General features: G+C 44.5%; 1 protein-coding gene and 1 pseudogene across 1 annotated transcript; one reads left to right on the forward strand and one right to left on the reverse strand.

Annotated features, from left to right (window-relative positions):
• Nucleotides 1–22,476: 22,476 nt before the first annotated feature.
• Nucleotides 22,477–39,195, reverse strand: LOC123494506 (uncharacterized). Its single transcript, XM_073501999.1, has 4 exons — nt 39,124–39,195; nt 23,797–23,943; nt 22,903–23,019; nt 22,477–22,794 (listed from the first exon to the last, which is right to left on the reverse strand). The coding sequence occupies exons 1-4, from the start codon at nt 39,193–39,195 to the stop codon at nt 22,477–22,479; spliced, it is 654 nt and encodes a 217-aa protein (XP_073358100.1).
• Nucleotides 39,196–39,517: 322 nt separating this feature from the next.
• LOC109779958 (protein SOSEKI 5-like) lies at nt 39,518–40,484 on the forward strand (annotated as a pseudogene).
• The last annotated feature ends 31,605 nt before the right edge of the window (nt 40,485–72,089 follow it).

Genomic DNA, 72,089 nt, shown 5'->3' on the forward strand with positions numbered 1-72,089 from the left:
TACATACCCTTGTAGATCGCGAGCGGAAGCGTTCCAATGAACGTGGATGACGGAGTCGTACTCGCCGTGATCCAAATCACCGATGACCGAGTGCCGAACGGACGGCACCTCCGCGTTCAACACACGTACGGTGCAGCGACGTCTCCTCCTTCTTGATCCAGCAAGGGGGAAGGAGAGGTTGATGGAGATCCAACAGCACGACGGCGTGGTGGTGGATGTAGCGGGTCTCCGGCAGGGCTTCGCCGAGCTTCTGCGAGAGAGAGAGAGGTGTTGCAGGGGAGGAGGGAGACGCCCAAGGCTGTAGGTTGCTGCCCTCCCTCCCCCCCTTTATATAGGCCCCCTGGGGGGGCGCCGGCCCAGGGAGATGGGATCTCCAAGGGGGGGCGGCGGCCAAAGGGGGGAAGGGGTGCCTTGCCCCCCAAGGCAAGGGGGAAGCTCCCCCCTAGGGTTCCCAACCCTAGGCGCATGGGGGGAGGCCCAAGGGGGGCACTCCAGCCCACTAAGGGCTGGTTCCCTTCCACTTTCAGCCCACGGGGCCCTCCGGGATAGGTGGCCCCACCCGGTGGACCCCCGGGACCCTTCCGGTGGTCCCGGTACAATACCGGTAACCCCCGAAACTTTCCCGGTGGCCGAAACTGGACTTCCTATATATAATTCTTCACCTCCGGACCATTCCGGAACCTCTCGTGACGTCCGGGATCTCATCCGGGACTCCGAACAACTTTCGGGTTTCCGCATACATATATCTCTACAACCCTAGCGTCACCGAACCTTAAGTGTGTAGACCCTACGGGTTCGGGAGACATGCAGACATGACCGAGACGCCTCTCCGGTCAATAACCAACAGCGGGATCTGGATACCCATGTTGGCTCCCACATGTTCCACGATAATCTCATCGGATGAACCACGGTGTCGAGGATTCAATCAATCCGGTATACAATTCCCTTTGTCAATCGGTATGTTACTTGCCCGAGATTCGATCGTCGGTATCCCAATACCTTGTTCAATCTCGTTACCGGCAAGTCTCTTTACTCGTACCGCAATGCATGATCCCGTGACTAACGTCTTAGTCACATTGAGCTCATTATGATGATGCATTACCGAGTGGGCCCAGAGATACCTCTCCGTCACACGGAGTGACAAATCCCAGTCTCGATCCGTGCCAACCCAACAGACACTTTCGGAGATACCCATAGTGCACCTTTATAGTCAGTTACGTTGTGACGTTTGGCACACCCAAAGCACTCCTACGGTATCCGGGAGTTGCACGATCTCATGGTCTAAGGAAAAGATACTTGACATTGGAAAAGCTCTAGCAAACGAAACTACACGATCTTTTATGCTATGCTTAGGATTGGGTCTTGTCCATCACATCATTCTCCTAATGATGTGATCCCGTTATCAATGACATCCAATGTCCATAGTCAGGAAACCATGACTATCTGTTGATCAACGAGCTAGTCAACTAGAGGCTTACTAGGGACACATTGTAGTCTATGTATTCACACATGTATTACGATTTCCGGACAATACAATTATAGCATGAACAATAGACGATTATCATGAACAAAGAAATATAATAATAACCATTTATTATTGCCTCTAGGGCATATTTCCAACAGTTTGTGCAGGTATTCGGTGGCTTGCGCGTTGTCTCCTACTGGATTGATACCTTGGTTCTCAAAATCTGAGGGAAATACTTACTCTACTTTGCTACATCACCCTTTCCTCTTCAAGGGAAAAACCAACGCAAGCTCAAGAGGTAGCAGGAAGAATTTCTGGCGCCGTTGCTGGGGAGATCTATGCCTAACCGATAAATACCAAGTACCCATCATAAATTCTCATCCCTCGCATTACATTATTCGCCATTCGCCTCTCGTTTTCCTCTCCCCCACTTCTAAAACGATTTTCAAAAAGATTTGCCTTTTCTTCGCCCCTCTTCCGTTCGTCTTTTCGTTTGCACTTATGTCTTACTTGCTCGTTTGCTTGTTTGGTTGGAATATTTGTGTATTTATTGCAAATCAGAGAACCTAAGGTTTATGTACCTTTATCCACTTGCTAATCTTTTTAAGAGATCCAATTATGATGAACCAATTGCTAGTGAGTTGAGTGCACTAGATTACCTTTATGAGGTTTTGCTTGAAATTCGTGAATCTAAAAATTGTGATGAAGTGTTGAAAGAAGAAAATTATAAAGTGATTCACGATAGTGCCTCGAATGAAAAGCATGATTGCAATGATGTTATTATAAATTCTATTAATGTCAATTGTGCTAATAATATGCAAAACCCTAAGCTTCGGGATGCTAATTTTGCTATGTCTACTACTTGTTGCAATGATCATGATTGGGGTGATTCTTCTTATGAACTTGAAAATTTATTTAAGCCCCATGATGAATATGAGATTGATAATAATTTTTGCAATAATATTGAAAGTGGGTTTGGAAGAGTGTCAACTTTGGATCCCACATATTTGGAGAATGTTCGATCTTATGAATTTTTTGATAAAAGTGGGTTTGGAGAGGTCATGACCTTAGTTAATGTTGATCCCACTATTTTGGAAGAGTGTCAACTTTGCATGCATGTGGATCACGTTGAGAATATTTTATGTGATAGCTATTTTGTTGAATTTGCTTATGATCCTACATGTAATTATTATGAGAGAGGATAATACGGTTGTAGAAATTTTCATGTTACTAAATTACCTCTCTTCAAGTTGAGGTGGCTATCGTTTCTTTCTTCTTCCTTGCATATGGTAGTTTTTGCTTGTCTTGATAATTTGTTTGCTTATAAAATGCCTATGCATAGGAAGTATGTTAGACTTAGATGTGTTTGTCACGTGTTTATTGATGCTCTCTTTGTGCTTCAATTCTTCTCTTTTATGTGAGCATAATTGAAATTATCAATGCCTAGCTTAATGGCTTTAAAGAAAAGCGCTTGTTGGGAGACAACCTAATATTTTTATTTCTTGGTTTTGAATAAATATTTCATATAGCCTCTGGTTAGATGTGGTTCTGTGTTTGAATTAGTGTTTCTGCCAAGTAATACCTTTGGGATAGCTTACGGTAATAGTTGATTTGATCTTCCTGGAAAAACAGAAACTTTTGCACCCAGGAAAACAATTTTCATAATTCACAGAAGAGTGCTTTTGAGTTCATTGTTTTTGCAGAAGATTAATAACAAATTGCCTAGGACGTCTGATACGTCTCCAACGTATCTATAATTTTTGATTGTTCCATGCTATATTATATTCTGTTTTGGATGTTTAATGGGCTTTATTATACACTTTTATATTATTTTTGGGACTAACCTATTAACCGGAGGCAGCCCAAATTGCTATTTTTTGCCTATTTCAGTGTTTCGAAGGAAAAGGATATCAAACAGAGTCCAAATGCAATGAAACCTCCGGGAACGTGATTTTCGGAACAAACGTGATCCAGAGGACTTGGAGTCTACGCAAAGTAATCAACGAGGAAGACAAGGGGGCGCGCTCTCCACCCTTGTGGGCCACTCGTTGCTCCACCGACGTACTTCTTCCTCCTATATATACCTACGTACCCCCAAACTATTAGAGACGGAGCCAAAACCCTATTTCCACCGCCTCAACCTTCTGTACCCATGAGATCCCATCTTGGGGCCTTTTCCGGCGCTCCGCCGGAGGGGGCATTGATCACGGAGGGCTTCTACATCAACACCATAGCCTCTCCGATGATGTGTGAGTAGTTTACCTCAGACCTTCGGGTCCATAGTTATTAGCTAGATGACTTCTTCTCACTCTTTGGATCTCAATACAAAGTTCTCCTCGATCTTCTTGGAGATCTATTCGATGTAATCTTCATTTGCGGTGTGTTTGTCGAGATCCGATGAATTGTGGGTTTATGATCAAGATTATCTATGAACAATATTTGAATCTCCTCTGAATTCTTTTATGTATGATTGGTTATCTTTGCAAGTCTCTTCGAATTATCAGTTTGGTTTGGCCTACTAGATTGATCTTTCTTGCAATGGGAGAAGTGCTTAGCTTTGGGTTCAATCTTGCGGTGCTCGATCCCAGTGACAGAAAGGGAAACCACACGTATTGTATTGTTGCCATCGAGGAAAAAAAGATGGGGTTTATATCATATTGCATGAGTTTCTCCCTCTACATCATGTCATCTTACTTAAAGCATTACTCTGTTCTTATGAACTTAATACTCTAGATGCATGCTGGATAGCGGTCGATGTGTGGAGTAATAGTAGTAGATGCAGAATCGTTTCGGTCTACTTGTCGCGGACGTGATGCCTATATACATGATCATACCTAGATATTCTCATAACTATGCTCAATTCTATCAATTGCTCGACAGTAACTCGTCTACCCACCGTAATAATTATGCTCTTGAGAGAAGCCACTAGTGAAACCTATGGCCCCCGGGTCTACTTTCCATCATATTAATCTTCCAACACTTAGTTATTTTTATTGCCTTTTATTTTACTTTGCATCTTTATTTCTCCTTATCATAAAAATACCAAAAATATTATCTTATCATATCTATCAGATCTCACTCTCGTAAGTGACCGTTGAGGGATTGACAACCCCTTTATCGCGTTGGTTGCGAGGTTCTTATTTGTTTGTGTAGGTGTGAGGGACTCGTGCGTGATCTCCTACTGGATTGATACCTTGGTTCTAAAAAACTAAGGGAAATACTTATGCTACTTTACTGCATCACCCTTTCCTCTTCAAGGGAAAACCAACGCAGTGCTCAAGAGGTAGCAAGAAGGATTTCTGACACCATTGCCGGGGAGATTCGCGCCAAGTCAAGTCAAGTCAAGACATACCAAGTACCCATCACAAATTCTTATCCCTCGCATTACATTATTTGCCATTTGCCTCTCGTTTTCCTCTCCCCCACTTCACCCTTGCCGTTTTATTCGCCCTCTCTTTTCCGCTCGCCTTCCTTTCTCCATGTCGGAATCAAAAAGGGTTGGGGTTTCTCTCCCGAGTTTTAGTACTTTGGACAATCCTGCTATTCTATCTAAACTCATAAATAATGATGCTATGGAAAAATCTGCCGGAGTTATCAATGAGAGTCTTAATAATTTTGATGAAGATGATTCCGGAATTTTTTGTTATTTACTCGATGAATCTTTAAAAGATGCTTGGGATAGACTATTAAGGATCCGGGCTAGCTATGTGCCCCAATACCAAATTGAAATTTACTTAAAGAGCTTTTATGTTGCCCTACCTTCTTCATTTAAGCATGTCTTAGATTCTATATTTGAAGAAGGTTTTCTTGAAGGGGATGCCGTAGATACTTATGAAAAGATGAAGACCATATTTGGGCACCCATGAATGAGAAAGTTGAATCTACATCTCTTTTGGTCTCCTACCAAAACGAATCTATCAAAGAGATGAAGGCTAGCTTAGATGCAAATTTCAGTAAGTTTGCTCTTTTCAAAGAGATTAATAGCCACGTGCTTTATCAAAATAGAAAGATTAATTCCATAGATAATAAGTTTGCTCTTTTATTCCCTAAAACCAAAGATAGCAATACCTAGATCTATCCTTGTTTTTATGCCTAGCTAGGGGCGTTAAACGATAGCGCTTGTTGGGAGGCAACCCAATTTTATTTTATTTTTTTGCTTTTTACTTCTGTTTAGGAATAAATATTTGATCTAGCCTCTGGTTAGATTTGTTTTTATGTTTTAATTAGTGTTTGTGCCAAGTTAAACCTATAGGATCTTCTTGGATGATAGTTATTTGATCTTGCTGAAAATTCCAGAAACTTTCTGTTCACTAAAACAATTGTTAAAAATCACCAGAATGTGATAAAATACTGATTCAAATTGAATTAGATCAATAAACAAATTTTCTAGGTCTTCATATTTTGGTAGATTTTTCTGAGTTCCAGAAGTTTGCGTTAGTTACAGATTACTACAGACTGTTCTGTTTTTGACAGATTCTGTTTTTCGTGTGTTGTTTGCTTCTTTTGATGAATCTATGGCTAATAAAATAGTGTATAAACCATATAGAAGTTGTAATACAGTAGGTTTAACACCAATATAAATAAAGAATGAGTTCATTACAGTACCTTGAAGTGGTGTTTTGCTTTCTTTCGCTAACGGAGCTCACGAGATTTTCTGTTAAGTTTTGTGTTGTGAAGTTTTCAAGTTTTGGGTAAAAGATTTGATGGATTATGGAACAAGGAGTGGAAAGAGCCTAAGCGATGACCATGGCACCCCAAGATAATCTAAGGACACCAAAAATCCAAAGCTTGGGGATGCCCCGGAAGGCATCCCCTCTTTTGTCTTCGTCCATCGGTAACTTTACTTGGAGCTTTATTTTTATTCACCACATGATATGTGTTTTGCTTGGAGCGTCTTGTATGATTTGAGTCTTTGCTTTTTAGTTTACCACAATCATCCTTGCTGTACACACCTTTTGAGAGAGACACACATGATTCGGAATTTATTAGAATACTCTATGTGCTTCACTTATATCTTTTGAGCTATATAATTTTTGCTCTAGTGCTTCACTTATATCTTTTAGAGCACGGTGGTGGATTTGTTTTATAGAAACTATTGTTCTCTCATGCTTCGCTTATATTATTTTGAGAGTCCTACAAAACAGCATGGTAATTTGCTTTAATTAGGATAGGCATCCAAGATTAGTAATTTTTTTCTTATAAGTGTGTTGAATACTATGACAAGTTTGATGCTTGATAATTGTTTTGAGATATGAAGATGGTGATATTAGAGTCATGCTAGTTGAGTAGTTGTGAATTTGAGAAATACTTGTGTTAAAGTTTGTGATTCCCGTAGCATGCTCGTATGGTGAACCATTATGTGATGAAGTCGGAGCATGACTTATTTATTGATTGTCTTCCTTATGAGTGGCGGTCGGGGACGAGCGATGGTCTTTTCCTTCCAATCTATCCCCCTAGGAGCATGCGCGTAATACTTTGCTTTGATAACTTGTAGATTTTTGCAACAAGTATATGAGTTCTTTATGACTAATGTTGAGTCCATGGATTATACGCACTTTTCATCCTTCCACCATTGCTAGCCTCTCTAGTACCATGCACTTTTCGCCGGTATCAAACACCCACCATATACCTTCCTCAAAACAGCCAGCATACCTACCTATCATGGCATTTCCATAGCCATTCCGAGATATATTGCCATGCAACTTACCACCTTTCCGTTTACTATGACACGCTCCATCATCGTCATATTGCTTTGCATGATCATGTAGTTGACATCGTATTTGTGGCAAAGCCACCGTTCATAATTCTTTCATACATGTCACTCTTGATTCATAGCATATCTCAGTACACCGCCGGAGGCATTGACATAGAGTCATATTTTTTTCTAAGTATTGAGTTGTAATTGTTGAGTTGTAAGTAACAAAAGTGTGATGATCATCATTATTAGAGCATTGTCCCAAGTGAGGAAAGGATGATGGAGACTATGATTCCCCCACAAGTCGGATGAGCCTCCGGACGAAAAATAAAAGAAGAGAAAAAAAGAGGCCATAAAAAGAAAGAGAAAAGGCCCAAATAAAAAAGTGAGAGAAAAAGAGAGAAGGGACAATGCTACTATCCTTTTTCCACACTTGTGCTTCAAAGTAGCACCATGATCTTCATGATAGAGAGTCTCCTATGATATCACTTTCATATACTAGTGGGAATTTTTCATTATAGAACTTGGCTTGTATATTCCATGCCCTAGGTCTTCGTGAGCAAGCGAGTTGGATGCACACCCACTTAGTTTCTTTTGTTGAGCTTTCATATACTTATAGCTCTAGTGCATCCGTTGCATGGCAATCCCTACTCACTCACATTGATATCTATTGATGGGCATCTCCATAGCCCGTTGATACGCCTAGTTGATGTGAGACTATCTTCTCCTTTTTGTCTTCTCCACAACCACCATTCTATTCCACATATAGTGCTATGTCCATGGCTCACGCTCATGTATTGCGTGAAGATTGAAAAAGTTTGAGAACACCAAAAGTATGAAACAATTGTTTGGCTTGTCATCGGGGTTGTGCATGATTTAAATACTTTGTGTGATGAAGATACATCATAGCCAGACTATATGATTTTGTAGGGATAACTTTCTTTGGCCATGTTATTTTGAGAAGACATAATTGCTTAGTTAGTATGCTTGAAGTATTATTATTTTTATGTCAATATTAAACTTTTATCTTGAATCTTTCGGATCTGAATATTCATACCACAAATAAGAGAATTACATTGTAAATTATGCTACGTAGCATTCCACATCAAAAATTCTGTTTTTATCATTTACCTACTCGAGGACGAGCAGGAATTAAGCTTGGGGATGCTTGATACGTCTCCAACGTATCTATAATTTTTTATTGTTCCATGCTATATTATATTTTGTTTTGGATGTTTAATGGGCTTTATTATACACTTTTATATTATTTTTGGGACTAACCTATTAACCGGAGGCCCAGCCCAAATTGCTGTTTTTTTGCCTATTTCGGTGTTTCGAAGGAAAAGGATATCAAACAGAGTCCAAACGGAATGAAACCTTCGGGAACGTGATTTTCGGAACAAACGTGATCCAGAGTACTTGTAGTTTACGCAAAGTAATCAACGAGGAAGGTCATGGGCCGCTCGTTGCTCCACCGACGTACTTCTTCCTCCTATATATACCTACGTACCCCCAAACTATCAGAGACAGAGCCAAAACCCTATTTCCACCGCCGCAACCTTCTGTACCCATGAGATCCCATCTTGGGGCCTTTTTCGGCGCTCCGCCGGAGGGGGCATTGATCACGGAGGGCTTCTACATCAACACCATAGCCTCTCCGATGATGTGTGAGTAGTTTACCTCAAACCTTCGGGCCCATAGTTATTAGCTAGATGGCTTCTTCTCTCTCTTTGGATCTCAATACAAAGTTCTCCTCGATCTTCTTGGAGATCTATTCGATGTAATCTTCTTTTGCGGTGTGTTTGTCGAGATTCGATGAATTGTGGGTTTATCATCAAGATTATCTAATGTGAATGACTCCGGCGGTGTACCGGGATATGCAATGAATCAAGAGTGACATGTATGAAAGAATTATGAACGGTGGCTTTGCCACAAATACAATGTCAACTACATGATCATGCAAAGCAATATGACAATGGGGCGTGTCATAGTAGACGGAACGGTGGTAAGTTGCATCTCAATATATCTCGGAATGAAGGAAATATGCCCTAGAGGCAATAATAAAGTTATTATTTATTTCCTTATATCATGATAAATGTTTATTATTCATGCTAGAATTGTATTAACTGGAAACATAATACATGTGTGAATACATAGACAAACAGAGTGTCACTAGTATGCCTCTACTTGACTAGCTCGTTGATCAAAGATGGTTAAGTTTCCTAGCCATTGACATGGGTTGTCATTTGATTAACGGGATCACATCATTAGGAGAATGATGTGATTGACTTGACCCATTCCGTTAGCTTAGCACTCAATCGTTTGGTATGTTGCTATTTCTTTCTTCATGACTTATACATGTTCCTATGACTATGAGATTATGCAACTCCCGTTTACCGGAGGAACACTTTGTGTGCTACCAAACGTCACAACGTAACTGGGTGATTATAAAGGTGCTCTACAGGTGTCTCCGAAGGTACTTGTTGGGTTGGCGTATTTCGAGATTAGGATTTGTCACTCCGATTGTCGGAGAGGTATCTCTGGGCCCTCTCGGTAATGCACATCACTTAAGCCTTGCAAGCATTGCAACTAATGAGTTTGTTGAGGGATGATGTATTACGGAATGAGTAAAGAGACTTGCCGGTAATGATATTGAACTAGGTATTGAGATACCGACGATCGAATCTCGGGCAAGTAACATACCGATGACAAAGGGAACAATGTATGTTGTTATGCGGTCTGACCGATAAAGATCTTCGTAGAATATGTGGGAGCCAATATGAGCATCCAGGTTCCGCTATTGGTTATTGACCGAAGACGTGTCTCGGTCATGTCTACATAGTTCTCGAACCCGTAGCTAGGGTCCGCACGCTTAAAGTTTCGATGACAGTTATATTATGAGTTTATATGTTTTGATGTACCGAAGGTTGTTCGGAGTCCCGGATGTGACCACGGACATGACGAGGAGGCTCGAAATGGTCGAGACATGAAGATTGATATATTGGAAGCCTATGTTTGGATATCGGAAGTGTTCCGGGTGAAATCGGGATTTTACCGGAGTACCGGGAGGTTATCGGAACCTCCCGGGGGCTTAATGGGCCATAGTGGGCCTTAGTGGAAGAGAGGAGAGGCGGCCAGGGCAGGGCCGCGCGCCCCTCCCCCCTAATCCGAATAGGGCAAGGAGAGGGGGGCGGCGCCCCCCTTTCCTTCCTCTCTCCCTCCTCTTTCCCCCTCCACTCCTAGTCCAACAAGGAAAAGGGAGGGAGTCCTACTCCCGGTGGGAGTAGGACTCCTCCTGGCGCGCCCCTCCTGGCCGGCCGCACCTCTCCCCCTTGCTCCTTTATATACGGGGGCAGGGGGCACCCTTGAGACACAACAATTGATCGTTTGATCTTTTAGCCGTGTGTGGTGCCCCCCTCCACCATAGTCCACCTCGATAATACTGTAGCGGTGCTTAGGCGAAGCCCTGCGTCGGTAGAACATCATCATCGTCACCATGCCGTCGTGCTGACGAAACTCTCCCTCAACACTCGGCTGGATCGAAGTTCGAGGGACGTCATCGGGCTGAACATGTGCTGAACTCGGAGGTGCCGTGTGTTCGGTACTTGATCGGTCGGATCATGAAGACGTACGACTACATCAACCGCGTTGTGCTAACGCTTCCGCTTTCGGTCTACGAGGGTACGTGGACAACACTCTCCCATCTCGTTGCTATGCATCACCATGATCCTGTGTGTGCGTAGGAATTTTTTTGAAATTACTACGTTCCCCAACAGTGGCATCCGAGCCTGGTTTTATGCGTAGATGTTATATGCACGAGTAGAACACAAGTGAGTTGTGGGCGATACAAGTCATACTGCTTACCAGCATGTCATACTTTGGTTCGGCGGTATTGTTGGATGAAGCGGCCCGGACTGACATTACGCGTACGCTTACGCAAGACTGGTTTTACCGCTGTGCTATGCACACAGGTGACTAGCGGGTGTCAGTTTCTCCAACTTTAGTTGAACCGAGTGTGGCTATGCCCAGTCCTTGCGAAGGTTAAAACAGCACCAACTTGACAAACTATCGCTGTGGTTTTGATGCGTAGGTAAGAACGGTTCTTGCTCAGCCCGTAGCAGCCACGTAAAACTTGCAACAACAAAGTAGAGGACGTCTAACTTGTTTTTGCAGGGCATGTTGTGATGTGATATGGTCAAGGCATGATGCTATATTTTAATCTATGAGATGATCATGTTTTGTAACCGAGTTATCGGCAACTGGCAGGAGCCATATGGTTGTCGCTTTATTGTATGCAATGCAAACGCCCTGTAATGCTTTACTTTATCACTAAGCGGTAGCGATAGTCGTAGAAGCATAAGTTGGCGAGACGACAACGATGCTACGATGGAGATCAAGGTGTCGCGCCAGTGACGATGGTGATCATGACGGTGCTTCGGAGATGGAGATCACAAGCACAAGATGATGATGGCCATATCATATCACTTATATTGATTGCATGTGATGTTTATCTTTTATGCATCTTATCTTGCTTTGATTGACGGTAGCATTATAAGACGATCCCTCACTAAATTATCAAAGTATAAGTGTTCTCCCTGAGTATGCACCGTTGCGAAAGTTCTTCGTGCTGAGACACCACGTGATGATCGGGTGTGATAGGCTCTACGTTCAAATACAACGGGTGCAAAACAGTTGCACACGCGGAATAGTCGGGTTAAGCTTGACGAGCCTAGCATATAACAGATATGGCCTCGGAACACGAAGACCGAAAGGTCGAGCGTGAATCATATAGTAGATATGATCAACATAGTGATGTTCACCGTTGAAACTACTCCATCTCACGTGATGATCGGACATGGTTTAGTTGATATGGATCACGTGATCACTTAGAGGATTAGAGGGATGTCTATCTAAGTGGGAGTTCTTAAGTAATATGATTAATTGAACTTAAATTTATCATGAACTTAGTACCTGATAGTATCTTGCTTGTCTATGTTGATTGTAGATAGATGGCCCGTGTTGTTGTCCCGTTGAATTTTAATGCGTTCCTTGAGAAAGCAAAGTTGAAAGATGATGGTAGCAATTACACGGACTGGGTCCGTAACTTGAGGATTATCCTCATTGCTGCACAGAAGAATTACGTCCTGGAAGCACCGCTAGGTGTACCACCTATGCCAGGAACTGCAGACATTGTGAATGCCTGGCAGTCACGTGTTGATGACTACTCGATAGTTCAGTGTGCCATGCTTTACGGCTTAGAACCGGGACTTCAACGACGTTTTGAACGTCATGGAGCATATGAGATGTTGCAGGAGTTGAAGTTAATATTTCAAGCAAATGCCCGGATTGAGAGATATGAAGTCTCCAATAAGTTCTACAGCTGCAAGATGGAGGAGAATAGTTCTGTCAGTGAGCATATACTCAAGATGTCTGGGTACTGCAATCACTTGATTCAACTGGGAGTTAATCTTTCGGATGATAGCGTCATTGACAGAATTCTCCAATCACTGCCACCAAGCTACAAGAGCTTTGTGATGAACTATAACATGCAAGGGATGGATAAGACGATTCCCGAGCTCTTCGCAATGCTAAAGGCTGCGAAGGTAGAAATCAAAAAGGAGCATCAAGTGTTGATGGTCAATAAGACCACCAATTTCAAGAAAAAGGGCAAAGGGAAGAAGAAGGGGAACTTCAAGAAGAACAGCAAGCAAGTTGCTATTCAGGAGAAGAAACCCAAGTCTGGACCTAAGCCTGAGACTGAGTGCTTCTACTGCAAGCAGACTGGTCACTGGAAGCGGAACTGCCCCAAGTATTTGGCGGATAAGAAGAATGGCAAGGTGAACAAAGGTATATGTGATATACATGTTATTGATGTGTACCTTACTAATGCTCGCAGTAGCACCTGGGTATTTGATACTGGTTCTGTTGCTAATATTTGCAACTCGAAGTAGGGGCTACGGATTAAGCGAAGATTGGCTAAGGACGAGGTGACGATGTGCGTGGGAAATGGTTCCAAAGTCGATGTGATCGCGGTCGGCACGTTACCTCTACATCTACCTTCGGGATTAGTTTTAGACCTAAGTAATTGTTATTTGGTGCCAGCGTTAAGCATGAACATTATATCTGGATCTTGTTTGATCCGAGATGGTTATTCATTTAAATCAGAGAATAATGGTTGTTCTATTTATATGAGTAATATCTTTTATGGTCATGCACCCTTGAAGAGTGGTCTATTTTTGTTGAATCTTGATAGTGGTGATACACATATTCATAGTATTGAAGCCAAAAGATGCATAGTTGATAATGATAGTGCAACTTATTTGTGGCACTGCCGTTTAGGTCATACCGGTATAAAGCGCATGAAGAAACTCCATACTGATGGACTTTTGGAACCACTTGATTATGAATCACTTGGTACTTGCGAACCGTGCCTCATGGGCAAGATGACTAAAATGCCGTTCTCCGGAACTATGGAGAGAGCAACAGATTTGTTGGAAATCATACATACAGATGTATGTGGTCCGATGAATGTTGAGGCTCGTGGAGGATAACGTTATTTTCTCACCTTCACAGATGATTTAAGCAGATATGGGTATATCTACTTAATGAAACATAAGTCTGAAACATTTGAAAAGTTCAAAGAATTTCAGAGTGAAGTTGAAAATCATCGTAACAAGAAAATAAAGTTTCTACGACCTGATCGTGGAGGAGAATATTTGAGTTATGAGTTTGGTCTTCATTTGAAACAATGCGGAATAGTTTTGCAACTCACGCCACCCGGAACACCACAGCGTAATGGTGTGTCCGAATGTCGTAATCGTACTTTACTAGATATGGTGCAATCTATGATGTCTCTTACTGATTTACCGCTATCGTTTTGGGGTTATGCTTTAGAGACGGCCGCATTCACGTTAAATAGGGCACCATCAAAATCCGTTGAGACGACGCCTTATGAACTGTGGTTTGGCAAGAAACCAAAGTTGTCATTTCTTAAAGTTTGGGGCTGCGATGCTTATGTGAAAAAGCTTCAACCTGATAAGCTCGAACCCAAATCGGAGAAATGTGTCTTCATAGGATACCCAAAGGAGACTATTGGGTACACCTTCTATCACAGATCCGAAGGCAAGACTTTTGTTGCTAAATTCGGAATTTTTCTGGAGAAGGAGTTTCTCTCGAAAGAAGTGAGTGGGAGGAAAGTAGAACTTGATGAGGTAATTGTACCTGCTCCCTTATTGGAAAGTAGTTCATCGCACAAACCAGTTTCTGCGACGCCTATACCAATTAGTGAGGAAGTTAATAATGATGATCATGGAACTTCAGATCAAGTTATTACTGAACCTCGTAGGTCAACCAGATTAAGATCCGCACCAGAGTGGTACGGTAATCCTGTTCTGGAGGTTATGTTACTAGACCATGACGAACCTACGAACTATGAAGAAGTGATGGTGAGCCCAGATTCCGCAAAATGGCTTGAAGCCATGAAATCTAAGATGGGATCCATGTATGAGAACAAAGTGTGGACTTTGGTTGACTTGCCCGATGATCGGCAAGCAATTGAGAATAAATGGATCTTCAAGAAGAAGACTGACGCTGACGGTAATATTACTGTCTATAAAGCTCGACTTGTTGCAAAAGGTTTTCGACAAGTTCAAGGGATTGAATACGATGAGACCTTCTCACCCGTAGCGATGCTTAAGTCTGTCCGAATCATGTTAGCAATTGCCGCATTTTATGATTATGAAATTTGGCAAATGGATGTCAAAACTGCATTCCTGAATGGATTTCTGGAAGAAGAGTTGTATATGATGCAACCGGAAGGTTTTGTCGATCCAAAGGGAGCTAACAAAGTGTGCAATCTCCAACGATCCATTTATGGACTGGTGCAAGCCTCTCAGAGTTGGAATAAACGCTTTGATAGTGTGATCAAAGCATTTGGTTTTGTACAAACTTTTGGAGAAGCCTGTATTTACAAGAAAGTGTGTGGGAGCTCTGTAGCATTTCTGATATTATGTGTGGATGACATATTGCTGATTGGAAATGATATAGAATTTCTGGATAGCATAAAGGGATACTTGAATAAGAGTTTTTCAATGAAAGACCTCGGTGAAGTTGTGTATATATTGGGCATCAAGATCTATAGAGATAGATCAAGACGCTTAATTGGACTTTCACAAAGCACATACCTTGACAAAGTTTTGAAGAAGTTCAAAATGGATCAAGCAAAGAAAGGGTTCTTGCCTGTGTTACAAGGTGTGAAGTTGAGTAAGACTCAATGCCCGACCACTGCAGAAGATAGAGAGAAGATGAAAGATGTTCCCTATGCTTCAGCCATAGGCTCTATCATGTATGCAATGCTGTGTACCAGACCTGATGTGTGCCTTGCTATAAGTCTAGCAGCGAGGTACCAAAGTAATCCAGGATTGGATCACTGGACAGCAGTCAAGAACATCCTGAAATACCTGAAAAGGACTAAGGATATGTTTCTCGTTTATGGAGGTGACAAAGAGCTCATCGTAAATGGTTACGTTGATGCAAGCTTTGACACTGATCCGGACGATTCTAAATCGCAAACTGGATACGTGTTTACATTGAACGGTGGAGTTGTCAGTTGGTGCAGTTCTAAACAAAGCATCGTGTTGGGATCTACGTGTGAAGCGGAATACATAGCTGCTTCGGAAGCAGCAAATGAAGGAGTTCATATCCGATCTAGGTGTCATACCTAGTGCAACGGGTCCAATGAAAATCTTTTGTGACAATACTGGTGCAATTGCCTTGGCGAAGGAATCCAGATTTCACAAGAGAACCAAGCACATCAAGAGACGCTTCAATTCCATCCAGGATTTAGTCCAGGTGGGAGACATAGAAATTTGCAAGATACATACGGATCTGAATGTTGCAGACCCGTTGACTAAGCCTCTTCCACGAGCAAAACATGATCAACACCAAGGCTCCATGGGTGTTAGAATCATTACCGTGTAATCCAGATTATTGACTCTAGTGCAAGTGGGAGACTGAAGGAAATATGCCCTAGAGGCAATAATAAAGTTATTATTTATTTCCTTATATCATGATAAATGTTTATTATTCATGCTAGAATTGTATTAACCGGAAACATCATACATGTGTGAATACATAGACAAACAGAGTGTCACTAGTATGCCTCTACTTGACTAGCTCGTTGACCAAAGATGGTTAAGTTTCCTAGCCATTGACATGGGTTGTCATTTGATTAACGGGATCACATCATTAGGAGAATGATGTGATTGACTTGACCCATTCCGTTAGCTTAGCACTCGATCGTTTAGTATGTTGCTATTGCTTTCTTCATGACTTATACATGTTCCTATGACTATGAGATTATGCAACTCCCGTTTACCGGAGGAACACTTCGTGTGCTACCAAACGTCACAACGTAACTGGGTGATTATAAAGGTGCTCTACAGGTGTCTCCGAAGGTACTTGTTGGGTTGGCGTATTTCGAGATTAGGATTTGTCACTCCGATTGTCGGAGAGGTATCTCTGGGCCCTCTCGGTAATGCACATCACTTAAGCCTTGCAAGCATTGCAACTAATGAGTTTGTTGAGGGATGATGTATTACGGAACGAGTAAAGAGACTTGCCGGTAACGAGATTGAACTAGGTATTGAGATACCGACGATCGAATCTCGGGCAAGTAACATACCGATGACAAAGGGAACAACGTATGTTGTTATGCGGTCTGACCGATAAAGATCTTCGTAGAATATGTGGGATCCAATATGAGCATCCAGGTTCCGCTATTGGTTATTGACCAGAGACATGTCTCGGTCATGTCTACATAGTTCTCGAACCCGTAGCTAGGGTCCGCACGCTTAAAGTTTCGATGACAGTTATATTATGAGTTTATATGTTTTGTTGTACCGAAGGTTGTTCGGAGTGTCGGATGTGATCACGGACATGACGAGGAGTCTCGAAATGGTCGATACATGAAGATTGATATATTGGAAGCCTATGTTTGGATATCGGAAGTGTTCCGGGTGAAATCGGGATTTTACCGGAGTACTGGGAGGTTACCGGAACCTCCCGGGGGCTTAATGGGCCATAGTGGGCCTTAGTGGAAGAGAGGAGAGGCGGCCAGGGTAGGGCCGCGCGCCCCTCCCCCCTAGTCCGAATAGGACAAAGAGAGGGGGGCGGAGCCCCCCCTTTCCTTCCTCTCTCCCTCCTCTTTCCCCCTCCACTCCTAGTCCAACAAGGAAAAGAGAGGGAGTCCTACTCCCGGTGGGAGTAGGACTCCTCCTGGCGCGCCCCTCCTGGCCGGCCGCACCTCTCCCCCTTACTCCTTTATATACGGGGGCAGGGGGGCACCCTTGAGACACAACAATTGATCGTTTGATCTTTTAGCCGTGTGTGGTGCCCCCCTCCACCATAGTCCACCTTGATAATACTGTAGCACCGTGCTCGTGATCTCCATCTCCGAAGCACCGTGCTCGTGATCTCCATCTCCGAAGCACCGTGCTCGTGATCTCCATCTCCGAAGCACCGTCATGATCACCATCGTCACCGGCGCGACACCTTGATCTCCATCGTAGTATCGTTGTCGTCTCGCCAACTTATTGCTTTTACGACTATCGCTACCGCTTAGTGATAAAGTAAAACAATTACATGGCGATTGCATTGCATACAATAAAGCGACAACCATATGGCTCCTGCCAGTTGCCGATAACTCGGTTACAAAACATGATCATCTCATACAATAAAATATAGCATCATGTCTTGACCATATCACATCACAACATGCCCTGCAACAACAGGTTAGACGTCCTCTACTTTGTTGTTGCAAGTTTTACGTGGCTGCTACAGGCTTAGCAAGAACCGTTCTTACCTACGCATCAAAACCACAACGATAGTTTGTCAAGTTGGTGCTCTTTTAACCTTCGCAAGGACCGGGCATAGCCACACTCGGTTCAACTAAAGTGAGAGAGACAGACACCCGCCAGTCACCTTTAAGCAACGAGTGCTCTCAACGGTGAAACCAGTCTCGCGTAAGCGTATGCGTAATGTCGGTCCGGGCCGCTTCATCTCACAATACCGCTGAACCAAAGTATGACATGCTGGTAAGCAGTATGACTTATATCGCCCACAACTCACTTGTGTTCTACTTGTGCATAGCATCAACGCATAAAACCAGGCTCGGATGCCACTGTTGGGGAACATAGTAATTTTAAAAAAATTCCTACGCACACGCAAGAACATGGTGATGCATAGCAACGAGAGGGGAGAGTGTTGTCCACGTACCCTCGTAGACCGACAGCGGAAGCGTTATCACAACGCGGTTGATGTAGTCGTACGTCTTCACGATCCGACCGATCAAGTACCGAACGCACGGCACCTCCGAGTTCAGCACACGTTCAGCTCGATGACGTCCCTCGAACTCCGATCCAGCCGAGTGTTGAGGGAGAGTTTCGTCAGCACGACGGCGTGGTGACGATGATGATGTTCCACCGACGCAGGGCTTCGCCTAAGCTCCGCGACGGTATTATTGAGGTGTAATATGGTGGAGGGGGGCACCGCACACGGCTAAAATATCGTATATCCAATTGTGTGTCTCCGGGGTGCCCCCCTGCCCCCGTATATAAAGGAGCAAGGGGGAGGGAGCCGGCCAAGGGGAGAGGCGCGCCAAAGGGGGGAGTCCTACTCCCGGGAGAAGGAGAAAGAAGGAAGGGGGCGCCCCCCTTCCCTAGTCCAATTCGGACCAGACCATGGGGAGGGGTGCGGCCACCTTTTGAGGCCTTTCTCTCCTTTCCCGTATGGCCCATTAAGGCCCAATACGAATTCCCGTAACTCTCCGGTACTCCAAAAAATACCCGAATCACTCGGAACCTTTCCGATGTCCGAATATAGTCGTCCAATATATCGATTTTTACGTCTCGACCATTTCGAGACTCCTCGTCATGTCCCTGAACTCATCCGGGACTCCGAACTCCTTCCGTACATCAAAACTCAATAAAACTGTCATCGTAACGTCAAGCGTGCGGACCCTACGGGTTCGAGAACTATGTAGACATGACCGAGACACCTCCCCGGTCAATAACCAATAGCGGGACCTGGATGCCCATATTGGCTCCCACATATTCTACGAAGATCTTTATCGGTCAGACCGCATAACAACATACGTTGTTCCCTTTGTCATCGGTATGTTACTTGCCCGAGATTCGATCGTCGGTATCTCGATACCTAGTTCAATCTCGTTACCGGCAAGTCTCTTTACTCGTTCCGTAATACATCATCCCGCAACTAACTCATTAGTCATAATGCTTGCAAGGCTTATAGTGATGTGCATTACCGAGTGGGCCCAGAGATACCTCTCCCACAATCGGAGTGACAAATCCTAATCTCGAAATACGTCAACCCAACAAGTACCTTTGGACACACCTGTAGAGCACCTTTATAATCACCCATTTACGTTGTGACGTTTGGTAGCACACAAAGTGTTCCTCCGGTAAACGGGAGTTGCATAACCTCATAGTCATAGGAACATGTATAAGTCATGAAGAAAGCAATAGCAACATACTAAACGATCGAGTGCTAAGCTAACGGAACGGGTCAAGTCAATCACGTCATTCTCCTAATGAGGTGATCCCGTTAATCAAATGACAACTCATGTCTATGGCTAGGAAACATAACCATCTTTGATTAACGAGCTAGTCAAGTAGAGGCATACTAGTGACACTCTGTTTGTCTATGTATTCACACATGTATTATGTTTCCGGTTAATACAATTCTAGCATGAATAATAAACATTTATCATGATATAAGGAAATAAATAATACTTTATTATTGCCTCTAGGGCATATTTCCTTCAATCTTAAGAAATGGATGGATAATGCCAGCTATGCTTATAACCAACACAAGTTTAACATTGCCATGAATGATCTGAAAAATGGGAGTGAGGAAGCTTGGAAGTGGCTAAGTGGAATACCTAAGCACACATGGACTAGGCATGCTTTTGACACTAACTGCAAGAAATATTTGGTTATTAACAACCTGTCTGAGGCGTTCAACAAGTACATACTAGATTTTAGGGGAAAACCTATTAGGACTATGATTGATGGTATTAAGGACAAGCAGATGGTGAGGTGGCATAGGAACAGAGAGAGAGAGAGGAAAGGCAGCTCAGTGGGAGATCACACCACTATGCTGACAAGCTAGAGGTGGAAAAGGAAAGGGCCAGATTTTGCAAACCTATTCAAGCTGGTGTAAATCTTTGGCAAGTGACCAGTGGGCAGCAAACACATGATGTGAACTTGGAACTTTATACATGTGGCTGTAGAAAGTGGGACCTGTCTGGCATACCATGCAACCATGCAATATCAGCAATTAATAAGGCAAAAAGATTTCCAGAGGACTATGTGTGCAAATTCTTCAAAAAAAACCTTTTACCTAGCTACATATGAACCAATGATATATCCTGTTCCTGGTGAACATGATTGGACAAGGACAAGTGGACCAGACATAGAGCCACCCAAATTTCATGTGAAGAAGGGAAGAAAGAAAGAGACGATAATAAAGGGCGGATTTGAGGTTCCAAAACCAAAGGACAGTTCAAGAATGGCCACTATAACATGCAACAAACTGTGGGCTCGAAGGTCATAGGTACACCAACTGCAAGCAATAGTTGGGACCAAAGTTGGCTATGAGGAAAAACAAGCATGCAGTAAACCCTTGTCAATACTACTTATTAATTGGTTTGCATCTTTCAAATTTTATGTGGTAAACCCTTGTGACTAACTACCATGTTTCCTTTTATGTTTGCAAGGCACCTACAAGATCAAGGAATGAAGCTGGAGCTAATCCACCAGCAAGATCACAGCAAGCACCAGCAAGATCACAGCCTCCACCTGCAAGATCTGCAAGAAGGTCAACTAGTGCATGTGTTCCAAGGCCTTTCACTATCCCAAGATTTGCTGCTGGAGCTTCATCTTCTGGTCCTTCTACTTCTGGTGCTCCTCCTCCTTCTGGTGTCCCAAGGAGTCATTCTGGCTGGATGGCATTCTTTACTGCCAGTGGTAACACTTGAGTGATAGAATGTTGGAAGTTATGCTTCTAAACAATATGTGTTGCAAGTTTGGTCTGATGTGTACCAAAAGATGCTTCTGGGTTTTGCTTCTGAACTAAGTTGGGTCTGATGCTTCTGAACTAAGTTGGGTCTTATTTTTGCTTCTGGATTCTACTTCTGAACTACTATGTATGTTCTGATGGAGTACTAAGTTGGGTTTGATGTGTACTAAGTCTCATATGAGCAATGTTTAATGTGTACTAAGTTTGACACTTGCATATGATATTTGTTTGTTTCTAGTTTCATATGATATTTGTTTGTTTATAGCTTCATAAGATATAAGTTTCATACTTTCATATGATATTGGTTTAGGGTGGCTCGGCGTCGAGGGAACCCTAACCACCAAACTTGTGTGGTTTAGGGTGGTTCGACGTCGAGGGAACCCTAACCACACAACTTGTCTAGTTTAGGGTGGCTCGGCATCGAGGGAACCCTAACCACCAAACTTGTCTGGTTTAGCGTCGCTCGGTGCTGAGGGAACCCTAACCACCAAACTTTTCTGGTTTAGGGTGGCTTAGTGTCGAGGGAACCCTAACCACACAACTTTTCTGGTTTAGGGTGGCACGGCGTCGAGGGAACCCTAACCACCAAACTTGTCTGGTTTAGGGTGGCTCGGCATCGACGGAACCCTAACCACCTAACCATAAGGGTTCAGGATGGCTCGGTGTCGACGGAACCCTAATCACCTAACCTTAGGGTGGCTCGGCATCGACGAAACCCTAACAACCTAACCATAACCATCAAAGCAACATCTATCAAGATATATATAAATTCAACCATCATCTATCAAAGCAACATAGATGAAGAAAAATAACTCAAGCCATCTAACAAAGCATACTTGAGCATAACCATAGTTTCTTACAGCCATAATTAATAGGTTCTTGCATTACAACATTAGCTACAGACCATAGCATAGTGGAGTTCAACATAGTTCACAACTACTACATCCATACATTACACTTCATTAAACTACCATTCTCCACAAAAGATTAGCAAAGCCTTCTATCAAAGCAACATATATCATGATAGGTATACTCTGCTTCATCTACCCAGTTCATCTTCATCTTCATCTACCTCATTCCTTCAAGATGTCATGGATCAACTTCAGCTTCTCTTTGTTCTTCTCCAGTGCCTTCAACTGATCAGCAACCTGGAGCTTGAGCTCATCCCCGCGTTTTATGAGATTCTCATGTCCCTTCTTGGGACCAGACATGTGAACGTTCAGCTGCACATTCTCTTCAGTGACTTTTTCACAGACTTGGTGAGCTCATCAACCTGAACCTTGAAGTTGATGTTGCCTTCACTTAGCTTTTCCTTCTCCTCTAAATGATTCATCTTCAGGTTCCTAATGACACTGCCTCGAGCTTCTACCAGGTTCATAAGCACTGCATACTTCTCTTGCAGCTTCAAGTTCTCTGCCTCTTTCTTCTCCATCTCAGTCTTCATGCCAGCCACTGCTGCACTGGTAACCTCAGCTATCCTGTCCTCAGCACCCTGCATCTTAGCCTGCACATAGCTGAAATCTAGCACCCTGTCTTCCTAGGCGTTAAGAAGTTGATGAACATCTTCAACTAGTCTGTCATAGTTGGCATCCAAATTCTTTTTCTCTTCTGTAAGGTGGTGAATAAGTGAACCCTCCAGGTTAACCTTCCTCTTAGCACTCCTACTATCTTCAAACATTTCCCACAGCTTCAACAATGCATTGTGCATTGTGGGAGGCCACTCTGGGTCAACCCACCCAACAAAACCACAATTCGGACCTTCCTGCAATATAGCAAACACTTATACTGTTACTCTCTGAAGAATTCCAATTTAAAAAGGGCAATTTTTTAAAATCAACAAACATCATAACAACTACAACCTGTGCATGTGGCCCACTAAACAATGATAATTCTACTGCAACCTAAGATCTAGGACAAATTGTCATGCAATAAAAAATAAAGACAAGCAGCTATGCAACACTCAACTTTGAGCTCTACTCTATTAAATAATCACCTACTTGCCTCAATTAAACAATGAGCCACATGCAACACTACAACCTATGCATGTGGCCCACTAAACAATGATAATTCTACTGCAACCTAAGATCTAAGACAAATTGTCATGCAATAAAAAATAAAGACAAGCAGCTATGCAACACTCAACTTTGAGCTTCTACTCTATTAAATAATCACCTACTTGCCTCAATTAAACAATGAGCATCTCCACTGCTAACTAAGCTGCTGGCCAAATATAATACTAAAAAATAGTGGCCAATTTAACAACACAGAAAAATGCATGAGCGCATGCTTACACAACCTGTTGCAGTGAGCATCAATACTAATAAATCACTAAACTATGAGCACCTCCACTGCCAACTAAGCGTCTACCCAAATATAGTACTAACATCAGGTGGCCTATTTAACAATGGTGAGCATCAAAACTACTAAATGGTAAACAATGACCTTCATCATCAGTAGTACTAACTTACTAAACAGAGCCTAGACTAAACAGAGGCTACCAACTATATTACATAGAACAAAATATGTGCATGATTCTTACAGGCTGGGCACAAACTAGAAACCTCCTACCCGTCTCAAATCCTTCAAAAGCTACACGACGCTCAGTTGGCAGCCGATGCTCCACGCAGAGACCCTCGGGTGCCTTCTCCAGGCCATTGTAGTCTTGGTCTTCAATGCTAGCAGGAATCTACAGGAGCAAAAAGAACCAAAATAGCCAAATCAAATAACAAAATCACCAAATCAACAAATCCCCAAATCAGAAACCCTAACCCTAGCTCTTGTGGCACCCGGCTCAGAGAAACCGGAACGCCCTGTATTCCAGCCCAGAGATCGAGGTGAAGTCTTCTGGAATACGGCACTGCTTAGCATAGAACAAACCAGCTCTCTATTACAACACAAATACGAATACAAGGTCTCCCATATTACAATGAATAACACCAGCACGGCGACGCTACGCCAACCACAGTTGCTCTATGCAAGCAGCATAACAACTCGAGGCAGCGGAACAACGAACGACGATGATGGACTCCAATCCGCAGGGACTCTGGCTGGAACATTTATCTTAGCCCGCGAACACAGGAACCACACCAAACAAGCAAGCAATCTAGGCATGACCTGCAAACTGGCATGACACGCCAAGTCAGTACATTGAATGTACTTGCAAGCTCACAATTAACCAAAAGAGTCAAGACAAACAACATCATGGCATTAACAGGTTAAAACAATCATGAACATGATACATGGCAGACACAAACTGAACATGATACGACTATTAGCATGGCATGAGCATATGAGCATGATGATACTACATGCAACAGGTAAACCATATCATGCACCAACTTACTCTTATTCGGCGGTTACCTAGTAACCATCTCATACATCCACTTACCAACATCGGTATCCATGATACCTCCGTGATCATCTCGTGATCACATAAAGATCAACCAACTTCGGTGTCCACGATACCTCCGTGATCCTCTCTCGATCACAACCAATCTCTTTCTCACCATCAAACCGGGGTCAGTATTAATCAAGTTATTATTATTGTTGGCTCATAGTGTGACCGACTACGAACTGGGCCCATAGCCACGGGCGCGGCTATCAATAGATTTAAACACACACTCTGCAGAGGTTAGTAAACTGTACCCACACCATGGAACCCATGGCCTCGCACCACCATTCTGGTGGACCAACGGCATTCCGACAAAACCAATCTATTGCCATCACACTCTCCCAGCCACTTCGACAAACTCCCCTTTGGGCTAAGTCCTGGGTGGCCCCGATATCAACCCATGACATCCAACGGCCACCGTCGTGGCAAAACATAAACGGTCCCAAACGGGGATAAGGATCCTTACAACAACAACTGGCACACAAGGTTCATGTCCGCCTACCTAATCAGGGTAGCGCGCGCCCATAACCTTCCCTCTTTGGAGGCACCGACGAGAGGCATGACAATAAACTGCATTAGGGCCTCCCCATAAAAGGAAAATGTGGTTGCACTGGTCAGCTTGATTTGGTGGCACCATGACTGATACGTTTCTAATGTATCTATAATTTTTTATTGTTCTATGCTATTATATTATCTGTTTTGGATGTTTTATATGCATTAATATGCTATTTTGTATGATTTTTGGGACTAACCTATTAACCTAGAGCCCAGTTCCTGTTTTTTCCTTGTTTTAGAGTTTCGCAGAAAAGGAATACCAAACAGAGTCCAAACGGAATAAAACCTTTGCGATGATTTTTCTTGGACCAGAAGACACCCAGGAGACTTGGAGTGCAAGTCAGAAGAGCCACAAGGGTGGAGGGCGCGCCCCCCAACCTTGTGGGCCCCTCGGTGACCCCCTGACCTAGATCTTCCTCCTATATATTCTCAAATATCCCAAAAACTTCCAGGGGAGCCACAAAACCACTTTTCCACCGCCGCAACCTTTTGTACCCGTGAGATCCCATCTTGGGGCCTTTTCCGGTATCCTGCTGGAGGGGGATTTGATCACGTAGGGCTTCTACATCAACACCATTGCCTCTCCGATGAAACATGAGTAGTTTAACACATACCTATGGGTCCATAGCTAGTAGGTAGATTGTGTCGGATTCGGGGTTCCGCAGACCCTTGAGAGGTTCGAACTCTGGGGTGCATGCGAAGGACTCGTCCTCCCCAGTCTGCCTGCTCGACGATTCCACGGCCTAGCTCGATGAACCCAAGGGACAAGAGACACATCAGTTTATCCTGGTTCGGGCCACCTTGCGGTGTAATACCCTACTCCAGGTTTGTAGTGGATTGCCTCGAGGGGCTGACGATGAACTAGTACAGTGGTTAAACAGCCTCAGGAGGTGAGGTGTTCTTGAGCTCGATGAGCTGGTGAGCTGGTCGTGCTGGAATGGATCCGTCAGGGTGGAATCCATCCCCCCACTATGGTGGTGGCCAAGTCCTATTTATAGCGGCCTTGGTCCTCTTCCCAAATGTAGGAGGTAAGGGATCCCACAACGGTCAAATTCGAAGGGAGACAACGAGTACAAGTTATACTTACAAAAGTAGTCTTTGCCTGCAAAAGCCTCTGGTGGTGAATTCAGAGAAGAACCAAATATTGTTCATAGATAATCTTGATCATAAACCCACAATTCATTGGATTTGGACAGACACATCGCGAAAAGAATTACATCGAATAGATCTCCAAGAGAATCGCGATAACTTTGTATTGAGATCCAAAGAGAGAGAAGAAGCCATCTAGCTAATAACTATGGACCCGAAGGTCTGTGGTAAACTACTCACACATCATCGGAGAGGCTATGGTGTTGATGTAGAAGCCCTCCGTGATCGATTCCCCCTCCGGCGGAGCACCGGAAAAGGCCCCAAGATGGGATCTCACGAGTACAGAAGGTTGCGGCGGTGGAAATAGGGTTTCGTGGTGCTCTGGGATGTTTTCGGGGTATATGAGTATATATAGGCGAAAGAAGTAGGTCGGTGGAGCCACGAGGGGCCCACGAGGGTGGGGGGCGCGCCTCCCTGCCTCGTGGCCGCCTCGTTGCTTCCTTGACGTCCACTCCAAGTCTCCTGGATTGCGTTTGTTCCAAAAATAACTCTCCCGAAGGTTTCATTCCGTTTGGATTCCGTTTGATATTCCTTTTCTGCGAAACACTGAAATAGGCAAAAAAACAGCAATTTGCACTGGGCCTTTGGTTAGTAGGTTAGTCCCAAAAATAATATAAAAGTGCATAATAAAGCCCATTAAACATCAAAAACAGATAATATAATAGCATGGAACAATCAAAAATTATAGATACGTTGGAGACGTATCAAGCATCCCCAAGCTTAATTCCTGCTCGTCCTCGAGTAGGTAAATGATAAAAACAAAATTTTTGATGTGGAATGCTACCGAGCATAATTCTCAATGTAATTTTCTTTATTGTGGCATGAATGTTCAGATCCAAAAGATTCAAGACAAAAGTTTAATATTGACATAAAAATAATAATACTTCAAGCATACTAACAAAGCAATCATGTCTTCTCAAAATAACATGGCCAAAGAAAGTTATCCCTACAAAATCATATAGTCTAGCTATGCTCTATCTTCATCATATTTAAATCATGCACAACCCCGATGACAAGCCAAGCAATTGTTTCATACTTTTGATGTTCTCAAACTTTTTCAATCTTCACGCAATACATGAGCGTGAGCCATGGACATATCACTATATGTGGGATAGAAGGGTGGTTGTGGAGAAGACAAAAAGGAGAAGATAGTCTCACATCAACTAGGCGTATCAATGGGCTATGGAGATGCCCATCAATAGATATCAATGTGAGTGAGTAGGGATTGCCATGCAACGGATGCACTAGAGCTATAAGTGTATGAAAGCTCAACAAAAGAAACTAAGTGGGTGTGCATCCAACTCGCTTGCTCACGAAGACCTAGGGCAATTTGAGGAAGCCCATCATTGGAATATACAAGCCAAGTTTTATAATGTAAAATCCCCACTAGTATATGAAAGTGATAACATAGGAGACTCTCTATCATGAAGATCATGGTGCTACTTTGAAGCACAAGTGTGGTAAAAGGATAGTAACATTGTCCCTTATCTCTTTTTCTCTCATTTTTTTATTTAGGCATTTTCTCTTTTTTTATGGCCTCTTTTTTTTCTTCTTATTTTTATATATTTTTCGTCTGGAGTCTCATCCCGACTTGTGGGGGAATCATAGTCTCCATCATCCTTTCCTCACTTGGGACAATGCTCTAATAATGATGATCATCACACTTTTATTTACTTACAACTCAAAAATTGCAACTCAATACTTAGAACAAAATATGACTCTATGTGAATGCCTCCGGTGGTGTACCGGGATATGCAATGAATCAAGAGTGACATGTATGAAAGAATTATAAAGGTGGCTTTGCCACAAATACGATGTCAACTACATTATCATGCAAAGCAATATGACAATGATGAAACGTGTCATATCAAACGGAACGGTGGAAAGTTGCATGACAATATATCTCGGAATGGCTATGGAAATGCGATAATAGGTAGGTATGGTGGCTGTTTTGAGGAAGGTAAATGGTGGGTGTATGATACCGGCGAAAGGTGCGCGGTATTAGATAGGCTAGCAATGGTGGAAGGGTGAGAGTGCGTATAATCCATGGACTCAACATTAGTCATAAAGAACTCACATACTTATTGCAAAAATCTATTACATATGCTCCTAGGGGGAAAGATTGGTTGGAAAAGACCATCGCTCATCCCTGACCGCCACTCATAAGGAAGACAATCCATAAATAAATCATGCTCCGACTTCATCAGATAACGGTTCACCATACGTGCATGCTACGGGAATCACAAACTTTAGAACAAGTATTTCTCAAATTCACAACTACTCAACTAGCATGACTCCAATATCACCATCTTCATATCTCAAAACAATTATCAAGTATCAAACTTCTCATAGTATTCGATGCACTTTATATGATAGTTTTTATTATACCCATCTTGGATGTTCATCATATTAGGACTAATTTTATTGCCAAAGCAAATTACCATGATGTTTTATAGGACTCTCAAAATAATATAGGTGAAGCATGAGAGATCAATAATTTCGATAAAATAAAACCACCACCGTGCTCTAAAAGATATAAGCGAAGCACTAGAGCAAAATTATCTAGCTCAAAAAATATAAGTGAAGCACAAAGAGTATTCTAATAAATTCCGATTCAGGCGTGTCTCTCCAAAAGGAGTGTACAGCAAGGATGATTGTGGTAAACTAAAAAGTAAAGACTCAAATCATACAAGACGCTCCAAGAAAAACACATATCATGTGGTGAATAAAAATATAGCCTCAAGTAAAGTTACCAATAGACGAAGACGAAAGAGGGGATGCCTTCCGGGGCATCCCCAAGCTTAGGCTCTTGCCACTCCTTATTCCATAATCCATCAAATCTTTACCCAAAAACTTGAAAACTTCACAACACAAAACTCAACAGAAAATCTCATGAGCTCCGTTAGTATAAGAAAACAACCACCACTTTAAGGTACTGTAATGAACTCATTCTTTATTTATATTGGTGTTAAACCTACTGTATTCCAACTTCTCTATGGTTCATACCCCCCGATACTAGCCATAGATTCATCAAAATAAGCAAACAACACACGAAAAACAGACTCTGTCAAAAACAGAACAGTCTGTAGTAATATGTATCAAACGTATACTTTATGTAACTCAAAAATTCTTCCAAATTAGGACGACCTAACTAATTTGTGTATTGATCTACTGCAATTGGACTCAGTATTTTATCACTTTCTGGTGATTTTTAACAATTGTTTTTGTGAGCAGAAAGTTTCTGTCTTTTTCAGCAAGATCAAATAATTATCACCCAAGAAGATCCTATAGGTTTTACTTGGCACAAACACTAATTAAAACATAAAACCACATCTAACCTGAGGCTAGATGAATTATTTATTACTAAACAGAAACAAAAAGCAAGAAACAAAAATAAAATTGGGTTGCCTCCCAACAAGCGCTATCGTTTAACGCCCCTAGCTAGGCATAAAATTTCAACGATGCTCACACGAAAGATAATAATTGAAACACAAAGAGAGCATCATGAAACATGTGACAAACACATCTAAGTCTAACATAATTCCTATGCATAGGCATCTTATAGGCAAATAAAAATTATCAAGGCAAGAAAAAACTAGCATATGCAAGGAAGAAGAAAGAAACAATAGCAATCTCAACATAACGAGAGGTAATTTTGTAACATGAAAATTTCTACAACCATATTTTCCTCTCTCATAATAATTACATGTAGGATCATAATCAAATTCAACAATATAGCTATCATATAAAATATTTTCAACACGATCCACATGCGTGCAAAGTTGACACTCTTCCGAAATAGTGGGATTAACATTAACTAAAGTCATGACCTCTCCAAACCCACTTTTATCAAAAACTTCATAAGATTGAACATTCTCCAAATATGTGGGATCTAAAGTTGACACTCTTCCAAACCCACTTTCAATATTATTGCGAACATTATCAATCTCATATTCATAATGGGGCTTAAATAAATTTTCAAGATCATAAGAAGAATCACCCCAGTCATGATCATTGCAACAAGTAGTAGACATAGCAAAACTAGCATCCCCAAGCTTGGGGTTTTGCATAATATTAGCACAATTGACTTCAAGAAAATTTATAGAAAAATTATTGCAATCATGCTTTTCATCGAAGGAACTACCAAGTATGGGTGCAATAGCAACGATCTCATGTTTAACGTAAGGAACTATAGCAAATTCATCTTCATAAATATTGGCATCATGGCCACAAGGATAGCAAGCATCATGTTCATCAAGGGATATTTCAATCAAATCATCGGAATCATAATTATCTATAGATTCATGCATATCATTATTTTCTTTAGAAGAACAATCATTCTTTCAATAAATTCTTTGACATAGACATTATGAGCATAGTTTTTATAGCAATATTCAAGTATGTCACAATTTTCAGATTGATAAAGAGTAGTATCATACTTTTCAATCAAAGAAGCAACTTCATAAGAACCCTTAAAGGCAACAAATTCTTCAATTGGTTCGATATCATAGTAGCTATAAACACCCTTTGCATAAGAAGATAAGATTTAATTTTCATTAAACTCATATAGGTAGGGAAGGTGTTTTTTAGGGTTCTTAGAGCAACAAGTAATATCACAAATTTCACAAAGATTCCAAGCATAACACAACAATTTGTTTATTTGATTCCATAAGAGTCTCCCTTTTTCAGACAAACGGTGACGCACAAAATGAGCATGCTCATCTAAAGATTTCCCATCAACTAGGCTAGTTGGGGTTTTAGCACGAGAGCATAAGGATCGAAGATGATCCAAGTAGAACACTTTAAGTGGATCCATATCAATAGATTTTTAGCAAACAAAGATGCAAGCAAATAGAAGGCACGTGGAAACACAAACAGAAAGGCATATGGGAAGAAGGCGAATAAAATGGCAAGGGTGAGGTGGGGGGGAGGAAAACGAGAGGCAAATTGCAAATAATGTAATGCGAGGGATAAGAGTTTGTGATGGGTACTTGGTATGCCTTGACTTGACTTGACTTGAATCTCCCCGGGAACGGCGCCAAAAATCCTTCTTGCTACCTCTTGAGCACTGCGTTGGTTTTCACTTGAAGAGGAAAGGGTGATGCAGTAAAGTAGCGTAAGTATTTCCCTCAGTTTTTGAGAACCAAGGTATCAATCCAGTAGGAGATCACGCACGAGTCCCTCACACCTACACAAACAAATAAGAACCTCGCAACCAATGCGATAAAGGGGTTGTCAATCCCTCAACGGTCACTTACGAGAGTGAGATCTGATAGATATGATAAGATAATATTTTTGGTATTTTTATGATAAAGAGAAATAAAGATGCCAAGTAAAATAAAAGGCAATAAAAATAACTAAGTGTTGGAAGATTAATATGATGGAAAATAGACCCGGGGGCCATAGGTTTCACTAGTGGCTTCTCTCAAGATAGCATAAGTATTACGGTGGGTAAACGAATTACTGTCGAGCAATTGATAGAATTGAGCATAGTTATGAGAATATCTAGGTATGATCATGTATATAGGCATCACGTCCGCGACAAGTAGACTGAAACGATTCTGCATCTACTACTATTACTCCACACATCGACCGCTATCCAGCATGCATCTAGAGTATTAAGTTCATAAGAACAGAGTAATGCTTTAAGTAAGATGACATGATGTAGAGGGATAAACTCATGCAATATGATATAAACCCCATCTTTTTATCCTCGATGGCAACAATACAATACGCGTCGTTTCCCTTTCTGTCACAGGGATCGAGCACCGCAAGATTGAACCCAAAGCTAAGCACTTCTCCTATTGCAAGAAAGATCAATCTAGTAGGCCAAACCAAACTGATAATTCGAAGAGACTTGCAAAGATAACCAATCATACATAAAAGAATTCAGAGGAGATTCAAATATTGTTCATAGATAATCTTGATCATAAACCCACAATTCATCGCATCTCGACAAACAAACCGCAAAAGAAGATTACATCGAATAGATCTCCAAGAAGATCGAGGAGAACTTTGTATTGAGATCCAAAGAGAGAGAAGAAGTCATCTAGCTAATAACTATGGACCCGAAGGTCTAAGGTAAACTACTCACACATCATCGGAGAGGCTATGGTGTTGATGTAGAAGCCCTCCGTGATCAATGCCCCCTCCGGCGGAGCGCCGGAAAAGGCCCCAAGATGGGATCTCACGGGTACAGAAGGTTGCGGCTGTGGAATTAGGTTTTTGGCTCTGTATCTGATAGTTTAGGGGTACGTAGGTATATATAGGAGGAAGAAGTACGTCGGTGGAGCAAGATGGGACCCACGAGGGTGGAGGGCGCGCCTGGGGGGGGGGTAGGCGCACCCCCTCCCTCGTGCTCTCCTCGTTGATTGCTTTGGGTAGACTCCAAGTCCTCTGGATCACGTTCGTTCCGAAAATCACGTTCCCGAAGGTTTCATTCCGTTTGGACTCCGTTTGATATCTTTTTTCTGCGAAGCACTGAAATAGGCAAAAAAACAGCAATTTGGGCCGGGCCACCGGTTAATAGGTTAGTCCCAAAAATAATATAAAAGTGTATAATAAAGCCCATTAAACATCCAAAACAGAATATAATATAGCATGGAACAATAAAAAATTATAGATACGTTGGAGACGTATCATGAACCGTTATGTAATGAAGTCGGAGCATGATTCATTTATTGATTGTCTTCCTTATGAGTGGCGCTCAGGGATGAGCGATGGTCTTTTCCTACCAATCTATCCCCCTAGGATCATGCACGTAGTACTTTGTTTTGATGACTAATAGATTTTTGCAATAAGTATGTGAGTTCTTTATAACTAATGTTGAGTCCATGGATTATACCCACTCTCACCTTTCCGCCATTGCTAGCCTCTCTTGTACCGCGCAACTTTCGCCGGTACCATAAACCCACCACATATCCTTCCTCAAAACTGCCACTATACCTACCTATTATGGCATTTCCATAGCCATTCCGAGATATATTGCCATGCAACTTTCCACCGTTCCGTTTATTATGACTCGCATCATCATTGTCATATTGCTTTGCATGATCATGTAGTTGACATCGTATTTGTGGCTAAGCCACCGTTCATCATTTTTTGTACATGTCACTCTTGATTCATTGCACATCACGGTACACCATCGGAGGCATTCATATAGAGTCATATTTTGTTCTAAGTATCGAGTTGTAATTTTTGAGTTGTAAGCAAATAAAAGTGTGATGGTCTGCATTGTCCCATGTGAGGAAAGGATGATGGAGACTATGATTTCCCCACAAGTCAGGATGAGACTCCGGACGAAAAAAAGGAGGCCAAAAAAATAAGAGAAGTCCCAAATAAAAAAAAGAGAGGAAAGAGAGAAGCGGCAATGCTACTATCCTTTTACCACACTTGTGCTTCAAAGTAGCACCATGATCTTCATGATAGAGAGTATCCTATGATATCACTTTCATATACTAGTGGGGATTTTTCATTATAGAACTTGGCTTGTATATTCCAATGATGGGCTTCCTCAAATTGCCCTAGGTCTTCGTGAGCAAGCGAGTTGGATGCACACCCACTTAGTTTTCGTTTTGAGCTTTCATAAACTAATAGCTCTAGTGCATCCGTTGCATGGCAATCCCTACTCACTCACATTGATATCTATTAATGGGCATCTTCATAGCCCGTTGATACGCCTAGTTGATGTGAGACTGTCTCCCTCTTTTTGTCTTCTCCACAACCACCATCTATTCCACCTATAGTGCTATGTCCATGGCTCAAGCTCATGTATTGCATGAAAGTTGAAAAAGTTTGAGAACATCAAAAGTATGAAACAATTGCTTGGCTTGTCATCGGGGTTGTGCATGATTTAAATATTTTGTGTGATGACGACGGAGCATAGCCAAACTATATGATTTTGTAGGGATAAGCTTTCTTTGGCCATGTTATTCTGAGAAGACATAATTATTTTGTTAGTATGCTTGAAGTATTATTGTTTTTATGTCAATATTAAACTTTTGTTTTGAATCATACGGATCTGAACATTCATGCCACAATAAAGAGAATTACATGAATAAATATGTTAGGCAGCATTCCACATCAAAAATTCTGTTTTTATCATTTACCTACTCAAGGACGAGCAGGAATTAAGCTTGGGGATGCTTGATACGTCTCCAACGTATCTATAATTTTTTATTGTTCCATGCAATTATATTATCTGTTTTGGATGTTTTATATGCATTAATATGCTATTTTATATGATTTTTGGAACTAACCTATTAACCTAGAGCCCAGTGCGAGTTCCTGTTTTTTCCTTGTTTTAGAGTTTCTCAGAAAAGGAATACCAAACGGAGTCCAAACGGAATAAAACTTTCGCGATGATTTTTCTTGGACCAGAAGATATCCAAAAGACTTGGAGTGCAAGTCAGAAGAGCCACGAGGCGGCCACAAGGGTGGAGGGCACGCCCATGGGGGTAGGGCGCGCCCCCCGACCTTGTGGTCCCCTCGGTGACCCCCTGACCTAGATCTTCCTCCTATATATTCTCAAATATCCCAAAAACTTCTAGGGGAGCCACGAAACCACTTTTCCACCGCCGCAACCTTCTATACCCGTGAGATCCCATCTTGGGGCTTTTTTCGTCATCCTGCCGGAGGGGGATTTGATCACGGAGGGCTTCTACATCAACACCATTGCCTCTCCGATGAAGCGTGAGTAGTTTACCACAGACCTACGGGTCCATAGCTAGTAGCTAGATGGCTTCTTCTCTCTCTTTGATTCTCAATACAAAGTTCTCCTCGATCTTCTTGGAGATCTATTCGATGTAATACTCTTTTGCGTTGTGTTTGCCGAGATCCGATGAATTTTGTATTATGATCAGCTTATCTATGAATATTATTTGAATCTTCTCTGAATTCTTATATGCATGATTTGATATCTTTGCAAGTCTCTTCGAACTATCGATTTGGTTTGGCCAACTAGATTGGTTTTTGTTGCAATGGGAGAAGTGCTTAGCTTTGGGTTCAATCTTGCGGTGCTCGATCCTAGTGACAGAAGGGGAACCGACACGTATTGTATTGTTGCCATCGAGGATAAAAAGATGGGGTTTTCATCATGATGCTTGAGTTAATTCCTCTACATCATGTCATCTTGCTTAAGGCGTTACTCCGTTCTTTATGAACTCAATACTCTAGATGCATGCTGGATAGCGGTCGATGTGTGGAGTAATAGTAGTAGATGCAGAATCGTTTCGGTCTACTTGACATGGACGTGATGCCTATATTCATGATCATTGCCTTAGATATCGTCATAACTTTGCGCTTTTCTACCAATTGCTTGGTAGTAATTTGTTCACCCACCGTAATAATTTCTATCTTGAGAGAAGCCTCTAGTGAAACCTATGGCCCCCGGGGCTATTTTCCATCATATAAGTTTCCGATCTACAATTTCAGTTTCCTATTTACTTTCTTTACAATTTTTTACTTTCCGTTCCATAAACCAAAAATACCAAAATATTACTTTACCGTTTATCCATCTCTATCAGATCTCACGTTGCAAATAACCGTGAAGGGATTGACAACCCCTTTATCGCGTTGGGTGCAAGTTGGTGTTTGTTTGTGCAGGTATTCGGTGGCTTGCGTGTCGTCTCCTACTGGATTGATACCTTGGTTCTCAAAAGCTGAGGGAAATACTTACTCTACTTTGCTGCATCACCCTTTCCTCTTCAAGGGAAAAACCAACGCAAGCTCAAGAGGTAGCAATGACTCAGCCAACAGTTGTTCAAGTTTGATTATTATCCTGTTAAACTTGAATGCAAGAAGCTGAGCCATATTAAAATAACATGATGCCACTAACATCATAAAGAAATACCATGCAAGAATATGACAAGAATACTACCAAGCAAACATGTAACCAACTAGATGCAACGGAACATGCATAGCAACGGTACTAGATAACAGACCATAAGCATGCACCAGAACAAACATCACTACTAACAGAATGTACTACTACTACCAAGCATGACATATGAACATGATACTAGCAAGTAGTACAAGATTACCAGTTGCATCGAAACATAGCATGAAGGTGGACACGAATCCACCCAGTAAAACCGAAACAACGACAGTAGTAGCAAACAAGCAGGAATATAGCGGGCAAAATTTTATTAAATATTCAAGTAGAAACCATGGCTACTACATGTATATCATGCAAGTGGCTGTTGTGGCTTGCCTGGGGGTGACGGAGACTCCGGGAAGAAATGCGGTGAAGCCGCGAAATGAAACGCCGGACGGTTCTCTCTCGGAGTGGGCTGATTAGAGGCAAGGGCATAATGGTCATTTTCACTGTGGGACCACCTAGTGAAAATGTTTCCAACAGAAAGATCTCGACGATACAAAGAAGTGGGCATTCGTTTCACCTCGATCGGAGTTACGGTTGCGGAGTTATGAGGTGATGAAGATCAGGGACTAATCTGTGAATATTTTCATCACCAACGGGTCGTTGAGTGGATAAGACAGAAACGGATTTCAGAAAATAAGCTTTCGGAACAGAGAAAGCACATTCCTGGCCGCAGTAGAGGAAAGTATGTTTTCTTAAAGAGAAAACGCATAGTAGCCAACGAAGGAAAGAGATACGCTTTCCTCAAAGGAAAACGTACTCACGAGAAGACGTTTCCACTTGCCACGTGGGATGGAGGGGTGTGACACTGGCGCGTGGGGTCCAGCGGCAGGGGGGTCGACCATGTCGTCGTCTTCCTCCTCCCGTGCCTCTGTTCCCTCGTGGAACAGAGCAGGGGACAGGGGAGGAAGCGGCCAAGGGGCCGGCCGGCTCAGGTGGCCTCCGGCCAAGCGGCGACCACCGGCGGGTACAGGAGGCCGAGGCGCCTCCGTTCAGGGGAGAAACAGCCGCCGTGGAGGAGTGGGGTGGAGGGGAGGGGCGGCGCCAGGAGGAGGACAGTGAGCTACGGGCGGGGGTGGAGCTCGGCACTACGGGCAACTCCAGCGAGGAGAGAGGGGTGGGGGCGGCTCGCCGGAAGGAGGGGAACATGGTGGAGGTGAAGGGAAGGTGAGAGGAGGCTCGTGGTGGCCGGGGAGGAGAAAACTCCGTTGATGGCCGAGGTGGACCGAAGAAGAAACGGTGATGAGAGGCACTACGGTGGACTAGAGAGGCGCGAGAGGAGTGAGTGAGGTGTGAAGGACCTCGGGGCAGCTATATATAGCCGAGGAGGAGCGTTCTAGAGCTCACGGACGAGCTCAAGCCAAGCTCTAATGGAGGACAGCGGCTGGACGTGGCATGGGCATGGCGCTAGCGGCGTATTACTGGCGAACCAGGAAGGGGCAGAGGCACAGGACGACGCAGGAGCTCACAGGGCAGCTACTAGACACGAATGGAGGTCGAGACGAGGAGGGAGACGACGGGAACAACGGCCGGAACGAGCCAGAGCACGAGTTTGCAATGACGCAAGCGTGACCACCGCATGCACTGGTGCAAATGGCTCGTTTTGGCCGGACCGACCATGTCCAGAAGATAGTCCATACTGCCCTTAGTCTAAATGAAGAAATAATTCGACCAACAGCCAAGAAGAGATTTGTAGATGGCCCCAGAGCAGACCAACAGCCAAGTGTTTGTGCTCTGCAGTGGGGACACCAGCTTGGGAACGAAGGAAAGGATTTGTCTGGTGATGATCACATACTAAGATGATGTTGATCACCAAACATTAGCTTAAGAGGAAGAGTTTAGAGGGTACTTGCTGTAGAGAGGGCCCTATTGGTCAGAATAAGAGATGACAAGTAGCACTCACATGAAGAGGCAAGTTGAGCTGAAATTGGGCATGGCCCAATGATTTGAAGATATGAAGATGCTCAAAAAGTTTCATGCCATTTGGATTAGCCAAACTAGCACTTGCTTCATATAGCATCTCTCTGGACAGAAACTTGGAAAAATTTCACAGGGCAAATAGATTAATGAAATGAACCAAAATTAAGTGGTGAGAGTTGATATGGATAGGAGAATGTCCTGGTAAATTTTCATCTTAAATGAAGCAATATAAAATATGGTTGCTTCACAAACTGGAAATCTGACAAGAAATTAAGATTTGGAGATGGGCTCACATAGATGAGTTACATGAGCTCAAATTTTGTGGAGAGTGATGATTTGATCATATGAAGGTCCTTGCAAAATTTCAACTCATTTGGATATGCCTAGCTTGTACTTCCTTCATAGGCTTCCCTCAGAACTTTGAAAACATTGCTCAGGAATATTTACTAGGCAAATTGAGTTGAATTTTGGCATAACGCAATTATATGGACATGAAAATATGTCCAAAAAGTTTGGAGAAAATCAAGCAAAGATAAATAGCACTTGCTTTGCAAAGTGCCATTTAGGGCAGAATAGGAAAAGAATTATTGGAGGATGATTTATGAACATGGCAATGAAATATTTTGCCATATTTGAGCAAGATATGACCCAAACAATTTATGAGAATTATTTGAGAGTTTTGGGAGTGACAGAAATATATGTTGCTTCACAACCTAGGGTTTAAAGGGTTATTCCTTTTCTATTAAAGGAATATTCTCAAGAAAAAAGAATATTGGATTAGGTCAAGGATGAAAATGACATGATCTTGGGATAATGATGAGGATAGCAAGCCACTATAAAACCTAGGAAGACATGATTCTTCCCAAGTTTCAGAACCACATAGCCACAGAAAAGCAAACCAAATCAAGAAATCCAAGAAAATCATCAGAAAAAGAAAATGGCAAAATCCAGGGTGTTACAACTCTACCACTGACCTGATCGTCGTCGAAGGAGGTGATGTATTGCAGGCTGGAGCAGTCGTCGCTGCTCTCATCCTCGAAGACCATGGCGCGGTGGCGGCAGCGGGCGCTGTGGCTGGCACGGCGAGCGGCAGCGGATGGGAGAGAGAGAGACGAGGGCGAGGGGGCGAACAGAGGAGAGGGACAGAGTGCGGCGGCTGCCTTCGACCTGACCGAGCTGAGCCAAATACAATGACCGAGCTGGGTGGGCCTGAGTCAGCGGGGCGGCGCGCGCGGGTACGCCCACCGTGTCACCTGACACGTGGGCCCGCTCGGTCAAATACATGGTAAATACATGCTTATACGGTTGTCAGACCGTTTTGCAATGTTTAGGCTTAGAGTTGATACTCAATTGCATAATATGTGACTAATGATACTGGTTTGTTACGATGTGCCGAAGTATGGCAGTTCTTTGCAATTAACTCGGTCCTCCAAGCAGACTTACAAGACCAGCTACGTCTGGAACGACCTCACCGTCGACGACCCCTGTGCACCCCGCTAGCGCCGAGTACCTGCTCAAGGGCTCCGAGCTGCTCCTCCTCCTCCCCGAGCCAGCCTACCCATGTGACGCCTTCGCCGGCTCATCTTCGTCCTCACCTCCAGCTGCTAGGCCGGGAACGAGAAGAAGATGCCCACAACGGACATTAGCAAGGCCCATGGCCGGCAAGAACTGGAGCGCCTTCGACCTCGGCCAGTACCGGGTGGATGCCACAGCCAGCGGCGCTGGGGCGGACGCGGCCGCGCAGACCGGCGAGAAACGCGGCTTGCACCAAGGCCCCAAGTTGTCTCTGCCGCAGCAGCCTACGAGTGAGCTTGGAGCCGATGAAATCTCACGGCCGTCGTCGTCTAGCAGCCCCGAGCCCCCAACACGCTGGAGACACTCATCGGGAAAGACGCCCGCATGGCCGCCGCCTCAAACACCTTCACCGCTCGCCGGGAGGAAGAGAACGTGGGCCTAGTGCAGCAGGGCGTGATTGTGGGCGGCCGGATGCGCGCTTCGGCGGTGCTGATGCAGCTCATCTCCTGCGGCGGCCAAGCGGGACGCTGGTCCGGACAGTGCGAGGAACATAAAGCAGTCCCCCGCGTCGGACCTGAGCAGCAGCACGACGGCGGATGGCTTCTCGGGGAGCGCCGGCGTTGCCATAGGCATCGAGCGAGAGTACTTAAGCGGCAGCCTGGTGGAGACCCAGAAGACGAAGAGCGGCGAGCGTGACGACCACGGAGGCGTGCTGGGCGCACTGAAGCGGGCATCTCCGCCCAACTGTTATGTGACAAAGTGCACGGTCAACCGAGAGAAATATAGGGTATGGGTCAAAACCACTCAAAATCAAGTCTGAAACCACCTTAGGGGGTAATTGTTCTGTTTTAGCGATTTGAGGGGCTGATTGATCTGGTTTCAAAGTTGAGGGGGAAATTTGTCCATTAGAGAGGATTTGGGGGGGGGGGGGGGGGGGGGGGGTACTTTCCTCTATCCTATTTGGTGCTTATGCACCGGTTCTCCAACGGGACCGTGCAGGCGTTTTCTAATCGGGTCGGCCTGTTTCGTCCCCTTTTCCTGTTTTTGGAACGCAAAAAGTGTGCGGCTACGGGGATTCGAACAATCGCCCCCCTTGTTATAGCCGCCAGAACATCGGCCCGCAAGTGAATAGTTAGTTCATTTTTCTCTTTTGTACTTCGTTCTTCAGTTTGGTTACTATTTTCTTATTCTTTTTTCTCATCTTTCTTTGTTTTCTTTAGTGCGCAGTTTTTTTTTAAAAAATTGATTAACTTTTTTCAGAATCGATGAACTTATTTTCAAATTCGATGAACTTCTATTAAATTGGGTGAACTTTTTTTAAATCCGATGAACTTTTTTCAAATTTGATGTACTTTTTCCCAAATCGATGAACTTTTTCCAAAATCAATGAACTTTTTCCAAATTCGACGAACTTTTTTCAAATCTGATGAACTTTTTTGAATTTTCCAAATTTGACGAACTTTTTTCAAATCCAATGAACTTTTTTTTTCAAATTCGATGAAATTTTCTCAAAAATGATGAACTTTTTAAAACATTGATGGAATTGTTTTCAAATTCATGAACCTTTTTCTCAAATTAGTGAACTTTATTATATTTTCTTGAACTTTTTTGTTTCACGTGAACTTTTCCAAATCTGTGAACTTTTTTCAATCTCATGAAATTTTCTAAAATTAGTGATCTTTTTGAAATTTCATGAACATTTTTCATTATTTGTGAACTGTTTTTAATACGTGAGCCTTTTCTTTTTTGGAAAAAAATCGCAAACATTTTTTTAATCTGTGGACTTTCATTTTTGGAACCGCGTAACCCATATTGTCCTTAATTACTATCGAGGTACTACTGACCACAAGTACCAAGCAGCTCTAGTGGTTAGCCGAGCGGGTTCAGAAAGCAAAGGTGTGATTCGAATCGTCGGCACTGCTGCGAGCGCCAGTTGGTTAGATGGCGCTGAAGGCGCGGAGTAGGAGCTCCCCTCCCTGGTGGCTGAAGCGTCGAATAGGGGCTCTCCTCTGGCTCGCTCACCAGCACCTAGCGCGCCAAATAGCACGTACTCTACATCTCGCTTATAGCGAGTTCAATAGCACGCTCCCAGAAGCAATTTTTGCGTTGCAATATAACCGGACCGGCCCAGTTCACGTCCTCCCTATCCGCTCGCTCGTTCGCTCGTTCATTTGTGAGGCTCGTTCTATTGGAAGTGTTAGCTACACTTGGTTCGGTCTGGTTTTCTTCTAGTTTTTTCTTTTTTTTTCTTTCCTTCTATTTTTACAATGTGTTTTCTTTGTTTTTTTATTTTCTTTGAGGGTTTTTTATCTTCTCTTGGTTTTTCCTTTTTCTTTCTTTTTTCTGATGATTTTTGTGTTTTATTTGTGTTTTCTCGTTTTCACGGATTTTTTCTTTTCCTTTTTTTCTTTGGTTTTTTCTATCTTTATGGTTTTCTTCATTTCTTTCATGGTTTTAACTGTTTTTTTATATTCTAAATTTCTTTCCTGGGTTTCACTAGTTTTTTTTTGCTTTTTTCTTTGTTTTTCTTCATTTCTTTGTTATACGTTTCCAGTTTTTAATGATTTTCTAAATTTTTATCTGTGCAATTTTCATATAACCAGGAACATTTTTTGTATTACATGTTTAGCAGTTTCTAAATAGATCATTAATTTTTTTTGAAATTTAGTTTATATTTTTACTTTATCCATACATATTTTAGATTTTTTCATACATATGGAGTATTTTTTATGTACACATTGAACATTTTCAGAAATACATGATTAACATGTTTTTAAACATATAATTTTTAGGCCTAATTTTTCCATAAACATTGTGTATTTTTGGTATACATCAGGAACATTTTATTTATACATATTTAATTTTTTTCAAATACATTATTAATATTTTTATAAAACATATATTTTTATGCTTCTTTTTTCATCCAGATTGTACATTTTTTCTGTACAATGATGAACCTTTTTCATATACAGGTTAGCATTTTGGAAATAAATAATTAACATTTTTATATCAAACATGTTTGGTATCCATGAGAATATTTTCTTTATTCACATTTAACATTTCTCAAAATGCTTGATTAACACATTTTGAATACATGATCAAAACAATTCTTCATATATTTTAATTTATTTAAATTCTTGATTAACATTTTTCAAATACAAGATTTGCGTTTTTTAATACATGGTCAACAACTTTTTTCGATACACATTTCACATTTTCAAATGCTTGATTAACATTTTCCAAATGCAAGTTTGACATTTTTTTATTACATGGTCAACATTTTTTTATACAAATTTAGCATTTTCCAAATACTTAATTAACATTTTTATATTACTTGTTTACAATTTTATTATATACGTGATCATCTTTTTACACTCATATTGGATTCTTTTTGTATGCACTTTCGATGTAAATGAGAAACAATTTCTTTTATACACAATTAACATTTTTAAAATGCCTGGTTAACATTTTTTTCAATTTTTTTTATTTAAAGTGTTTTTTCTAAAATATTTATTAAGAATATCTGGAAGTGCAAAAGAAAGAAAAAACAAAAAAACATGAAAAAACAGCAAAAAATATTTTGTTTTATTTTTGTGAGAAACACCTGGAACTCCTATATGGATTTGGATTACAGGTACACTGATTTGGATTTAAGATTAAAGAAAATACAAAGTAACTCCTATGACCAAGCATTACAATGAAATCTCTTGTAAACACCTTCTTCGCGGGTAACAATCTCTGCTTGAGAAATACTGCAAAGACTTCAGTAAAGGGACAACAAAAAAGGATAAACAAGGACGAGGTCTCCCACACGATCGTGTCGCCCCATTTAGGGGTTTGCCTTACGTGAGAGCACGCTAGGCCTCGCTAGAGGCGAGACATCACGCTGTCGGCAAAATAGAGCCAACTCCTATATGGCTCCTTAGGTGCCGGTTTTAGTTTTTTTTAGCAAAATGTGCCGGTTTTAGTACGTTGTGCAAACGGGCGCACGCACTCGATTCGAACGGGCCGGCCCATGTAACCCAGGGAGCGGGAAGTTTCGTCCGGGTTTAGGATGCTTCTTGAAGCTGTCCAGACCGGTTTTGGAAACTATTTAAAAATTCGAAAAGTGTTTACAAATTCATGAACTTTTCTCAAATTCTGCACTTTTTAAGTTTCATGATCTTTTTTCAAATCCATGAATTTTTCCAGTTCTACTAACTTTTTTTTAGTGAACTGTAATTCATGAAGTTTTTTCAAATCCCTGAACTTTATCACTTTTACCAACTTTTTTAGTGATTTTTTTATTCACGAACTTTTTCCAAATCTTTACACTTTTTTAAAACAATCTTAAACTTTTTTCAAATTCTTGAACTTTTTCGAAATTCATGAACTATTTTAGAAGTTCACAAACATTTTTCAAAATTCGTGGACTTTTTCAATGTGTGTGTGAACATTTTTAAATTTGTGAACTTTTCAAATTGGCAAACTTTTTACAAATTGTGAATTTTTTGACATTCATGAACTTTTCCAAATTTGGGAACATTCTTTTTAAAATTCATGAACTTTTTTCACAACACGTGCTTGCAAGAGAAAATAAATAAAACGCTAACAAGGAGCCGAGCGAGTGAGGGAAGGAAACGGTTAGTTGGCCGAGCGCGCAAATGTAATGTAGCCTAGAAAAAAAAGGAAAGTGCGTGGGAGAAAAAGGCTAGGCCTTTTTAAATGCTTTTTGCAACAAAAAATGAATAAGAAAAAAGTTATAGGAAAAAAGGCACACATTAGCCATGAGAAAAATAATGCGAATGATGTATAGATGACCAACTTATAAACAACAAATTTCCCATCTCTTAGATAATATGGGAAATTTGAAAAAGGTTTCTACTGATTACATTGCTAAAAATGGGATAACTTTCAATTCCTCAAAATCAAAAAGCGAGAGTTTTAGAAAAAGGTAAAGGTTTGTATTTAATTATCACATGAGTATTTACCATGCCAAAGATGTTCAAATAATTTACCATGGCAAAAATGTTGAAATAAAAAAATGTATAAAAGTACAAGGATTTACCATGACATTATACAAAATGCAATTTAAAGTTTGCCATGGTTATATAATTTAGGTTGCATGGCAACAATTTATTTATATATTTCACTGATGGTGATGCAAAAAATTGAAAATGTAGTGAAGAAAAACAAATGTGTCCCTTGTGGAAATGAGAACAATGTCATCCCACTAAAAATAAAATAGTCGTGGTCTTAATAATAAAATGACCATGTTGTATATTTTCTTTGTTATAACGTTAAAATCACACGTAGATAATTGCCATGAACGACATAATATGCCATGATCGAAATAAATAAAATTACCATGATCCACATAATGTTCCCAGTAATATAATTTGCCATGTGTTGCCAAACAATTGGATGAACAAGCTTGACCCCATATTCTAACTCAGAAAATTGCCATGGTCTAATTAATAAAATTGTTGAGAGCTCTATCGGAGTGCACACACTCTAAATGTTCAATAGCATGCTCCAACATATCGTCGTCGACGAGCTCAATGTTGTAGCCCTCCCTAGTAAGATGTAAAAGTGCATGACCACGTCTGTTCGACGCTTTCAACCGTGCTAGGTACTCCTCGCTTGCGCCGGCCTCAAACGGGGAGGTGGTCTTGCAGGACCTTTGGGTCGGCACGCATGGAGGCGACCATGGACACATCCGCACTACAGCAGCTATTTGCCTCTCGGCAGCAATATGCTCATCGAGCTCCCCGAGGCAGCGATGTTGGGGGAGAGGATGAGGATCTGGTGACTAGAGCATGTTTCACAGGTGGCTTGCGGGTCTAGGCGCTGACAAATTGGAGGGGGGGGGGAGGAAGCAAGGGGTTTTGTTGGTGCAATATCTTGTCCCCTTGTGTTTTGAAGATTGTTGCCCGAAACAGGCATGTACTGATTTGTTTGCTAGTGTACACAGAGAGAAATAGTCCATGCAGGTCCCAGGAGAATGCCATATTCGGTCTTGAAGTTAGAAGTAGTTCACCGAAGACTATCTGCATTTGGTATGTCTGAGGAAGAATGCCTGCAGTCGAGAAGATTGAAGGCGAAGCGAAGATGTAGCATTCATTTCGTTGTTCTTCTCTCTCTCTCTCTCTCTCTCTCTCTCTCTCTCTCTCTCTCTCTTATTTGACACATAGGACCACCGTACAATTAAAAGGAGTATTGGTCCTCGAAGCTTAGGTCCACTGTGATGCTCAGTCAAAACCTATGAAAGACTAAGAGAAATTTGTTTGCGCTTTGAAGACGATGTTCTTCATTGTTATAGGAGCTATCTTTTGGACCTATGAGTTAGCATTACTTGTGCCGCAGAGAATGTTGCCGTTGTGCTCAAAATCTGACAATTGGAAACGTGTCTTTCGGTCATTGGTTGGATCGAGTGTCCAATTTGGTCGTTTCCCTTCAAGGAAGGCTGCGGCTATAAATAGCCATCCCACTCCAACGTTGTCCGTTGGCTGCTTCGCTTGAGATTCTCAGAAGATTGTTGAGCATCCCTCTCAAGAGATTTAAGTTTAAGATCCACTGAGAGAAAAATCAGGAGCTGGAACTTAGACAGTGGTTGAGCATCACAATAGATGTGAGTTAGGGTTCTTGTACCTATTACTCTTGACAGTTGCACACTCTCTAAACAGAAAGGTGTCGGCTTGTGTGTCGAAGAGTGGTTGTCATCACCAAGCAAAGTCTTCAGCAACCAAGAGTAATTGTGGTTGATGTCTTCTACGCAACTTTATTCTTGTAGACTCGTGTTGGCCCTCCAAGCACAGAGTTTTTTTAGGACAGTAGAAATTTCCCTCAAGTGGATGACCTAAGGTTTATCAATCCGTGGGAGGCGTAGGATGAAGATGGTCTCTCTCAAACAACCCTACAACCAAATAACAAAGAGTCTCTTGTGTCCCCAACACACCAACTACAATGGTAAATTGTATAGGTGCACTAGTTCGGCGAAGAGATGGTGATACAAGTGTAGTAATGATAGTAGATATTGATTTTTGTAATAGGAACAATAAAAAAAAGCAAGGTAGCAAGTAATAAAAGTGAGCACAAACGGTATTGCAATGCTTGAAAATGAGGCCTAGGGTTCATACTTTCACTAGTGCAATCTCTCAACAATGCTAATATAATTGGATCATATAACCATCCCCCAACGTGCGATGAAGAATCACTCCAAAGTTCTTATCTAGCAGAGAACATAAGAAGAAATTGTTTGTAGGGTACGAAACCACATCAAAGTTATTCTTTCCGATCAATATTTTGAGCTATCCCAATAAGTGTCACAGCCCTAGAGTTGATACACATCAACCAACTCTAATGTCACCTAGATACTCCAATGTCACCGATGAGTATCCGTGAGTTGATTATACGATATGCATCAAACAATTTCAGATTCATAATACTCAATCCAACACAAAGAACCTCGAAGAGTGCCCCAAGATTTCTACTGGAGAAACAAGGACAAAAACGTGCATCAACCACTATGCATAGATTACCCCAATGTCACCTCGGGAATCCGCGAGTTGACTGCCAAGACATACATCAAGTGCTCTCAAATCCATTAAAGTATTAAATCCGATAAAAGTTGAATCTCAAAGGTAAAACTCAATTCATCACAACAATATAGAGAGGGAGTAACACCATATGATCCAACTATATTAGCAAAGCTCATGATACATCAAGATCATGCCAAATCAAGAACACGAGAGAGAGAGATCAAACACATAGCTACTAGTACAAACCCTCAGCCCCGAGGGTGGATTACTCCCTCCTCATCATGCAGACCGCCGGGATGATGAAGATGGCCTCTGATGATGATTTCCCCTTCCGGTAGGATGCCAGAACAGGGTCTAGATTGGTTTTTCGTGGCTACAGAGGCTTGCGGTGGCGGAACTTCTGATCTAGGGTTATTTCTGGGGGTTTCTGTATTTATAAGATTTTTTGGCGTCGGTCTCACGTCCAGATGGGCTTCGAGGTGCCCACTACCCACCAGGCCACCACTTTGGCCCCTGGTGCACCCTGGTGGTTTGTGGCCACCTCGTGGCTCTTCTGGCCCTCCCACGAAGCTTCGGGGGTCTCTTTTGTTCCAAAAAAATCATCAAAAAGTTTCAGCTCATTTCAAGAACTTTCATTTCTGCACAAAAAACAACACCACGGTAGTTCTGCTGAAAACAACGCCAGTCCGGGTTAGTTCCGTTCAAATCATACAAAACCATATTAAATTGTTGTAAACATGGCATGAATACTTCATAAATTATAGATACGTTGGAGACGTATCAGTGGTTCGCGAAGAAGTATGTCGAAGGTTTGGACCGCCGACAAGTATCTACCACGAGTGAAATCAACTGAAGTCTGATCAGGTTCGGGTTGAAGGAGAATAGGACATAGAGAGGTTTGCTCCTGTGTTCAATCACAAGTCCCTTCAACCAGAGATAGTCCTTTTGCAGAATGGCAAACCGGTCTACCAAATCCCTCTGTCGCCATTGAGCACCACTGGTTAATTCACTCTCCCGCAATACCTTCAATAGCTTAATTTATGTGCTCGGTGTTCCGATAGCCTTCTTGATCATATATCTCCATCTGTAGCTTGCATTCCTTTACTTTCATTTCATTTTGTGTGTTGTTCTCTCATTCGAGTCCTCATTTGACTGTTAGCATATCAGTTCGTAATCTTAGTTATTGCTCGTTCACTCATGCTATTTATGATGTTATCATACTGTGCTACCATTGTCATAGAGAAAGTTGTGAGTTACTATTCTCGGACGATTTTCTTATCTTTCCTCAAAAGGTTTGCTTAGTCACATGCAAAGCTTTATTCTTTGTTCTAGCTCAGTCTATTTATCTTCTGTGCTTGATCTACATAGTTTATTCCGCTACCGTGTTTGGTTGTGATTCAAAGTTTTTTAAGAAATTTTGAATCTCCCATTCACCCCCTCTGGTCGATTTACTCTCGGTCCTAACAATTGGTATCAGAGCAAGGACTCCTTGTCTTTGTTTTTTAAAGGTCTAATCGCGTTGGAGTTGTGAGTATGTCGCATGGAAGTAGATCCAGACACTCCGAAAGATTTCATGTCTTCGATGGAGATGACTATCTCTACTAGCAAAGTGGAATGAAGATTAAGATCAAGCTATCAGTGAAGAATTATGGCAGATTCTGGACAATGGATACACCACTCTGCATCCAGAAACACCTACTCCTGAAGATGAAGCTAGCATTCAGCTGGATGCGCAAGCAAATGATATCATATGTGACATCATCTTGAGAAATTTATTCATTCAGTTCGGAAGGCTTGAGACAACAAAACAAATCTGGGATGCCATAAAAAATGTTCATGAAGAATTTGTTGCGAGAACTGATGCCCACACTGATATGCTTTGTGTCATGTCGCCTATTTCTGAAGCCTTTGAAAGGAAAGTTTCATGGAGCTCACTGATCGCCTAAGCAAAATTATTGAATGACTACATCAGCATGGAGTTGAGGATATCACTGATCAAGATGTAGTCAACAAACTGCTCAGTTCCCTTGATGAATCCTTTGACCCCAATACTTGCCAAGATTAAAGAAAGACCTGATTATGAAGATCTTCAATTAGCTGAAATTATGGAACTAGTGGTTATACACGAAGAGTTAGTGGAAAAGAAAACGAGCAATATGGATCTTCTTCAGAAGTGGAAGGAGAAATCTTGCCTTACCATGGTTGCTCTCTAGAAGAAGGTATTAAGAATCAACATACAATCACAAGAGAACTTCAAATGCTCAACCTCAAAAGGCAAAATCTAAGCATATCCAGTGCACCAGAGGATGAATCATTAACATCTTAGAGAAGATTAGCTCCTCTTGACATACAGTGCTACAAGTGTAAACTGTACGGTCATTACATCAGCGATTGTCCCAACTGGGAAATAGACGTCAAGCCTAGCTGGAGATGGAAAGCTCTAAACCGCTCAAGATTCATGCGCACAAATTGTTGAAATCGGGGTGCGCTCGTTCCTACCGCCCTACTCCTTCCACCAACTAACCATGGTGAGGCAACGGTGAGATCGAGCTACCGGGGGCAGGCCGGAGACACAATAGGTACCCAGGTTCGGGCCACCTTGCGGTGTAAAACCCTACTCCTGCTTGGTGGTTGGATTGCACTCGCAAGGGAGAATCGGAGTACAAGGGTTGGAGGGAAGAATCTCCGTCCCTCTCTACGGCGGCACCAACCCTGTTTTATACTTGCCTTGGTCCTCTTCCCCCGAAAACCTTGGCGGGGAGGGTTGCCACACAACGACAATTTTGAAGGGGAACAGGGGCGCAGTCAATCCCGACAAAAGGTGGTCTTTGTTTGCAAAGCCACGATCCATGATGTGCCGGTGGGCTCGGTGGTGACCTCCTCCCTACACGCGTCCGTTGTCTTGGTCTTCTTGCACCGATCAGGCATCCTTTGGGGATTGCTTTAGGAACCGCCATGCTGGCCTTGCTCCCTAAGCACGACAGAGGAAAGCCTCCTCATCCACGCCCGCTGGCACAACCTCTAGCATCGCTCATCATCGCGCACGTCACCCACTTGAAGACCATGTGCCGCGCGACCAGGCAGAGCTGCTCCTGACTTGCCTGCCTCTGAGAGGGGCCTCGGGAGGTTGCCTCAGGAGGTCGCTTCATGAGAGGGCCTCGTGAGGCTCCTGGTGGCGCCGCTAACCCGCTTGGGGAGGCTGCCGACGTATGCCTCGCGAGGCAAGGGCCTGGTGAGGCGTCTTGCTCATGAAGCTTGCTGGTGGGCCATCTGCTGGCCCTTGCATGCGTCACGTCCTGGGTCGGAGGTAGATGGGCCTTGATACGTCTCCAACGTATCTATAATTTTTTATTGTTCCATGCTATTATATTATCTGTTTTGGATGTTTAATGGGCTTTACTAAGCACTTTTATATTATTTTTGGGACTAACCTATTAACCGAAGGCCCAGTGCAAATTGCTGTTTTTTTTGCCTATTTCAGTGTTTCACAGAAAAGGAATGTCAAATGGAATCCAAACAGAATGAAACCTTCGGGTGAGTTATTTTTGGAACAAACGTGATCCATGGGACTTGGAGTGGACGTCAAGAAAGAAGCGAGGAGGCCACGAGGCAGGAAGGCGTGCCTGCCCCCCTGGGCGCGCCCCCACCCTCGTGGGCCCCTCGCAGCTCCACCGACCTACTTCTTCCTCCTATATATACTCATATACCTCGAAAACATCCAGGAGCACCACGAAACCCTATTTCCACCGCTGCAACCTTCTGTACCCGTGAGATCCCATCTTGGGGCCTTTTCCGGCGCTCCTCTGGAGGGGGAATCGATCACGGAGGGCTTCTACACCAACACCATAGCCTCTCCGATGATGTGTGAGTAGTTTACCACAGACCTTCGGGTCCATAGTTATTAGCTAGATGGCTTCTTCTCTCTCTTTGGATCTCAATACAAAGTTCTCCTCGATCTTCTTGGAGATCTATTTGATGTAACTCTTTTTGCGGTGTGTTTGTTGAGATGCGATGAATTGTGGGTTTATGATCAAGATTATCTATGAACAATATTTGAATCTCCTCTAAATTCTTTTATGTATGATTTGTTATCTTTGCAAGTCTCTTCAAATTATCAGTTTGGTTTGGCCTACTAGATTGATCTTTCTTGCAATGGGAGAAGTGCTTAGCTTTGGGTTCAATCTTGCATTGCTCGATCCCAGTGACAGAAAGGGAAACGACACGTAGTGTATTGTTTCCATCGAGGATAAAAAGATGGGGTTTATATCATATTGCTTGAGTTTATCCCTCTACATCATGTCATCTTTCCTAATGCATTACTCTGTTCTTATGAACTTAATACTCTAGATGCATGCTGGATAGCGGTCGATGTGTGGAGTAATGGTAGTAGATGCAGAATCGTTTCGGTCTACTTGTCGCGGACGTGGTGCCTATGTACATGATCATGCCTAGATATTCTCATAATTATGCACTTTTCTATCAATTGCTCGACAGTAATTTGTTCACCCACCGTAATACTTATGCTATCTTGAGAGAAGCCACTAGTGAAACCTATGGCCCCCGGGTCTATTCTCCATCATATAAGTTTCCAGTCTATTTTACTTTGCAATCTTTACTTTCAATCTTTATCATAAAAAAAATACCAAAAATATATATCTTATTATCTCTATCAGATCTCACTTTTGCAAGTGGCCATGAAGGAATTGACAACCCCTTTATCGCGTTGGTTGCAAGGTTCTTATTTGTTTGTGTAGGTACGAGGTGACTTGTGTGGGGTCTCCTACTGGATTGATACCTTGGTTCTCAAAAACTGAGGGAAATACTTACGCTACTTTGCTGCATCACCCTTTCCTCTTCAAGGGAAAAACCAACGTAGTGCTCAAGAGGTAGCAGGCCTGGGTACCACCGGTCCTACAGGCCCGACAATAGCCCCCGAGCCCGCGGCACGGGCGACTCCGGATGTGAGGGGCGAAACGGCGCATGCCCCAACCGCCTGCGGGCCTGGCTCGACACGTGGCACATGATGGAACGTGGGGCGCCCCCACTTCTCCCACGACGCCTCGGCAACCACCCTGGCTGACATAAAGCCTGCCCGCGCGCGGCGCGAGGCTGTCATTGCCTTCCTTGTCACTCACCCCCCTTCCCGCGCCTTGCTTCTTGCATACGACTCCACGCTGTCCATCCCCAGGCGTGACATCTCTCCCAACCTTCGCTCGCAACTCTGCAACACGTGCATGGCGCCCGCCGGCAAGAAGAAGGCGGCGGCTCCGGCTCCGAGCCGGCCCACCGTCGGGGCGGCGCTCCTCTGCTCCTCCATTGCCGATGCAGAGGACTTGAACCTGGTGCTCCCGCTGGTGGCCAGCGATCAGAACGAAGGGCACACAACCAGGACCTGGCCGGGCTCGTGAGCGTGGGGTGGCCTGGTTGAGTCCGCCTACCCCTTCTTCCTCCACAACGTTTATGCCGGGTTGGTCCCGCCGTTCTCGGAGTTCTTATACGCCATCCTCTCTCATTACCGGGTCCACGCCCTCCATCTCCAACCCAACTCCATCCTCCTCCTGGCCATATTTTCTATCTAGTGCGAGGCCTTTGTGGACGTGAGGCCCTTGGTGGCGCTCTTTCACCACTTCTTCAGCATGTGATTTACTGCTGCGGACCAATGCTCCGCGTGTGTTTCTTTCCTTGTCGTCAAGGCGATGGAGGATGACATCATCTGCTTGAAGGCCGGGAAGAAGGTGGAAGGCTACCGTCAGCGTTGGGTCTTCATGGACGCGCACCGGACTAGCCCACTTCTGATGATTCCAGCGGATAAGGCAGTGCAGAACATCGGATCGGGGCACAAGAAACTCACCGACCCGAGGGTGGAGCCTGTCCTGGAGTGGATGGCCATGCACCGGGCCACGAAAGCTGACGGGGCCAATGGTCGTCAAGGAGTACCTGCGGCGATGCATCGTGCCGCTCTAGGACCACGTGCGACCCATGTGGGAGTACGCCGGCACAGAGAACACGATGAGGTTGCGCGTCGGTGGCCTGACACATGAGGAGCTGGACGGGGTCTTGTCGACTCTGCTCGGTGGCACCCCCGAGGGCCCTCCTGAGGACGCGCTCCCTCTGTACCGCTATCAGGAGAGGCCAGAGATGGTCGCGGAGATGCCCATCTTTGACTAGTGGGGGCTTGTGTCGGCCGGCCATGATGGGCCCCGCGGGAACCCCTTCATGATTGTGTTGGACCCCAGTAGTAGAGATAGTGATGGGGACTCGGAGGAAACTCTGGCGTATGACGTCGGCCGGGAGCCGCCGTGCTCCCACCGGTAGCTCCTTTGCGACCTCGAGGATGATGACACCGTTAGCACGTAGCCCAAGGCGGCATCTCCTTGGCCTACCGACGTGGCTGGCGGGGTGGAGTCCGGCACCGCGACCGCTCAGTCGCCTATAGCGGGGGCAACCAAGGCAAGAAGGCGACCGAGCCCCCACCAGCTGAGACCCTCCAAGGGGCTTCCCAAGCCCTTAAGGGAAGCGACAGCGCGGGCGAGCCTGCCGGGAACCATCCCGAGGGCCCTGAAGGCAAGGTCAGGGCGACGCTCAAGGGGGGCAGTGACGCGCTATCCACCGCGGAGAAGAAGAGGAAATGGGACGCCAGAGATGAGTAAGTCACTGTGCCCACTCCCGCCTTATGCTTGTCCTCCCTGAGCGAGCCCGGATTGATCCTTATTCGCACAGGCGGTCCATCGATGACTAGACGAAGAAGAGGAAGGAAGCGGGGGTGAAGGCCACCCTCAGCCCGAAGGGGGCGCCGGCGCTAGCTAGGAGCCCCGAGGGGCGTGGGGAGGCCACCCGTCGCCCTGCCGCCGATGCAGGACGCCTAGGGGGTGAGGAGCGGTGATGACCCACAAGTATAGGGGATCAATTGTAACTCTTTTCGATAATTAAGAGTGTCAAACCAAATGAGGAGCAGAAGGAAATGATAAGTAGTTTCCAGTAAGGTAATGTCTGCAAGTGCTGAAACTGTAAGTAGCGAGTAGTTTGATAGCAAGATAATTTTTAACGAGCAAGGAACGATAATAGTAACAAGTATGCAGCAAGGTAGCCCAATCCTTTTGAGGCAAAGGACAGGCCAAAATGGTCACTTATGATAAGCAAAGCGTTCTTGAGGGTACACAGGAATTTCATCTAGTCACTTTCATCATGTTGGTTTGATTTGTGTTCGCTACTTTGATAATTTGATATGTGGGTGGACCGGTGCTTAGGTGCTGTTCTTACTTGAAAAAACCTCCTACTTATGATTAACTCCCCCGCAAGCATCCACAACTACGAGAAAAGTATTAAGAATAAATTCTAACCATAGCATTAAACTTTAGGATCCAATCGGTCCCTTACAGAATAGCGCATAAACTGGGGTTTAAGCTTCTGTCACTCTCGCAACACATCATCTAATTGCTACTCCACAATGCATTCCCTTAGGCCCAAATATGGTGAAGTGTCATGTAGTCGACGTTCACATGACACCACTAAGGGAATAACAACATACATACTATCAAAATATCGAACACATATCAAGTTCACATGATTACTAGCAACATGATTTCTCCCGTGACCTCAAGAACAAAAGTAACTACTCACAAATGATAAACATGCTCATGATCAGAGGAGTATTAAATAGCATAATGTATCTGAACATATAATCTTCCACCAAATAAACCATATAGTAATCAACTACAAGATGTAATCAACACTACTAGTCACCCACAGGCACCAATCTATAGTTCCGGTGACAAGATTGAATACAAGAGATGAACTAGGGTTTGAGATGAGATGGTGCTGTTGAAGATGTTGATGGAGATTGCCCTCCCCAAGATGGGAGAGTTGTTGGTGATGATGATGACGATGATTTCCCCCTCCGGGAGGGAAGTTTCCCCGGCGGAATCGCTCCGCCAGAGGGCAAAAGTGCTCCTGCACAAGTTCCAACTCGAGACGGCGGCGCTCCATCCCGAAAGCCTTCTCCTTATGTTTTCTAGGTCAAAATGACTTATATACCAGAAGATGGGCACCGGAGGTGGGCCGAGGAGGCCACAACCCACCAGGTTGCGCTTGGGGGCCCTGGCGCGCCCAGGTGGGTTGTGCCCACCTGGTGGCCCCCCTCTGGTAGTTATTGGCTCCAATATTTCTTAAATATTCCATCAAAAATCCCAGTCAAGTTTCAGCTCATTTGGAGTTGTGCAGAATAGGTAGCCTGACGTAGCTTTTTCAGGTCCAGATTTCCAGCGGCCGGAATTCTCCTTCTTTGTGTGTACCTTGTAAATTATGAGAGAAAAGGCATTAAAATTACTCCAAAAAGCATTATTATGGATAATAACATTATAAATAACAGTAAGAAAACATGATGCAAAATGGACATATCAACTCCCCCAAGCTTAGACTTCGCTTGTCCTCAAGTGAAAACCGAAATCGAAAAACATGTCCACATGCTTTGAGAGAGAGGTGTTGATAAAAACAAAATACGGACATAGAAGCATCATGTTGATTATTATAACAGCAACAAAATTAAACATAGGACTTTTATCATAGAACTTGCATCATATACTTCCCATGAATAAGTAACAGTTCATCACACAATCGAAGTATAAAGCAAAAACCCTATTTGAAACCAACAAACTATGTTCTCAGTCAACTTTGCGACTACAATTCATCATCTTTTCAGGAAGGGTCGCGTGTCGGAGCCTTTAGGCAAGTCCACATACTCAACCATCATATAGTCTTCTATGATTGCTAACACTTACCTTGTACCCATGAGAAAAACATTTCAACCGGACACATAGAAAGATAGGGGCTTATAGTTTCGCCTCCCAACATACTCACCTCAAGGGTGATGTCAACAATAATAACTCATGCTATCTATATTCAACTAGACATATGTGCCTAGATCTTTCCTCACCACATGATGCTTGCCAAAAGAGAAAATAAAAATGAATAGAAGGGAAACTTTGACTCTTTGCATAAAAGTAAATACATAAAAGTAAAATATAGGCCCTTCGCAGAGGGAAGTAGAGGTTTCCATGCGCTTATTTGTTTACATGCTCAATCCCTTAGTGCAAGAGAACATCACGTTGTATTACGCCTTAAGATGACAACCTTTATTATGCAGTCTGTCGCTTTTATTCTTTGTCATCCAAGTTCGTACAACACTCAATTTTCTCTTACGCTAAATGATCTCACATATTTAGAAGCAATTTTTATTGCCTTTTTGCACCGATGACAACTTACTTGAGGGATCTTGCTCAATCCCTAGGTAGGTATGGTGGACACTTGAAAAAGATTTGGGTTTAAGGGTTTTTGGATGCACAAGTAGTATCTCTACTTAGTGCGGAATTTTTGGCTAGCAAAGATAGGGGCAAGCACCACATGTTGAAGGATCTATGACAATATGACTTCTATGTGAATATAAACAAACATAAACCATTGCGTGTTCTTCCTTGTCCAATGTCAACAATTTTGGCATATAATATTTTGATGAGGGCTCACAATCACAAAAGATTTCTAGGATAGTATATTTATATGTGAATCTTCTCTTCCCTTATTAATTCTTTCATGAGTTGCATCACTGACTAATGCCATGTTTGTCAATCTCTAATAAAATTTCCTACTTATACTTTTCTTTATGTGGTGCTATCACCTACCATAGGATTAGTATATGATTTTGTTGATTTATTTCCTTTCTTTTACTTATTTCCTTTCTCTTTTTCTTTCTTTCTTATTTCTTTTTTTTCTTTGCAACATGAAAGTAAAGAAAGCAAAAACTCAAACTAAACTTTACTATATAACTTGCACACGATTACAATGATAGATCACTAAGCAAACTCTCAAAGAGGAAAGGATCGAACTAGAATTTATTTCATCTAAAGCAAAAAAGATCGAACTAAGATAAGTAAAAGCAAAAGGATAGTGGGATGATACGATACCGGGGCACCTCCCCCAATCTTGGCGGAATCCAAGGGGAGTGCCCATACCCGATACTCAGTTCTCCTTTGGGGGTGAAGAAGATGATGGTGGCGACAGTTGCGCCTTCAACTTTTTCATATTGTAGTTGAGGAGAGAAATTTCCTCTTTTAAATCATCGACTTCCAACTCCAGCTTCAAGGACTTGTCACATAAATCCCTTTTGCCTTTCTGCCTAAAACGAAGAGGAATATATCGGTTATTAGACCGGTTAGCTCTCTTAGGGAGACTGGACTTCTTGAACTCCACGTGCATATCCCCAGGTTGAGGTAGAGGAATATCCTCCTCCTCCGAGCTTGAATCATCAACCCTCATCAAATGAGTATCCTCCTCATCATCCGTAGTTCTACCACAAGGGGATAGGTCCCCATAGGTCTTGGGATCAACAACGAGATGTGAGACATAGCTCTCTCCGTCGGAGTCTTGGGACGACATATTTTCAGGACTACGCAGAAAACAACAAGAAAAGAGAACAGAGGATTTTCTCCGCGATCGGTGGTTAACAGGTTCGGGATGTACATATAGATTTTTTTATCTTGGAGGACAAGCATACAGGAGAAAAATGGAGTATGGAAGGTGTCCCAGGTGGGCACAACCCACCTGGGCGCGCCAGGCAAGCCTGGCGCGCACTGGTATCTTGTGCCCACGAGGGGACACTTCCTGGAAGTTTCTTTATTTCCAAAATTCTATAATATTCCAAAACTGACAAAAAATATTTTTGCGGTTTTTTCGGAGTCCGTTTACTTACCGTATCACGTACCTCCTTGTTTTGACGATTCTGGAGTGTTCCAGAAGGACTCTTTTATGTGTTCTTCCGATGTCAAAGTTTGGATAATATTACTTTCAACATTAATAGGCGTACCTGAGATACAATGCTTTATTCGTTGTCCATTGACAACCTTCGGGTTAGTACCTTCAAAATTATTTATTTTGATGGCACCAGACCGGTAAACCTCCTTGATGACATATGAGCCTTCCCATTTCGAGAGGTGCTTCCCTGCAAAAAATCTAAAACGAGAGTTGTACAAAAGAACATATTCTCCGACTTTAAACTCACGCTTTTGGATTCTTTTGTCATGCCATCTTTTAACTTTTTCTTTGAATAACTTTGCATTTTCATAAGCTTGGGTTCTCCATTCATCTAATGAGCTTATATCAAATAACATCTTTTTACCAGCAAGTTTGAAATCATAATTGAGTTCTTTAACCGCCCAATATGCTTTATGTTCTAACTCAAGAGGCAAATGAAAAGCTTTTCCATAAACCATTTTATAAGGAGACATACCCATAGGATTTTTATATGCTGTTCTATAAGCCCAAAGTGGATCATCTAATTTCTTAGAACAATTCTTCCTGGACCTATTAACAGTCTTTTGCAAAATTAATTTTATTTCTTTATTGCTAAGTTCAACTTGACCACTAGACCGAGGATGATAGGGTGATGCAATTCTATGGTTAACATCATACTTAGCAAGCATTTTACGGAAAGCACCATGAATAAATTTAAAGTATGAACCACCATCAGTCATTAAATATCTAGGGACTCCAAACCTTGGGAAAATAACTTCCTTAAGCATTTTAATAGAGGTGTTGTGATCAGCACTACTAGTTGGAATAGCTTCTATCCATTTAGTAACATAATCAACAACAACCAAAATATGTGTATGCCCGTTAGAGGAAGGAAAAGGTCCCATGTAATCAAATCCCCAAACATCAAATGGTTCAACAACAAGTGAATAATTCATAGGAATTTCTTGACGCTTACCGATATTACCTATTCTTTGACATTCATCACAAGATGAGACATACTTACGGGCATCCTTGAAGAGAGTAGGCCAATAAAATCCAGATTGCAATACCTTGTGAGCAGTTCTATCTCCATCATGATGCCCTCCATCAGCCTCGGAGTGACATTTCCGTAGGATTTGTCCCTGTTCATGCTCAGGTACACAATGTCTAATAATACCATCTACTCCTTCTTTATAAAGATGTGGGTCATCCCAAAAGTAATGTCTTAAATCATAGAAGATTTTTTTTCTTTTGTTGGTATGTAAAGCTAGATGGTAGATATTTAGCAACAATGTAATTAGCATAGTCAGCATACCAAGGAGTAACATTAGCAACATTTATTGCAGCTAACTGCTCATCAGGAAAACTATCATCAATAGGTAGTGGGTCATCAAGGACATTTTCAAGCCTAGACAAGTTATCAGCTACAGGGTTCTCAGCTCCTTTTCTATGAATGTTATGTAAATCAAATTCTTGCAACAAGAGAACCCAACGAATAAGTCTAGGTTTAGCATCTTTCGTTTCCATAAGATATTTAATAACAGCATGGTCTGTGTGAACAGTTACTTTGGAATCAACAATATAAGGTCTAAATTTATCACAAGCAAACACCACTGCTAAGAATTCTTTTTCAGTAGTAGCACAATTTCTTTGAGCACTGTCTAGAGTTTTACTAGCATACTGAATAACATTCAATTTCTTATCAACTCTTTGTCCTAGAACAACACCAACAACATAATCACTAGCATCACACATAATTTCAAAAGGCAAGTTCCAATCAAGTGGTTGAACAATAGGTGCAGAAATTAAGGCTTTCTTGAGTGTTTCAAAGGCTTCAAGACAATCATCATAAAAAACAAAAGGAATATCCTTTTGCAAAAGATTAGTAAGAGGCCTAGAAATTTTAGAAAAGTCTTTGATAAATCTCCTATAGAAACCAGCATGACCTAGGAAACTACGAATACCTTTGATGTCCTTAGGACATGGCATTTTCTCAATTGCATCAACCATAGCTTGGTCCACTTCAATACCTCTTTCAGAAATTTTATGACCCAAGACAATGCCTTCATTAACCATAAAGTGGCACTTCTCCCAATTCAAGACAAGATTTGTTTGTTCACATCTCTGCAAAACTCGATCAAGATTGCTTAAACAATCATCAAAAGACTTCCCATAAACAGAGAAGTCATCCATAAAACCTCAACAATCTTTTCACAAAAGTCAGAGAATATAGCCATCATACATCTTTGAAAGGTAGCAGGTGCATTAATAAACCAAAAGGCATACCTCTATAAGCATAGGTTCCAAAAGGACAAGTAAAAGTGGTCTTTTCTTGATCAGGTTGAGAAACAGGTATTTGTGAAAAGCCAGAATATCCATCAAGGAAGAAAAAGTGTGTGTGCTTAGATAATCTTTCAAGGATTTGATCAATAAAAGGCAAGGGGTAATTATCTTTTCTAGTTGCTTTGTTTAATTTTCTAAAATCAATTACCATTCTATAGCCTGTAACAATTCTTTGTGGAATAAGTTCATTCTTATCATTAGGAACAACGGTAATACCTCCTTTCTTAGGGACACAATGAACAGGACTTGCCCATCTACTATCAACTATAGGATAAATTATACCTGCTTCCAGAAGTTTTAATATTTCCGTTCTTACCACCTCTTTCATCTTCGGATTTAACCGACGTTGGTGATCAACAACGGGTTTAGCATCAGGTTCCATATTAATTTTGTGCTGACATAGAGTGGGACTAATGCCCTTTAAATCATCAAGAGTATATCCTATAGCGGCCCGGTGCTTCCTTAGAACTTTCAATAATCTTTCTTCTTCATGTTCTGAAAGGTTAGCACTGATAATAACATGATATATCTTCTTTTCATCAAGATAAGCATATTTCAAAGTGTCTGGCAATTGATTTAATTCAAACACAGGATCACCTTTAGGTGGAGGAGGACCTCCAAGAGTTTCAATAGGCAAATTGTGTTTAAGTAGAGGACGTTGTTCAAAGAAGATCTTATCTATTTCATTTCTTTCGTGCATATGTAAATCATTTTCATGGTCTAGCAAGTATTGTTCTAAAGGATCAGTAGGTGGAACATCAATAGAAGCAAGACCAATTAACTCATCCTTACTAGGCAATTATTTTTCATGAAGATTTCTACTAAACTTGGATAAATTAAACTCATGAGACTCATCACCAAAGCTAACACCAATAGTTTGTTTCTTACAATCTATCTTAGCATTAACTGTGTTCAAGAAAGGTCTACCAAAGTTAATGGGACAAAAGTCATCTTGTGGGGAACCAAGAACAAGGAAATCAGTAGGTATTTTATTTTCCCACACAAGACTTCAACATCTCTAACAATCCCAATTGGTGATATGGTGTCTCCATTTGCAAGTTTAATAGTAACATCTATTTCTTCTATCTCAGCAGGTGCTATGTCTTTCATAATTTGTTGACATAAAGTGTAAGGAATAACACTCACACTAGCACCCATGTCACATAAACCATGATAATAGTCATCTCCTATTTTAACTGAAATGACAGGCATGCCAACAACGGGTCTATGTTTATCTTCTCTATCAGGTTTAGCAATTCCAGCAGCTTCTTCACAGAAGTAAATAACATGCCCATCAATATCTTCTTCCAAGAGATTTTTAACCATATCAATGCTAGGTTCTACTTTAATTTGTTCATCAGGTTTAGGTGTTCTAATATAGCTTTTGTTAACCACAGTTGAAACTTTAGCATGTTCCTTTATCCTAACAGGGAAAGGTGGTTTCTCAATATAAGCAGAAGGAACAACTGGATCAACATTATAAAGTATAGTTTCTTATTTAACTGATACTGGTTCTTTAATTTCTTCTTTAATAGGTGGGTGATATTTAAACCACTTCTCTTTAGGGCGTTCAACATGAGTAGCAAATGATTCACAAAAGGAGGCTACTATCTCAGAGTCAAGTCCATATTTAGTGCTAAATTTTTGAAAAGCATCGGTATCCATAAAAGATTTAACACAATCATACTTAAGCTTAATACCTGACTCTTTACCTTCGTCGAGTTCCCAATCTTCAGAGTTGCATTTAATTCATTCTAAAAGATCCCACCGGAATTCAATAGTCTTCTTCATAAAAGAGCCAACACAAGAAGTATCAAGCATGGTTTGATCATTATGAGAAAGCCGAGCATAAAAATTCTGGATAATAATTTCTCTTGAGAGCTCATGATTGGGGCATGAATATAACATTGAATTAAGCCTCCCCCAAGCTAGAGCGATACTTTATCCTTCACGAGGCCAAAAATTATATATATAATTCCGATCACGATGAACTAGATGCATAGGATAAACTTTTTGGTGGAACTCCAATTTCAAACGATTCCAATTCCATGATCCGATATCATCGCATAGCCTATACCATGCCAATGCTTTTCCCTTCAAAGATAAAGGGAAAACCTTTTTCATCACCTCATCTCTGGGTAAACCTGCAAGCTTAAACAATCCACAAATTTGTTCCACATATATAAAGTGCATATCAGGATGTTCAGTTCCGTCTTCTGCATAAGGATTAGCTAGCAGTTGTTCTATCATACCCGAAGGAATTTCATATTCAATATTTTCAGTAGGTGCAGTAGGTTGAGGGGTAACTAATTGTGGTTCCGGACGAGGTGAAGATACCCCGAACAAACCCCTCAAAGGATTGTTTTCCATAGTAACAAGTGACAATAAATTTCAGCACACTATATAAATGTTTCCTTACCAAATTCCACTTACCAAAGGCGCTTCACTCCCCGGCAACGGCGCCAGAAAATAGCCTTGATGACCCACAAGTATAGGGGATCAACTATAGCTCTTTTCGATAAGTAAGAGTGTCGAACCCAATGAGGAGCAGAAGGAAATGATAAGTAGTTTCCAGTAAGGTAATGTCTGCAAGTGCTGAAACTGTAAGTAGCGAGTAGTTTGGTAGCAAGATAATTTGTAATGAGCAAGTAACGATAATAGTATGTCGGTGTGGAACGACACCTATGGGATCACAAGAATCGCTACTACGGTTGCCGGGGCGCGGGGTTGCGAGAAGAGTAGGGCTAGTAGACAGCACAAGGATCGTTTACCCAGGTTCGGGCCGCGAGGATGTGTAAAACCCTAGTCCTGCTTTGGTGGGTGTATTTCAGAGAGTTCTTGAGCTCTCGAACTAGCTGTGGTCAGCGCGTGGTTCGAAAGACCCAAATCCTTCTCCGGTATGCCATGGGCCTCCTTTTATAGTCGGAAGGGGCTGCCACAGTGGCACACAGGAGGTGGAAAGGCGTACAGTGCCCTAAGCTTATCGCTCATATTACAGGACAAGATGAATTTAATGCGTAGCTTAGGTGTCCCCTTGCTTTATTGGGGACGGGGGCGAGGCCCGTCCCGTCCGTCGCCACTCCTCCTCGCTTTGACACGCGCCCTGGCCAGTGAGGCGCGTGGTGCCATCTAGGCAGGCAGGCAGCTGAGGTGGCACAGTGGCGGAGCCTTCATGAAGATCTGCATGCTGCCACGCAAGCGCTCGATGAGTTGGCCTGGGAGCTGCATGTTGCCACGCAGGTGCCCGCCCAGCTGGTTGGGCTGGCAGCTACATGTGAACGGCGGTGGAAGCTTGGTTGGCGTGGGCCTGGCGGTGGCCCTGCTGGCTTCCTTGGTGAGGGCCTTGCCGGGTGGCCCGGCAAGGGTCTTGCCGTGGCGCACTGTCGTCCCCGGCAAGGGCCTTGCCGGGGGTCTGGTGGCCTTCCTCGGCAAGGATCTTGCCGAGGATCGTCGTCTTCTAATCCTCATCTGATCTTGAATATGTCTTCACAAAGATCTGCATGCCACCACGGAGGTGCCTCCCGAGCCCTGGCCCCACGTGGATGATGGCGTTGGGGACCGTGGGCTCAAGGGTGGCTTGCTCTGTTGGTGTGGGGCGATCTGCCCCGGCAAGGGTCTTGCCGGGGCTGCTGAGGCTGCCCCGGCAAGGGTCTTGCCGGGGGAACCTACTTCGTCCCTCTGCTATTTGTGGTCTTGGCCTTGGCATTGCTCTGATTGTCTTGGGCTTCGGTCTTACCTTGGCTCACCTCCCCTGTTCTGCTTGGTGTGACCGCGGGCGCGGCTTCGACTGCCCGTGCACAGGTAAAGGGGTACAAAAGTGTGCCCCTCTTTTGGTACACCGACAGGAGCCCCCGGGCCTGGGCCACACATAAGCGCGACCCGTTGTTGGGCCAGGCCCAAAAACGGTGCGCGGGCAAGCGGGGCGGTTTTTACCGCGCTAAAACTTTTCGCGCATTGCGCTTACCACGACCCGCGTGCGCGGCGCGGCGTGGAGGGGTGTGCGTGACGTGGGAGGCATGCGTGGGGCGGTTTCTACACGCATGCGTCACATCGTAGTAAAGAGGCGACTCGTGCCTTCCCAGTAAGAAGAGGGAGGCGTGGAGGCGCGGCTCATTTACTGAATGGGGCCGGGTCGCGGTCTTCAAGGCGTCCACACCCCACGATCACGGGGTGGGGAGAGGTCGCTTCGCCCGTCCCCTCGGTTCTGCATGCCCGCCACGCGTCCTTTATGCGCCTGGGGTGGCAAGCGGTGGAGGCGGGAAACCGGGCCGTCGCTGGTTGGGGCAGCGGATCGGTCCCATTTCTCTGCGCCTCCGGTGGCTGGATTGGTCGAGCGGGGCGGCCGAGCCCCGACCCCGCCCCTTTATAAGGAGGGGGAAGGGGGGATGGTGTCCCGCACTCTCCTGTCTTCTATCTCCTCTCGCTTCTTCTTCTTCCTTTCACTCGTAATAGAAAAAGGGAATCCTGGTCCCTCGACGGTGGCGACGAGGGTCGCCGCTCGACAGCGCATCCCCCCTCCTCCTGATCCCGCGGTGGTAGAGCCGGCCGCGAGGGGAAGGGGGAGGGGGCGAGGCCGGGGCAGAGGTCGTAGTGCTCGGGGAAGAGGAGGACGGGGCGGCGCGTCGGCTTCGCCCCCACCAATGATGCCTTTTCCGATAGAAGGCCATGTTGGAGACCAGCCCCGTGAATTCTTCATCAGGCTGCGCCGGCCTCCGCGTCGCCGTCTTCCCGCCTTGTTCGTTCGGGAGATGGAGCGTGACCCGCCCCAATCCCTCAGACCGCACATGAGGGGCTGTGGGAATGGGGGCACGCGGGTCGACGTCGACTTCCTGGCTCCTCGGGTGATGTACCTCCACCGCGGATGGAAGACGTTCGCTCGCATCCACAGCCTGACGGCGGGGCTTGTCCTCTACTTCAAATTAATGGAGGACGGCCTGCTCTCCGTCAAGGTCTTTGGAGACTTCGGGACTCGCCTGAAGTGTTGCGTGGAGAGCTCCTCCGACGGAGATTCCGACGATGGAAGCTCTTCCTCGAGCGAAAGTGATGAGGAGGACAGCGGGGCAGATGACGGGGACGAGTCCGACTAGGCATCGGACGCCCGGCGCCTGGGCAGGTGCGGCAGCAGCAGCATCTGCACCTGGCCGCTCCTCCGGCAGAGTTTTGCCGGGGGTGGGGCCAGCTCCTTGAACTCCTCGGGGCCGTCTCCTTGGGCGGCTGGCGTCGGGAGGCTGCGGAAGAGGAAGAGGGCGGGCGGCAAGGCCGTCAACTCGGAGTACGCGGGCACCGACGCCTTCATTGCGTATTGCCGGTCCTGCCGCCTCGTCTTCCAGCTCCTTTCCCGACACCGTCATCACCGGCCCACCCGTGGGCGGCCACCGAGGTGTTCTCTTGGTGCTTTCTGCTGCTCGTAGCTCGCCTAGGCGCCCCTTTTGCCCTCTCGCCTCCTTGACCTGCCTCCTGAGGAGAGGGACAAGAAAGGGATTACGGGCATCTTATCTCTTTTTTAGTTTGTAAGCCTGCGGGCCTTTGTTAAATTTAGAACTTGTAATCCCCTTGCTCATGTTTTTCATTCCGTACGAACTGTACCTGTATGGGATGTTTTTAATGAAAAAGGGATGCTTGCCGGGTTTTTCGTTCGTGCGTAAATCCCGCGACAAGGAGCGAATCCTTATTATTGTTTAAGATAAACGTTTTTCGCCCGGCAACAGGCCTTGCCGTCCCCCCACTCCACTCGACCGTTCTCGCGCTCTTGGCGGAGGCAGGGATGAAGTGGGCTTTAGGCTCCTCGTTCTACCTCCTTGCCGCCGCGGCTACAACCAAATCCGGACCCTGGAAATAATCCTTAGGTATAGGAAAAAGGGGAGCACGACAACCTAGAGATAAAAACGAGGTTTCACATGCCCCAGTCCGGTTCTAAAATGCATGACACAGGATAAAAGACTTATCTGGATCTGCAGCCCCCGGCAGTCTCATCTTGCCGCAGTTGGATCCTTGTGCTTGCAGCCCCCGGCAACTCTGGTTTGCCGGGGTCGGGACGCCGGTCCGTTTTCTTTCTTCCAAGTAGCTCGGCAGAAGTGCTCATGTGCCCTGCGAACCAAAGGAGGACAGAAGAGAAACTGATAGACGCGCACTCAACCTCTAAGCTAGGGGTTAGTCGTTGCTGAGCACTATCAACCCTAACCAAGGAAGAGACTCGACCTAGCATGCATGCTATGACTTAGGGCGCCAGCGCTTTATTTATTTATGCTCAGGGTCTGCACCTGGCTTTGTACGAAGGGTTACATGCCTTGCCGATTGTACAAAAGGTGGCTTGCCGGGAGGCCCGGCAAGCCGCGCCTTATGGGTAAAACTTGCGAAGATGCTCGATGTTCCAGGAGTTGCTCATTGGGACGGCATCTTCGGTCTCCAGGCGGACTGCGCCGGGCTGGTGACTCGTATTACCTGATAAGGGCCTTCCCACTTTGGCGTCAACTTGTTGGCATTCTTGGCCGACTGAACGCGCCGAAGAACAAGGTCACCTTCCTCAAAGCTTCGGGCATGAACCTTGCGGCTACGGTAGCGGCGCAAGGCTTGCTGGTAGCGCGCTGCTCTCACAACCGCCCGAAGGCGATCTTCCTCAAGGAGCGTCGCGTCATCTTGGCGCAACTGCTCTTGCTCAAGCTCATCATAAGCGAGCACTCGAGGTGACCCATATATGAGTTCCGTGGGGAGAACTGCTTCTGCCCCATAGACCAGGGCAAAAGGTGTCTGGCTGGTGGCTCGATTTGGCGTCGTCCTGATCGACCAAAGAACCGCCGGCAATTCATCAATCCAGCGCCTTCCGCTCTTGCGCAGCTTGTCAAAAGTCTTTGTCCTTAGGCCTTGCAACACTTCAGCATTCTCCCTCTCCGCTTTGCCGTTGCTCCGTGGGTGTGCCACGGAAGCAAAACAGACCTTGCTGCTGAGGTCTTGAATGTATTGCATGAAGGCGTGGCTCATGAACTGCGTGCCATTGTCGGTGATGACTCTATTTGGCACACCAAAACGGCAGACCAGTCCTTTGAAAAACTTGACAGCTGACTGAGCAGTCACCTTTCTCACTGCTTCCACCTCCGGCCACTTTGTGAACTTGTCGATTGCAACGTACAAGTACTCAAAGCCCCCGACAGCGCGGGGGAAAGGGCCCAGTATGTCGAGCCCCCAGACCGAGAATGGCCAGGAGAGAGGGATTGTTTGAAGGGCTTGGGCTGGTTGATGAAGATTCTTTGAATGGAACTAACACGCTTCACACTTGGTTACTAGTGCCGTCGCATCCTGGAGGGCGGTGGGCAAGAAAAAACCTTGTCGGAACGCCTTCCCGGCAAGGGCCCTTGACCCTATGTGGGAGCCACATATGCCTCCATGTATCTCTGCCAACAGCTCCAGTCCTTCCTCCTGGGGGATGCACTTCAATTTCACGCCGTTCGGCCTTCTCCTGTACAGGACGTCATCGACAAACTGGTACAGGGCGGACCGACGGGCTACTTTCTCCGCTTCTTCCTGCTCCTCAGGAAGCTCCCCTGTTTGGAGGAATCGGACGGTATGCTGTGCCCATGCCGGAGCCCGGGGCTCGACGGCAAGGACCAAAGGCATTTCTTCCGCCGTGGGAGCGGCTGTCTCTACGGCTAGGGCTTGACGCCCTGCCGAAGGTAGCTGCTCTTGGGCAGGCTCAGCATCCGCGGCGGGACCCTTGCCGGCAGCCCCAAAGGGCTCGGTAGGAAAGTACTTGCCGGGACCCGACTTCCTTCGCTTGTTCTGCCCCGTTGATGGTTTGATGGATGGTTGAGTTAGCCGGAGCAAAAGGGTACCTGGTTCCACAGGTAGCTTGAATGCGGCACGCTTTGACAGGTAATCGGCGGTGTCGTTCTCCACTCGGGGGATGTGCTCCGCTTGGATACTGTCAAAGCGCTCCTCCAGCTTCCTCACTTATTCTACGTAGGCTTCCATCAATGGGCTTTGGTAATCCTTGTTGACCTGCCTGACAACAAGCTGCGAGTCACCCCTGACGATGAGCTTCTTAACCCCGAGGTCCGCCGCGATCCTGAGACCGGCAAGCAATCCCTCGTACTCAGCAGTGCTGTTGGTGGACATCTCTCGGGGAAAGTGCATCTGGATCACGTACTTGAGGTGCTCCCCGGTAGGTGCGACGAGTAGCACACCGGCACCGGCGCCTTGCAGCGAGAAAGCCCCATCAAAGTACATGATCCAGTCGCGATCTTCCTCCTTGCTGGGGAGAGTGGTCTCCTGGATTCTTCGTCAGGCGTTGAGGTCCATTCTGCAATGAACTCCGCCAAGACTCTGCTCTGAATTGTCGAGGTACTTTCAAACTTCAAACCGAAACTTGACAACTCCAAGGCCCACTCCACAATCCTCCCGGTTGCATCCGGCTTATGCAGTATCCGTTGCAAAGGGAGGCGGGTGACGACAGTGATCTCATGGGCTTGGAAGTAATGACGCAGCTTCCTCGAGGCCATAAGGAGGCCGAAGAGCAATTTCTGCACACAGGAGTACCTCGATCTAGCTCCCTGCAAGAGGGAGCTGACAAAGTAAACCGGGTGCTGCATCATCATCTTCTTCTGCACCACCACACTTGACTGCGCAGGCACTGCCTCGGTGGCATCAGACTCTGCCAGGGGCCTCGCCTTGCCGGCACCAGGCCCTGCCGGGGGAATCTTGGGCTTGCCATCCGTTGGTTCTTCCACCGTCACTGCCTCCTCGTTGACCTCCCTCTGTGCCACTAGCACGGCGCTGACCACTTGATTCGTCACCGCCAGATACAGCAGCAACGGCTCTTGTGGTTTAGGCGCAACCAGTATTGGCGTGGAGGAAAGGTATTTCTTCAGATCCTGCAATGCTGCCTTGGCTTCTGGGGTCCATTCCATTGGGCCTGCCTTCTTCAAGATTTTGAAGAAAGGAAGGGCGCGCTCGGCGGACTTGGAGATGAATCGGCTCATGGAGGCAACGCAGCCGGTGGTCCGACGCACATCCTTGATCCGCTTGGGCGCCTCAATCTGCTCAATAGCCTTGATTTTGTCTGGGTTTGCCTCGATTCCGCGCTGCGACACAAAGAACCCGAGAAGCTTGCCGGATGGAACGCCGAAGACACACTTCTCAGGGTTCAGCTTGAGGTTGATCTTGCGAGGGTTGGCAAATGTCTCTTCCAGATCTTGCACAAGAGTTGGCCCGTCCTTGGTTTAGACCACTATGTCATCCATGTAGGCGTCCATATTTCTATGGAGCTGAGGTTCAAAACCGATTTGGACTGCTCTTGCAAATGTTGAGCCAGCGCTCTTCAACCCGAAAGGCATCCGTAAAAAGCAATACGTACCACATGGGGTGATGAACGCTGTCTTTTCTTCATCATCTCTTGTCATGAAGATCTGGTGGTAGCCCGAGTAGGCGTCGAGGAATGACAACAGATCACACTCGGCCATGGAGTCAACAATCTGGTTGATGCACGGCAACGGGAAGGGGTCCTTAGGACAAGCCTTATTGATATCTGTGTAACCAATACACAGCCTCCACTTCCCATTCGCCTTGCGCACCACTACCGGATTGGCCAACCACGTCGGGTGGAGCACTCCCCTCACATAACCTGCCGCTTCCAACTTCCTGATCTCCTCCGTGATGAACTCCTGCCTCTCCAGAGCCTGCTTTCTGACCTTCTGCTGGACAGGCCACGCATGGGGGCAGACAGCTAGGTGGTGTCAATCACCTCCCTGGGAACACCGGGGATGTCGGATGCTTGCCATGCAAACACATCGACATTCGCTCGCAGGAAGGTGATGAGCGCGCCTTCCTATTTGCTACCGAGGGTGGAGCCTATGGTGAAGGCCCCTCCCGTGCCATCTTCCCCGGTGGACACCTTCTTGGTTTGCGGTGGCTCGGCTCTGGATCTCTTGCTCTTGTCGGTAGAGCTCTCTGGCACGTCCTCGACGGTAGCACAACACTCCGAAGAGGTGCGCTTGCCGGAGTGGGTGCGAGAGGTCTTGCCGGGCTTCTTCCTCCCTCCCGGGGCTTCAGCGGCAGGAGCAGGTGCCTTGGTGGCAGCTGCTGCAACTGCCTCCCGGTAGAGTTGGTCGGTGCAAATCAGCGCGTCCTTCTTGTCGGAGGGGACGGAGATGATGGTCAATGGCCCGGGCATCTTTAGCATGTTGTAGGCGTAGTGTGACGCCGCCATGAACTTGGCTAGTGCCGGGCGGCCGAGGATCCCGTGGTTGGGCAAGGGGATCTCGGCCACGTCGAAGACAATCCTCTCCGTCCTGTAGTTCAACTCTCCTCCAAATGTCACGGGCAGTGTGACCTTTCCCTTCGGCTGGCTCCTCCCCGGATTGACCACGTGAAACGTGCCCGTTTCCTTGAGGTCTCCATCAGGGATTTGGAATCTTTTGATCACGACAGGCGAGATCAGGTTCAGGCCGGCCCCGTCGTCATCCAACATCTTGTTCACCCTGAGGTTGTGTATCGTTGGTGTGACCAACAATGGCAAACACCCGACCGCGGTAGTGCGGTCAGGGTGGTCCTCGGCGTCAAAGATGAGGGGCGTACTGGACCACTTCAGCGGCTTCTGAGCGTCGAACGACGGCTCTGCTGCTGTAATCTCACGCGCCCATTGCTTGAGCTGGCGGTGAGAGGTATGCAGCGAGGCACCGCCATCGACGCACATGGCCTCCGTAGCCTTCTGGAACCCTTGCTCACCAGACTCGTCGTCCTCGTCGTGATCATCATCTTCTTGTTTCTTGTCGCGGCCCCGGGCGGGCCTCTCTTGCTGGTTGTCCTTGCGGGGTGGCCTCCTTGGCCGCCACGCTTCATGCCGGATCCCTCGGCACCGTCCTGGTCCTTCTCCTTGTCCCGCCTCTCGTACTCAGCCTTTTGCTTCTCAGCAAGCAGCTCGACTTGTCGGCAGTTCTGGAGGTCATGGCCCTTGGTGCGGTGGATCTTGCAGTATTGCTTGCCGGAGCTCCCTGGCTTGTCGGTAGCCGCCAAGGCTCGGCAGGCGGCGCACCGGCAATCTCCTTCTCGGGAGCGCCTGCCTTGACCTTCTTGCCGGCACCGGTGTCATCAAATCCCTCAATGGCAAGCACGGCCTTGCCCTTGCGTTTCCTGTTGCGACACCGGCCCTTCTTCATCGGGGTAGCGGCGTCCTCATCGGTAGAGTCGGTTTCCGCGCCAGCGTCTTCGCCGGGGTACTTCCTTCCCTCTTCAGCCCGGGCGCATCTATCGGCCAGAACGTAGAGCTCGGCCACATCGTTAACCTTGGTCATCGCCAGCTCCTCGCGCATCTTACGATTGCGCACGTTCTGGTGGAACACGCTAATCACAGTGGCGGGATGAACGTTAGTGATGTTGTACTGCACCTGGCTGAATCTTTGGATGTACTTGCGCAGGGTCTCCCCTTCCTTCTGGGAATGATATGCAGATCACTGGCATGGCCATGAGCTTGGTGGCCTCCTGTGAAGGCGCCAACGAACTCGTGGCACATATCTGACCAAGAAGAAATAGAATCCATCGGCAAGTGCATCAACCAAGACATCACATTGGGCTTGAGCGCCAGCGGGAAATAGTTGGCAAGCACCTTGTTGTCGCGAGCCCCAGCAGCCTGCATCGCGATGGTGTAGATGCTAAGGAACTCGGACGGATGGGTCTTGCCAGTGTACTTCTCGCCGACGTCAGGCTTGAACGTGCGATGGGACGGCCACTGGAACTGCCGCAGCTCACGGGTAAAGGCCGGGCAGCCCACCTCGTAAGGTAGGCCGCCGGAG

Source organism: Aegilops tauschii, chromosome 6, assembly GCF_002575655.3.
Source record: "Aegilops tauschii subsp. strangulata cultivar AL8/78 chromosome 6, Aet v6.0, whole genome shotgun sequence".
Taxonomy (NCBI): domain Eukaryota; kingdom Viridiplantae; phylum Streptophyta; class Magnoliopsida; order Poales; family Poaceae; genus Aegilops; species Aegilops tauschii.

Excerpts from the sequence above, each read along its gene's own strand:
- LOC123494506 (XM_073501999.1), bottom strand. The coding sequence starts at position 39,195 with ATGGTCTTCGAGGATGAGAGCAGCGACGACTGCTCCAGCCTGCAATAC. Across the intron at positions 23,944-39,123 it reads CCTCCTTCGACGACGATCAG|ATTCCTGCTAGCATTGAAGA; the intron begins GTCAGTGGTAGA and ends TTGCTCCTGTAG. Across the intron at positions 23,020-23,796 it reads TTCTAGTTTGTGCCCAGCCT|GAAGGTCCGAATTGTGGTTT; the intron begins GTAAGAATCATG and ends GCTATATTGCAG.